This window comes from Rhinoderma darwinii, unplaced genomic scaffold (assembly GCF_050947455.1).
Source record: "Rhinoderma darwinii isolate aRhiDar2 unplaced genomic scaffold, aRhiDar2.hap1 Scaffold_440, whole genome shotgun sequence".
Classification (NCBI taxonomy): Eukaryota; Metazoa; Chordata; class Amphibia; order Anura; family Rhinodermatidae; genus Rhinoderma; species Rhinoderma darwinii.
This window is the reverse complement of record NW_027463871.1, coordinates 1-67,999: the sequence shown is the minus strand read 5'-3', so window position 1 is coordinate 67,999 and position 67,999 is coordinate 1. Positions and strand designations below refer to the sequence as shown.

The following is a 67,999-nucleotide window of genomic DNA, read 5'->3' as shown; positions in this document are numbered from 1 at the left end:
TACATGTGTAGGATGGGACAGGTATGGTGATAGGTACATGTGTGGGATGGGACAGGCATGGGGATAGGTACATGTGTAGGATGGGACAGGTATGGGGATGGTACATGTGTAGGATGGGACAGGTATGTGGATAGGTACATGTGTAGGATGGGACAGGTATGGGGATAGGTACATGTGTAGGATGGGACAGGTATGGTTATAGGTACATGTGTAGGATGAGACCGGTATGGGGATAGGTACATGTGTAGGATGAGACAGGTATGGGGATAGGTACATGTGTAGGATGGGACAGGTATGGTGATAGGTACATGTGTGGGATGGGACAGGTATGGGGATGGTACATGTGTAGGATGGGACAGGTATGGTAATAGGTACATGTGTGGGATGGGACAGGCATGGGGATAGGTACATGTGTAGGATGGGACAGGTATGGGGATGGTACATGTGTGGGATGGGACAGGTATGGGGATGGTACATGTGTGGGATGGGACAGGTATGGGGATGGTACATGTGTGGGATGGGACAGGTATGGGGATGGTACATGTTTAGAATGGGACAGGTATGGGGATGATACATGTGTAGGATAGGACCGGTATGGGGATGGTACATGTGTAGGATAGGACAGGTATGGGGATAGGTACATGTGCGGGATAGGACAGGTATGGGGATGGTACATGTGTGGGATAGGACAGGTATGGGGATAGGTACATGTGCGGGATAGGACAGGTATGGGGATGGTACATGTGTAGGATGGCACAGGTATGGGGATGGTACATGTGTAGGATGGCACAGGTATGGGGATGGTACATGTGTAGGATAGGACAGGTATGGGGATGGTACAAGTGTAGGATGGGACAGGTATGGGGATGGTACATGTGTGGGATGGGACAGGTATGGGGATGGTACATGTGTAATATAATACAGGTATGGGGTTGGTACATGTGTAGGATGGGACAGGTATGGGGATGGTACATGTGTAGGATAGGACAGGTATGGGGATGGTACATGTGTAGGATGGCAGAGGTATGGGGATGGGACAGGTATGGGGATGGTACATGTGTAGGATGGCACAGGTATGGGGATGGTACATGTGTAGGATGGGACAGGTATGGGGATGGTACATGTGTGGGATGGGACTGGTATGGGGATGGTACATGTGTGGGATGGGACAGGTATGCGGATGGTACATGTGTAGGATGGGACAGGTATGGGGATGGTACATGTGTAATATAATACAGGTATGGGGATGGTATATGTGTAGGATGGGACAGGTATGGGGATGGTACATGTGTAGGATAGGACAGGTATGGGGATGGTACATGTGTAGGATGGGACAGGTATGGTGATAGGTACATGTGTAGGATAGGACAGGTATGGGGATGGTACATGTGTAGGATGGGACAGGTATGGGGATGGTACATGTGTAGGATGGGACAGGTATGGGGATGGTACATGTGTAGGATGGGACAGGTATGGGGATGGTACATGTGTAGGATAGGACAGGTATGGGGATGGCACATGTGTGGGATGGGACAGGTATGTGATAGGTACATGTGTAGGATGTGACCGGTATGGGGATGGTACATGTGTAGGATGGGACAGGTATGGGGATGGTACATGTGTGGGATGGGACAGGTATGGGGATGGTACATGTGTGGGATGGGACAGGTATGGGGATGGTACATGTGTAAGATAGGACAGGTATGGGGATGGTACATGTGTGGGATGGGACAGGTATGGGGATGGTACATGTGTAGGATGGGACAGGTATGGGGATGGTACATGTGTAGGATGGGACAGGTATGGGGATGGTACATGTGTAGGATGGGACAGGTATGGGGATGGTACATGTGTGAAATGGGACAGGTATGGGGATGGTACATGTGTGGGATGGGACAGGTATGGGGATAGGTACATGTGCGGGATAGGACAGGTATGGGGATGGTACATGTGTAGGATAGGACAGGTATGGGGATAGGTACATGTGCGGGATAGGACAGGTATGGGGATGGTACATGTGTAGGATGGCACAGGTATGGGGATGGTACATGTGTAGGATGGGACAGGTATGGGGATGGTACATGTGTGAAATGGGACAGGTATGGGGATGGTACATGTGTGGGATGGGACAGGTATGGGGATGGTACATGTGTAGGATAGGACAGGTATGGGGGTGTTACATGTGTAAGATAAGACAGGTATGGGGATGGTACATGTGTAGGATGGGACAGGTATGGGGATGGTACATGTGTAGGATGGGACAGGTATGGTTATAGGTACATGTGTGGGATGGGACAGGTATGGGGATGGTACATGTGTAAGATAGGACAGGTATGGGGATGGTACATGTGTGGGATGGGACAGGTATGGGGATGGTACATGTGTGGGATGGGACAGGTATGGGGATGGTACATGTGTGGGATGGTACATGTGTGGGATGGGACAGGTATGGGGATGGTACATGTGTGGGATGGGACAGGTATGGGGATGGGTACATGTGTGGGATGGGAGAGGTATGGGGATAGGTACATGTGCGGGATGGGACAGGTATAGGGATAGGTACTTGTGTGGGATGGGACAGGTATGGTGATGGTACATGTGTAGGATGGGACAGGTATGGGAATAGGTACATGTGTAGGATGGGACAGGTATGGGGATAGGTACATGTGTAGGATGGGACAGATATGGGGATAGGTACATGTGTAGGATGGGACAGGTATGGGGATAGGTACATGTGTAGGATGGGACAGGTATGGGAATAGGTACATGTGTAGGATGGGACAGGTATGGGGATAGGTACATGTGTAGGATGGGACAGATATGGGGATGGTACATGTGTAGGATGGGACAGGTATGGGGATAGGTACATGTGTAGGATGGGACAGGTATGGGGATAGGTACATGTGTAGGATGGGACAGGTATGGGGATAGGTACATGTGTGGGATGGGACAGGTATGGTTATAGGTACATGTGTAAGATAGAACAGGTATTGGGATGTTACATGTGTAGGATAGGACAGGTATGGGGATGGTACATGTGTAGGATGGGACAGGTATGGGGATGGTACATGTGTGGGATGGGACAGGTATGGTGTTGGGTACATGTGTGGGATAGGACAGGTATGGGGATGGTACATGTGTAGGATGGGACAGGTATGGGGATGGTACATGTGTAGGATGGGACAGGTATGGGGATGGTACATGTGTGGGATGGGACAGGTATGGGGATGGTACATGTGTAGGATGGGACAGGTATGGGGATGGTACATGTGTAGGATGGGACAGGTATGGGGATGCACACACGTATACTATACACACTATGTACACACATATACTAAACACACACACACTCACTATACACACACTGTATACACTATGTACACACACACACACCAAATACACACACACACACATATATACTATACACGCTGTATACATATACTATACACACATAATATACACACAATATGTACACAATGTGTACACACACATGTACTATGCAAGCTATACACACACTATGTACACACATACTATACACCATACACACACATATACTATACAAACACCATACACAAAGTGTGCACACATATACTATACACACACTACGTACACACACATGTACTCTACACAAACACCATGTACACACACAAACTATACACACATACACACTATGTACACACATATACTATACAAACACACACACACACATCTGCTGTACGCACACCATACACACTATGTACACAGTACACACACATATACTATACAAACTATACACACAAATACTATACACACCATACACACTATGTACACACACACATATATATACTATACACACCATACACACTATGTACACACACATACTATACACACACCATACACACTATGTGCACTTACATATACTATACAAACTATACACACATATACTATACACACACTATGTACACACACACACGCACACATGTTATACAAACTATACACACTATGTACACACACATACTATACACAGCATACACACTATGTACACACATATACTATACAAACTATACCCACACACACTATGTACATATACTATACATATTATGTATACGCACACCATACACTATGTACACACACCTACTATACACACTATGTACACACACAACATACACTATGTACACACACATATACAATACAAACATGTATTGGGGGTGGGGGCTCGGTGCATGTATTGGGGGTGGGGGCTCGGTACATGTGTTGGAGGCACGGTACATGTGTGGGGGGCTCGGTACATGTGTCGGGGGCTCGGTACATGTGTCGGGGGCTCGGTACATGTGTCGGGGGGGCTCGGTACATGTGGGGGGGAGCTCGGTACATGTGTTGGGGGGGCTCGGTACATGTGTTGGGGGGGTTCGGTACATGTGTTGGGGGGGTTCGGTACATGTGTTGGGGGGGCTCGGTACATGTGTTGGGGGGGCTCGGTACATGTGTGGTGGGGGCTCGGTACATGTGTTGGGGGGGCTCGGTACATGTGTTGGGGGGGCTCGGTACATGTGTTGGGGGGGCTCGGTACATGTGTTGGGGGCTCGGTACATGTGTTGGGGGGCTCGGTACATGTGTTGGGGGCTCGGTACGTGTATTGGGGGGGGCTCGGTACATGTGTTGGGGGCTCGGTACATGTATTGGGGGTGGGGGCTCGGTACATGTGTTGGGGGTGGGGGCTCGACACATGTGTTGGGGGGGCTCGGTACATGTGTTGGGGGGGCTCGGTACATGTGTTGGGGGTGGGGGCTCGGTACATGTGTTGGGGGGCTCGGTACATGTGTTGGGGGGGCTCGGTACATGTGTTGGGGGGGCTCGGTACATGTATTGGGGGGTGGAGGCTCGGTACATGTGTTGGGGGGGCTCGGTACATGTGTTGGGTGGCTCGGTACATGTGTTGCGGGGCTCTGTACATGTGTTGGGGGGGGCTCGGTACATGTGTTGGGGGGGCTCGGTACATGTGTTGGGGGGCTGGTAATTTTATCTTTAGCGTTTAATGGTGGGTGGGGAGATGATGGATTTGTAGTGCTTGGTAGGAGACACTCGGGGTGAATGACTGAGGCGAGGCCGGGAGATAGGGGGCTGGGGTACCTTGGGGGGCACGTGAGCTGTATATAGAGGCAGCCTGTGCTTGGTGGAGCTGTATGTAGAGGCCGACTGTGCTTGGTGGAGCTGTATATAGAGGCAGCCCGTGCTTGGTGTAGCTGTATATAGAGGCAGCCCGTGCTTGGTGGAGCTGTATATAGAGGCAGCCTGTGCTTGGTGGAGCTGTATATAGAGGCAGCCTGTACTTGGTGGAGCTGTATATAGAGGCAGCCTGTGCTTGGTGGAGCTGTATATAGAGGCAGCCTGTGCTTGGTGGAGCTGTATATAGAGGCAGCCTGTGCTTGGTGGAGCTGTATATAGAGGCAGCCTGTGCTTGGTGGAGCTGTATATAGAGGCAGCCCGTGCTTGGTGGAGCTGTATATAGAGGCAGCCTGTGCTTGGTGGAGCTGTATATAGAGGCAGCCTGTGCTTGGTGGAGCTGTATATAGAGGCAGCCTGTGCTTGGTGGAGCTGTATATAGAGGCAGCCCGTGCTTGGTGGAGCTGTATATAGAGGCAGCCCGTGCTTGGTGGAGCTGTATATAGAGGCAGCCCGTGCTTGGTGGAGCTGTATATAGAGGCAGCCCGTGCTTGGTGGAGCTGTATATAGAGGCAGCCCGTGCTTGGTGGAGCTGTATATATAGGCAGCCCGTGCTTGGTGGAGCTGTATATAGAGGCAGCCCGTGCTTGGTGGAGCTGTATATAGAGGCAGCCCGTGCTTGGTGGAGCTGTATATAGAGGCAGCCCGTGCTTGGTGGAGCTGTATATAGAGGCAGCCCGTGCTTGGTGGAGCTGTATATAGAGGCAGCCCGTGCTTGGTGGAGCTGTATATAGAGGCAGCCCGTGCTTGGTGGAGCTGTATATAGAGGCAGCCTGTGCTTGGTGGAGCTGTATATAGAGGCAGCCCGTGCTTGGTGGAGCTGTATATAGAGGCAGCCCGTGCTTGGTGGAGCTGTATATAGAGGCAGCCCGTGCTTGGTGGAGCTGTATATAGAGGCAGCCCGTGCTTGGTGGAGCTGTATATAGAGGCAGCCCGTGCTTGGTGGAGCTGTATATAGAGGCAGCCCGTGCTTGGTGGAGCTGTATATAGAGGCAGCCCGTGCTTGGTGGAGCTGTATATAGAGGCAGCCCGTGCTTGGTGGAGCTGTATATAGAGGCAGCCCGTGCTTGGTGGAGCTGTATATAGAGGCAGCCTGTGCTTGGTGGAGCTGTATATAGAGGCAGCCTGTGCTTGGTGGAGCTGTATATAGAGGCAGCCCGTGCTTGGTGGAGTTGTATATAGAGGCAGCCCGTGCTTGGTGGAGCTGTATATAGAGGCAGCCCGTGCTTGGTGGAGCTGTATATAGAGGCAGCCCGTGCTTGGTGGAGCTGTATATAGAGGCAGCCCGTGCTTGGTGGAGCTGTATGTAGAGGCAGCCCGTGCTTGGTGGAGCTGTATGTAGAGGCAGCCCGTGCTTGTTGGAGCTGTATGTAGAGGCAGCCCGTGCTTGGTGGAGCTGTATGTAGAGGCAGCCCGTGCTTGGTGGAGCTGTATATAGAGGCAGCCTGTGCTTGGTGGAGCTGTATATAGAGGCAGCCTGTGCTTGGTGGAGCTGTATATAGAGGCAGCCTGTGCTTGGTGGAGCTGTATATAGAGGCAGCCCGTGCTTGGTGGAGCTGTATATAGAGGCAGCCCGTGCTTGGTGGAGCTGTATATAGAGGCAGCCCGTGCTTGGTGGAGCTGTATATAGAGGCAGCCCGTGCTTGGTGGAGCTGTATATAGAGGCAGCCCGTGCTTGGTGGAGCTGTATATAGAGGCCGCCTGTGCTTGGTGGAGCTGTATATAGAGGCAGCCCGTGGTTGGTGGAGCTGTATATAGAGGCAGCCCGTGGTTGGTGGAGCTGTATATAGAGGCAGCCCGTGCTTGGTGGAGCTGTATATAGAGGCAGCCCGTGCTTGGTGGAGCTGTATATAGAGGCAGCCCGTGCTTGGTGGAGCTGTATATAGAGGCAGCCCGTGCTTGGTGGAGCTGTATATAGAGGCAGCCCGTGCTTGGTGGAGCTGTATATAGAGGCAGCCCGTGCTTGGTGGAGCTGTATATAGAGGCAGCCCGTGCTTGGTGGAGCTGTATATAGAGGCAGCCCGTGCTTGGTGGAGCTGTATATAGAGGCAGCCCGTGCTTGGTGGAGCTGTATATAGAGGCAGCCCGTGCTTGGTGGAGCTGTATATAGAGGCAGCCCGTGCTTGGTGGAGCTGTATATAGAGGCAGCCCGTGCTTGGTGGAGCTGTATATAGAGGCAGCCCGTGCTTGGTGGAGCTGTATATAGAGGCAGCCCGTGCTTGGTGGAGCTGTATATAGAGGCAGCCCGTGCTTGGTGGAGCTGTATATAGAGGCAGCCCGTGCTTGGTGGAGCTGTATATAGAGGCAGCCCGTGCTTGGTGGAGCTGTATATAGAGGCAGCCCGTGCTTGGTGGAGCTGTATATAGAGGCAGCCCGTGCTTGGTGGAGCTGTATATAGAGGCAGCCCGTGCTTGGTGGAGCTGTATATAGAGGCAGCCCGTGCTTGGTGGAGCTGTATATAGAGGCAGCCCGTGCTTGGTGGAGCTGTATATAGAGGCAGCCCGTGCTTGGTGGAGCTGTATATAGAGGCAGCCCGTGCTTGGTGGAGCTGTATATAGAGGCAGCCCGTGCTTGGTGGAGCTGTATATAGAGGCAGCCCGTGCTTGGTGGAGCTGTATATAGAGGCAGCCCGTGCTTGGTGGAGCTGTATATAGAGGCAGCCCGTGCTTGGTGGAGCTGTATATAGAGGCAGCCCGTGCTTGGTGGAGCTGTATATAGAGGCAGCCCGTGCTTGGTGGAGCTGTATATAGAGGCAGCCCGTGCTTGGTGGAGCTGTATATAGAGGCAGCCCGTGCTTGGTGGAGCTGTATATAGAGGCAGCCCGTGCTTGGTGGAGCTGTATATAGAGGCAGCCCGTGCTTGGTGGAGCTGTATATAGAGGCAGCCCGTGCTTGGTGGAGCTGTATATAGAGGCAGCCCGTGCTTGGTGGAGCTGTATATAGAGGCAGCCCGTGCTTGGTGGAGCTGTATATAGAGGCAGCCCGTGCTTGGTGGAGCTGTATATAGAGGCAGCCCGTGCTTGGTGGAGCTGTATATAGAGGCAGCCCGTGCTTGGTGGAGCTGTATATAGAGGCAGCCCGTGCTTGGTGGAGCTGTATATAGAGGCAGCCCGTGCTTGGTGGAGCTGTATATAGAGGCAGCCCGTGCTTGGTGGAGCTGTATATAGAGGCAGCCCGTGCTTGGTGGAGCTGTATATAGAGGCAGCCCGTGCTTGGTGGAGCTGTATATAGAGGCAGCCCGTGCTTGGTGGAGCTGTATATAGAGGCAGCCCGTGCTTGGTGGAGCTGTATATAGAGGCAGCCCGTGCTTGGTGGAGCTGTATATAGAGGCAGCCCGTGCTTGGTGGAGCTGTATATAGAGGCAGCCCGTGCTTGGTGGAGCTGTATATAGAGGCAGCCCGTGCTTGGTGGAGCTGTATATAGAGGCAGCCCGTGCTTGGTGGAGCTGTATATAGAGGCAGCCCGTGCTTGGTGGAGCTGTATATAGAGGCAGCCCGTGCTTGGTGGAGCTGTATATAGAGGCAGCCCGTGCTTGGTGGAGCTGTATATAGAGGCAGCCCGTGCTTGGTGGAGCTGTATATAGAGGCAGCCCGTGCTTGGTGGAGCTGTATATAGAGGCAGCCCGTGCTTGGTGGAGCTGTATATAGAGGCAGCCCGTGCTTGGTGGAGCTGTATATAGAGGCAGCCCGTGCTTGGTGGAGCTGTATATAGAGGCAGCCCGTGCTTGGTGGAGCTGTATATAGAGGCAGCCCGTGCTTGGTGGAGCTGGATATAGAGGCAGCCCGTGCTTGGTGGAGCTGGATATAGAGGCAGCCCGTGCTTGGTGGAGCTGGATATAGAGGCAGCCCGTGCTTGGTGGAGCTGGATATAGAGGCAGCCCGTGCTTGGTGGAGCTGGATATAGAGGCAGCCCGTGCTTGGTGGAGCTGGATATAGAGGCAGCCCGTGCTTGGTGGAGCTGGATATAGAGGCAGCCCGTGCTTGGTGGAGCTGGATATAGAGGCAGCCCGTGCTTGGTGGAGCTGGATATAGAGGCAGCCCGTGCTTGGTGGAGCTGGATATAGAGGCAGCCCGTGCTTGGTGGAGCTGGATATAGAGGCAGCCCGTGCTTGGTGGAGCTGTATATAGAGGCAGCCCGTGCTTGGTGGAGCTGTATATAGAGGCAGCCCGTGCTTGGTGGAGCTGTATATAGAGGCAGCCCGTGCTTGGTGGAGCTGTATATAGAGGCAGCCCGTGCTTGGTGGAGCTGTATATAGAGGCAGCCCGTGCTTGGTGGAGCTGTATATAGAGGCAGCCCGTGCTTGGTGGAGCTGTATATAGAGGCAGCCCGTGCTTGGTGGAGCTGTATATAGAGGCAGCCCGTGCTTGGTGGAGCTGTATATAGAGGCAGCCCGTGCTTGGTGGAGCTGTATATAGAGGCAGCCCGTGCTTGGTGGAGCTGTATATAGAGGCAGCCCGTGCTTGGTGGAGCTGTATATAGAGGCAGCCCGTGCTTGGTGGAGCTGTATATAGAGGCAGCCCGTGCTTGGTGGAGCTGTATATAGAGGCAGCCCGTGCTTGGTGGAGCTGTATATAGAGGCAGCCCGTGCTTGGTGGAGCTGTATATAGAGGCAGCCCGTGCTTGGTGGAGCTGTATATAGAGGCAGCCCGTGCTTGGTGGAGCTGTATATAGAGGCAGCCCGTGCTTGGTGGAGCTGTATATAGAGGCAGCCCGTGCTTGGTGGAGCTGTATATAGAGGCAGCCCGTGCTTGGTGGAGCTGTATATAGAGGCAGCCCGTGCTTGGTGGAGCTGTATATAGAGGCAGCCCGTGCTTGGTGGAGCTGTATATAGAGGCAGCCCGTGCTTGGTGGAGCTGTATATAGAGGCAGCCCGTGCTTGGTGGAGCTGTATATAGAGGCAGCCCGTGCTTGGTGGAGCTGTATATAGAGGCAGCCCGTGCTTGGTGGAGCTGTATATAGAGGCAGCCCGTGCTTGGTGGAGCTGTATATAGAGGCAGCCCGTGCTTGGTGGAGCTGTATATAGAGGCAGCCCGTGCTTGGTGGAGCTGTATATAGAGGCAGCCCGTGCTTGGTGGAGCTGTATATAGAGGCAGCCCGTGCTTGGTGGAGCTGTATATAGAGGCAGCCCGTGCTTGGTGGAGCTGTATATAGAGGCAGCCCGTGCTTGGTGGAGCTGTATATAGAGGCAGCCCGTGCTTGGTGGAGCTGTATATAGAGGCAGCCCGTGCTTGGTGGAGCTGTATATAGAGGCAGCCCGTGCTTGGTGGAGCTGTATATAGAGGCAGCCCGTGCTTGGTGGAGCTGTATATAGAGGCAGCCCGTGCTTGGTGGAGCTGTATATAGAGGCAGCCTGTGCTTGGTGGAGCTGTCTGACTATTGTCTCTCCAGGACCTATTGATTGTCTGATCAATAAAACGATGTGGTCAACAATGACGCCCAGACCACGCGGCAGAGAATGTAAACTCCACTCCTCTGTATCATGATGGTGGGAGTAGTACTGCACAATGATGACAGGACAACACCTAGATACAGCAAATGATAGGCTTAGATACAGTGGCTCAACAGACAGTGAGAGGATTAGATACAGCAGACAGTATCACACATGATGGGATTAGATACACGGCCTCAGCAGACAGTATCACACATCATAGGATTAGATACACAGCTCAGCAGGCAGTATCACACATGATAGGATTAGATACACTGGTGACAGTATCACACATGATAGGATTAGATACACTGGTGACAGTATCACACATGATAGGATTAGATACACTGGTGACAGTATCACACATGATAGGATTAGATACACTGGTGACGGTATCACACATGATAGGATTAGATACACTGGTGACGGTATCACACATGATCAGATTAGATACACTGGTGACAGTATCACACATGATGGGATTAGATACAATGGTGACAGTATCACACATGATAGGATTAGATACACTGGTGACAGTATCACACATGATAGGCTTAGATACACTGGTGACAGTATCACACATGATAGGATTAGATAAATTGGTGACAGTATCACACATGATCAGATTAGATACACTGGTGACAGTATCACACATGATAGGATTAGATACACTGGTGACAGTATCACACATGATAGGATTAGATACACTGGTGACCGTATCACACATGATAGGATTAGATACACTGGTGACGGTATCACACATGATAGGATTAGATACACTTGTGACAGTATCACACGATAGGATTAGATACACTGGTGACAGTATCACACATGATAGGATTACATACACTGGTGACGGTATCACACATGATAGGATTAGATACACTGGTGACGGTATCACACATGATAGGATTAGATACACTGGTGACGGTATCACACATGATAGGATTAGATACACTGGTGACGGTATCACACATGATCGGATTAGATACACTGGTGACGGTATCACACATGATAGGATTAGATACACTGGTGACGGTATCACACATGATAGGATTAGATACACTGGTGACGGTATCACACATGATAGGATTAGATACACTGGTGACGGTATCACACATGATAGGATTAGATACACTGGTGACGGTATCACACATGATCAGATTAGATACACTGGTGACGGTATCACACATGATAGGATTAGATACAATGGTGACAGTATCACACATGATAGGATTAGATACACTGGTGACCGTATCACACATGATAGGATTAGATACACTGGTGACAGTATCACACATGATAGGCTTAGATACACTGGTGACAGTATCACACATGATAGGATTAGATACACTGGTGACAGTATCACACATGATAGGATTAGATACACTGGTGACAGTATCACACATAATAGGATTAGATAAACTGGTGACAGTATCACACATGATCAGATTAGATACACTGGTGACAGTATCACACATGATAGGATTAGATACACTGGTGACAGTATCACACATGATAGGATTAGATACACTGGTGACCGTATCACACATGATAGGATTAGATACACTGGTGACGGTATCACACATGATAGGATTAGATACACTGGTGACGGTATCACACATGATAGGATTAGATACACTGGTGACAGTATCACACGATAGGATTAGATACACTGGTGACGGTATCACACATGATAGGATTACATACACTGGTGACGGTATCACACATGATAGGATTACATACACTGGTGACGGTATCACACATGATAGGATTAGATACACCGGTGACGGTATCACACATGATAGGATTAGATACACTGGTGACAGTATCACACATGATAAGATTAGATACACTGGTGACGGTATCACACATGATAGGATTAGATACACTGGTGACGGTATCACACATGATAGGATTAGATACACTGGTGACGGTATCACACATGATAGGATTAGATACACTGGTGCCGGTATCACACATGATAGGATTAGATACACTGGTGACGGTATCACACATGCTAGGATTAGATACACTGGTGACGGTATCACACATGATAGGATTAGATACACTGGTGACAGTATCACGCATGATAGGATTAGATACACTGGTGACAGTATCACACATCAGGTTATTAGATACACTGGTGACAGTATCACACATGATAGGATTAGATACACTGGTGACAGTATCACGCATGATAGGATTAGATACACTGGTGACAGTATCACACATCAGGTTATTAGATACACTGGTGACGGTATCACACATGATAGGATTAGATACACTGGTGACAGTATCACACATCAGGTTGTTAGATAAACTGGTGACAGTATAACACATGATAGGATTAGATACACTGGTGACCGTATCACACATGATAGGATTAGATACACTGGTGACGGTATCACACATGATAGGATTAGATACACTGGTGACGGTATCACACATGATAGGATTAGATACACTGGTGACGGTATCACACATGATAGGATTAGATACACTGGTGACGGTATCACACATGATAGGATTAGATATACTGATGACGGTATCACACATGATAGGATTAGATACACAGGTGACGGTATCACACATGATAGGATTAGATACACTGGTAACAGTATCACACATGATAGGATTAGATACACTGGTGACAGTATCACGCATGATAGGATTAGATACACTGGTGACGGTATCACACATGATAGGATTAGATACACTGGTGACAGTATCACACGATAGGATTAGATACACTGGTGACGGTATCACACATGATAGGATTACATACACGTGACGGTATCACACATGATAGGATTAGATACACTGGTGACGGTATCACACATGATAGGATTAGATACACCGGTGACGGTATCACACATGATAGGATTAGATACACTGGTGACAGTATCACACATGATAAGATTAGATACACTGGTGACGATATCACACATGATAGGATTAGATACACTGGTGACGGTATCACACATGATAGGATTAGATACACTGGTGACGGTATCACACATGATAGGATTAGATACACTGGTGACGGTATCACACATGATAGGATTAGATACACTGGTGACAGTATCACACATCAGGTTGTTAGATACACTGGTGACGGTATCACACATGCTAGGATTAGATACACTGGTGACAGTATCACACATGATAGGATTAGATACACTGGTGACAGTATCACGCATGATAGGATTAGATACACTGGTGACAGTATCACACATCAGGTTGTTAGATACACTGGTGACGGTATCACACATGCTAGGATTAGATACACTGGTGACAGTATCACACATGATAGGATTAGATACACTGGTGACAGTATCATACATGATAGGATTAGATACACTGGTGACCATATCACACATGATAGGATTAGATACACTGGTGACGGTATCACACATGATAGGATTAGATACACGTGACGGTATCACACATGATAGGATTAGATACACTGGTGACAGTATCACACGATAGGATTAGATACACTGGTGACGGTATCACACATGATAGGATTAGATACACTGGTGACGGTATCACACATGATAGGATTAGATACACTGGTGACAGTATCACGCATGATAGGATTAGATACACTGGTGAAAGTATCACACATCAGGTTGTTAGATACACTGGTGACGGTATCACACATGATAGGATTAGATACACTGGTGACAGTATCACACATCAGGTTGTTAGATAAACTGGTGACAGTATAACACATGATAGGATTAGATACACTGGTGACAGTATCACACATGATAGGATTAGATACACTGGTGACGGTATCACACATGATAGGATTAGATACACTGGTGACGGTATCACACATGATAGGATTAGATACACTGGTGACGGTATCACACATGATAGGATTAGATACACTGGTGACGGTATCACACATGATAGGATTAGATATACTGATGACGGTATCACACATGATAGGATTAGATACACAGGTGACGGTATCACACATGATAGGATTAGATACACTGGTAACAGTATCACACATGATAGGATTAGATACACTGGTGACAGTATCACGCATGATAGGATTAGATACACTGGTGACAGTATCACACATCAGGTTGTTAGATACACTGGTGACGGTAACACACATGATAGGATTAGATACACTGGTGACGGTATCACACATGATAGGATTAGATACACTGGTGACAATATCACACATCAGGTTGTTAGATACACTGGTGACGGTATCACACATGATAGGATTAGATACACTGGTGACGGTATCACACATGATAGGATTAGATACACTGGTGACAGTATCACACATGATAGGCTTAGATACACTGGTGACGGTATCACACATGATAGGATTAGATACACTGGTGACGGTATCACACATGATAGGATTAGATATACTGGTGACGGTATCACACATGATAGGATTAGATACACTGGTGACGGTATCACACATGATAGGATTAGATACACTGGTGACGGTATCACACATGATAGGATTAGATACACTGGTGACAGTATCACACATGATAGGCTTAGATACACTGGTGACAGTATCACACATGATAGGATTAGATACACTGGTGACGGTATCACACATGATAGGATTAGATATACTGGTGACGGTATCACACATGATAGGATTAGATACACTGGTGACGGTATCACACATGATAGGATTAGATACACTGGTGACGGTATCACACATGATAGGATTAGATACACTGGTGACAGTATCACACATGATAGGATTAGATACACTGGTGACAGTATCACGCATGATAGGATTAGATACACTGGTGACAGTATCACACATCAGGTTGTTAGATACACTGGTGACAGTATCACACATGATAGGATTAGATACACTGGTGACGGTATCACACATGATAGGATTAGATACACTGGTGACAGTATCACACATGATAGGATTAGATACACTGGTGACAGTATCACACATGATAGGATTAGATACACTGGTGACAGTATCACACATCAGGTTGTTAGATACACTGGTGACAGTATCACACATTATAGGATTAGATACACTGGTGACGGTATCACACATGATAGGATTAGATACACTGGTGACGGTATCACACATGATAGGATTAGATACACTGGTGACGGTATCACACATGATAGGATTACATACACTGGTGACAGTATCACACATGATAGGATTAGATACACTGGTGACGGTATCACGCATGATAGGATTAGATACACTGGTGACGGTATCACACATCAGGTTGTTAGATACACTGGTGACAGTATCACACATGATAGGATTAGATACACTGGTGACGGTATCACTCATGATAGGATTAGATACACTGGTGACAGTATCACACATGATAGGATTAGATACACTGGTGACAGTATCACACATGATAGGATTAGATACACTGGTGACAGTATCACACATCAGGTTGTTAGATACACTGGTGACGGTATCACACATTATAGGATTAGATACACTGGTGACGGTATCACACATGATAGGATTAGATACACTGGTGACAGTATCACACATGATAGGATTAGATACACTGGTGACAGTATCACACATGATAGGATTAGATACACTGGTGACAGTATCACACATCAGGTTGTTAGATACACTGGTGACGGTATCACACATTATAGGATTAGATACACTGGTGACGGTATAACACATGATAGGATTAGATACACTGGTGACCGTATCACACATCAGGTTGTTAGATACACTGGTGACAGTATCACACATGATAGGATTAGATACACTGGTGACGGTATCACACATGATAGGATTAGATACACTGGTGACCGTATCACACATCAGGTTGTTAGATACACTGGTGACAGTATCACACATGATAGGATTAGATACACTGGTGACAGTATCACACATGATAGGATTAGATACACTGGTGACAGTATCACACATGATAGGATTAGATACACTGGTGACAGTATCACACATGATAGGATTAGATACACTGGTGACGGTATCACACATGATAGGATTAGATACACTGGTGACCGTATCACTCATCAGGTTGTTAGATACACTGGTGACAGTATCACACATGATAGGATTAGATACACTGGTGACAGTATCACACATGATAGGATTAGATACACTGGTGACGGTATCACACATGATAGGATTAGATACACTGGTGACGGTATCACACATGATAGGATTAGATATACTGATGACGGTATCACACATGATAGGATTAGATACACAGGTGACGGTATCACACATGATAGGATTAGATACACTGGTAACAGTATCACACATGATAGGATTAGATACACTGGTGACAGTATCACGCATGATAGGATTAGATACACTGGTGACAGTATCACACATCAGGTTGTTAGATACACTGGTGACAGTATCACACATGATAGGATTAGATACACTGGTGACGGTATCACACATGATAGGATTAGATACACTGGTGACAGTATCACACATGATAGGATTAGATACACTGGTGACAGTATCACACATGATAGGATTAGATACACTGGTGACAGTATCACACATCAGGTTGTTAGATACACTGGTGACGGTATCACACATTATAGGATTAGATACACTGGTGACGGTATCACACATGATAGGATTAGATACACTGGTGACGGTATCACACATGATAGGATTAGATACACTGGTGACGGTATCACACATGATAGGATTACATACACTGGTGACAGTATCACACATGATAGGATTAGATACACTGGTGACGGTATCACGCATGATAGGATTAGATACACTGGTGACGGTATCACACATCAGGTTGTTAGATACACTGGTGACAGTATCACACATGATAGGATTAGATACACTGGTGACGGTATCACTCATGATAGGATTAGATACACTGGTGACAGTATCACACATGATAGGATTAGATACACTGGTGACAGCATCACACATGATAGGATTAGATACACTGGTGACAGTATCACACATCAGGTTGTTAGATACACTGGTGACGGTATCACACATTATAGGATTAGATACACTGGTGACGGTATCACACATGATAGGATTAGATACACTGGTGACGGTATCACACATGATAGGATTAGATACACTGGTGACAGTATCACACATGATAGGATTAGATACACTGGTGACAGTATCACACATGATAGGATTAGATACACTGGTGACAGTATCACACATCAGGTTGTTAGATACACTGGTGACGGTATCACACATTATAGGATTAGATACACTGGTGACGGTATAACACATGATAGGATTAGATACACTGGTGACCGTATCACACATCAGGTTGTTAGATACACTGGTGACAGTATCACACATGATAGGATTAGATACACTGGTGACGGTATCACACATGATAGGATTAGATACACTGGTGACCGTATCACACATCAGGTTGTTAGATACACTGGTGACAGTATCACACATGATAGGATTAGATACACTGGTGACAGTATCACACATGATAGGATTAGATACACTGGTGACAGTATCACACATGATAGGATTAGATACACTGGTGACAGTATCACACATGATAGGATTAGATACACTGGTGACGGTATCACACATGATAGGATTAGATACACTGGTGACCGTATCACACATCAGGTTGTTAGATACACTGGTGACAGTATCACACATGATAGGATTAGATACACTGGTGACAGTATCACACATGATAGGATTAGATACACTGGTGACAGTATCACACATGATAGGATTAGATACACTGGTGACAGTATCACACATGATAGGATTAGATACACTGGTGACAGTATCACACATGATAGGATTAGATACACTGGTGACGGTATCACACATGATAGGATTAGATACACTGGTGACGGTATCACACATGATAGGATTAGATATACTGATGACGGTATCACACATGATAGGATTAGATACACAGGTGACGGTATCACACATGATAGGATTAGATACACTGGTAACAGTATCACACATGATAGGATTAGATACACTGGTGACAGTATCACGCATGATAGGATTAGATACACTGGTGACAGTATCACACATCAGGTTGTTAGATACACTGGTGACGGTAACACACATGATAGGATTAGATACACTGGTGACGGTATCACACATGATAGGATTAGATACACTGGTGACAATATCACACATCAGGTTGTTAGATACACTGGTGACGGTATCACACATGATAGGATTAGATACACTGGTGACGGTATCACACATGATAGGATTAGATACACTGGTGACGGTATCACACATGATAGGATTAGATATACTGGTGACGGTATCACACATGATAGGATTAGATACACAGGTGACGGTATCACACATGATAGGATTAGATACACTGGTAACAGTATCACACATGATAGGATTAGATACACTGGTGACAGTATCACGCATGATAGGATTAGATACACTGGTGACGGTATCACACATGATAGGATTAGATACACTGGTGACAGTATCACACGATAGGATTAGATACACTGGTGACGGTATCACACATGATAGGATTACATACACGTGACGGTATCACACATGATAGGATTAGATACACTGGTGACGGTATCACACATGATAGGATTAGATACACCGGTGACGGTATCACACATGATAGGATTAGATACACTGGTGACAGTATCACACATGATAAGATTAGATACACTGGTGACGATATCACACATGATAGGATTAGATACACTGGTGACGGTATCACACATGATAGGATTAGATACACTGGTGACGGTATCACACATGATAGGATTAGATACACTGGTGACGGTATCACACATGATAGGATTAGATACACTGGTGACAGTATCACACATCAGGTTGTTAGATACACTGGTGACGGTATCACACATGCTAGGATTAGATACACTGGTGACAGTATCACACATGATAGGATTAGATACACTGGTGACAGTATCACGCATGATAGGATTAGATACACTGGTGACAGTATCACACATCAGGTTGTTAGATACACTGGTGACGGTATCACACATGCTAGGATTAGATACACTGGTGACAGTATCACACATGATAGGATTAGATACACTGGTGACAGTATCATACATGATAGGATTAGATACACTGGTGACCATATCACACATGATAGGATTAGATACACTGGTGACGGTATCACACATGATAGGATTAGATACACGTGACGGTATCACACATGATAGGATTAGATACACTGGTGACAGTATCACACGATAGGATTAGATACACTGGTGACGGTATCACACATGATAGGATTAGATACACTGGTGACGGTATCACACATGATAGGATTAGATACACTGGTGACGGTATCACACATGATAGGATTAGATACACTGGTGACAGTATCACGCATGATAGGATTAGATACACTGGTGAAAGTATCACACATCAGGTTGTTAGATACACTGGTGACGGTATCACACATGATAGGATTAGATACACTGGTGACAGTATCACACATCAGGTTGTTAGATAAACTGGTGACAGTATAACACATGATAGGATTAGATACACTGGTGACAGTATCACACATGATAGGATTAGATACACTGGTGACGGTATCACACATGATAGGATTAGATACACTGGTGACGGTATCACACATGATAGGATTAGATACACTGGTGACGGTATCACACATGATAGGATTAGATACACTGGTGACGGTATCACACATGATAGGATTAGATATACTGATGACGGTATCACACATGATAGGATTAGATACACAGGTGACGGTATCACACATGATAGGATTAGATACACTGGTAACAGTATCACACATGATAGGATTAGATACACTGGTGACAGTATCACGCATGATAGGATTAGATACACTGGTGACAGTATCACACATCAGGTTGTTAGATACACTGGTGACGGTAACACACATGATAGGATTAGATACACTGGTGACGGTATCACACATGATAGGATTAGATACACTGGTGACAATATCACACATCAGGTTGTTAGATACACTGGTGACGGTATCACACATGATAGGATTAGATACACTGGTGACGGTATCACACATGATAGGATTAGATACACTGGTGACGGTATCACACATGATAGGATTAGATATACTGGTGACGGTATCACACATGATAGGATTAGATACACTGGTGACGGTATCACACATGATAGGATTAGATACACTGGTGACGGTATCACACATGATAGGATTAGATACACTGGTGACAGTATCACACATCAGGTTGTTAGATACACTGGTGACAGTATCACACATGATAGGATTAGATACACTGGTGACGGTATCACACATGATAGGATTAGATACACTGGTGACAGTATCACACATGATAGGATTAGATACACTGGTGACAGTATCACACATGATAGGATTAGATACACTGGTGACAGTATCACACATCAGGTTGTTAGATACACTGGTGACGGTATCACACATTATAGGATTAGATACACTGGTGACGGTATCACACATTATAGGATTAGATACACTGGTGACGGTATCACACATGATAGGATTAGATACACTGGTGACGGTATCACACATGATAGGATTAGATACACTGGTGACGGTATCACACATGATAGGATTAGATATACTGATGACGGTATCACACATGATAGGATTAGATACACAGGTGACGGTATCACACATGATAGGATTAGATACACTGGTAACAGTATCACACATGATAGGATTAGATACACTGGTGACAGTATCACGCATGATAGGATTAGATACACTGGTGACAGTATCACACATCAGGTTGTTAGATACACTGGTGACGGTAACACACATGATAGGATTAGATACACTGGTGACGGTATCACACATGATAGGATTAGATACACTGGTGACAATATCACACATCAGGTTGTTAGATACACTGGTGACGGTATCACACATGATAGGATTAGATACACTGGTGACGGTATCACACATGATAGGATTAGATACACTGGTGACGGTATCACACATGATAGGATTAGATATACTGGTGACGGTATCACACATGATAGGATTAGATACACTGGTGACGGTATCACACATGATAGGATTAGATACACTGGTGACGGTATCACACATGATAGGATTAGATACACTGGTGACAGTATCACACATGATAGGATTAGATACACTGGTGACAGTATCACGCATGATAGGATTAGATACACTGGTGACAGTATCACACATCAGGTTGTTAGATACACTGGTGACAGTATCACACATGATAGGATTAGATACACTGGTGACGGTATCACACATGATAGGATTAGATACACTGGTGACAGTATCACACATGATAGGATTAGATACACTGGTGACAGTATCACACATGATAGGATTAGATACACTGGTGACAGTATCACACATCAGGTTGTTAGATACACTGGTGACGGTATCACACATTATAGGATTAGATACACTGGTGACGGTATCACACATGATAGGATTAGATACACTGGTGACGGTATCACACATGATAGGATTAGATACACTGGTGACGGTATCACACATGATAGGATTACATACACTGGTGACAGTATCACACATGATAGGATTAGATACACTGGTGACAGTATCACGCATGATAGGATTAGATACACTGGTGACGGTATCACACATCAGGTTGTTAGATACACTGGTGACAGTATCACACATGATAGGATTAGATACACTGGTGACGGTATCACTCATGATAGGATTAGATACACTGGTGACAGTATCACACATGATAGGATTAGATACACTGGTGACAGTATCACACATGATAGGATTAGATACACTGGTGACAGTATCACACATCAGGTTGTTAGATACACTGGTGACGGTATCACACATTATAGGATTAGATACACTGGTGACGGTATCACACATGATAGGATTAGATACACTGGTGACGGTATCACACATGATAGGATTAGATACACTGGTGACAGTATCACACATGATAGGATTAGATACACTGGTGACAGTATCACACATGATAGGATTAGATACACTGGTGACAGTATCACACATCAGGTTGTTAGATACACTGGTGACGGTATCACACATTATAGGATTAGATACACTGGTGACGGTATAACACATGATAGGATTAGATACACTGGTGACCGTATCACACATCAGGTTGTTAGATACACTGGTGACAGTATCACACATGATAGGATTAGATACACTGGTGACGGTATCACACATGATAGGATTAGATACACTGGTGACCGTATCACACATCAGGTTGTTAGATACACTGGTGACAGTATCACACATGATAGGATTAGATACACTGGTGGCTTTATCACACATGATAGGATTAGATACACTGGTGACAGTATCACGCATGATAGGATTAGATACACTGGTGACAGTATCACACATGATAGGATTAGATACACTGGTGACAGTATCACACATCAGGTTGTTAGATACACTGGTGACGGTATCACACATGATAGGATTAGATACACTGGTGACGGTATCACACATGATAGGATTAGATACACTGGTGACGGTATCACACATGATAGGATTACATACACTGGTGACAGTATCACACATGATAGGATTAGATACACTGGTGACAGTATCACGCATGATAGGATTAGATACACTGGTGACGGTATCACACATCAGGTTGTTAGATACACTGGTGACAGTATCACACATGATAGGATTAGATACACTGGTGACGGTATCACTCATGATAGGATTAGATACACTGGTGACAGTATCACACATGATAGGATTAGATACACTGGTGACAGTATCACACATGATAGGATTAGATACACTGGTGACAGTATCACACATCAGGTTGTTAGATACACTGGTGACGGTATCACACATTATAGGATTAGATACACTGGTGACGGTATCACACATGATAGGATTAGATACACTGGTGACGGTATCACACATGATAGGATTAGATACACTGGTGACAGTATCACACATGATAGGATTAGATACACTGGTGACAGTATCACACATGATAGGATTAGATACACTGGTGACAGTATCACACATCAGGTTGTTAGATACACTGGTGACGGTATCACACATTATAGGATTAGATACACTGGTGACGGTATAACACATGATAGGATTAGATACACTGGTGACCGTATCACACATCAGGTTGTTAGATACACTGGTGACAGTATCACACATGATAGGATTAGATACACTGGTGACGGTATCACACATGATAGGATTAGATACACTGGTGACCGTATCACACATCAGGTTGTTAGATACACTGGTGACAGTATCACACATGATAGGATTAGATACACTGGTGGCTTTATCACACATGATAGGATTAGATACACTGGTGACAGTATCACGCATGATAGGATTAGATACACTGGTGACAGTATCACACATGATAGGATTAGATACACTGGTGACAGTATCACACATCAGGTTGTTAGATACACTGGTGACGGTATCACACATTATAGGATTAGATACACTGGTGACAGTATCACACATGATAGGATTAGATACACTGGTGACAGTATCACACATGATAGGATTAGATAAACTGGTGACGGTATCACACATGATAGGATTAGATACACTGGTGACAGTATCACACATGATAGGATTAGATACACTGGTGACAGTATCACACATGATAGGATTAGATACACTGGTGACGGTATCACACATGATAGGATTAGATACACTGGTGACCGTATCACTCATCAGGTTGTTAGATACACTGGTGACAGTATCACACATGATAGGATTAGATACACTGGTGACAGTATCACACATGATAGGATTAGATACACTGGTGACGGTATCACACATGATAGGATTAGATACACTGGTGACGGTATCACACATGATAGGATTAGATATACTGATGACGGTATCACACATGATAGGATTAGATACACAGGTGACGGTATCACACATGATAGGATTAGATACACTGGTAACAGTATCACACATGATAGGATTAGATACACTGGTGACAGTATCACGCATGATAGGATTAGATACACTGGTGACAGTATCACACATCAGGTTGTTAGATACACTGGTGACGGTAACACACATGATAGGATTAGATACACTGGTGACGGTATCACACATGATAGGATTAGATACACTGGTGACAATATCACACATCAGGTTGTTAGATACACTGGTGACGGTATCACACATGATAGGATTAGATACACTGGTGACGGTATCACACATGATAGGATTAGATACACTGGTGACGGTATCACACATGATAGGATTAGATATACTGGTGACGGTATCACACATGATAGGATTAGATACACTGGTGACGGTATCACACATGATAGGATTAGATACACTGGTGACGGTATCACACATGATAGGATTAGATACACTGGTGACAGTATCACACATGATAGGATTAGATACACTGGTGACAGTATCACACATGATAGGATTAGATACACTGGTGACAGTATCACACATCAGGTTGTTAGATACACTGGTGACGGTATCACACATGATAGGATTAGATACACTGGTGACGGTATCACACATGATAGGATTAGATACACTGGTGACGGTATCACACATGATAGGATTAGATACACTGGTGACGGTATCACACATGATAGGATTACATACACTGGTGACAGTATCACACATGATAGGATTAGATACACTGGTGACAGTATCACGCATGATAGGATTAGATACACTGGTGACGGTATCACACATCAGGTTGTTAGATACACTGGTGACAGTATCACACATGATAGGATTAGATACACTGGTGACGGTATCACACATGATAGGATTAGATACACTGGTGACAGTATCACACATGATAGGATTAGATACACTGGTGACAGTATCACACATGATAGGATTAGATACACTGGTGACAGTATCACACATCAGGTTGTTAGATACACTGGTGACAGTATCACACATGATAGGATTAGATACACTGGTGACGGTATCACACATGATAGGATTAGATACACTGGTGACCGTATCACACATCAGGTTGTTAGATACACTGGTGACAGTATCACACATGATAGGATTAGATACACTGGTGGCTTTATCACACATGATAGGATTAGATACACTGGTGACAGTATCACGCATGATAGGATTAGATACACTGGTGACAGTATCACACATGATAGGATTAGATACACTGGTGACAGTATCACACATCAGGTTGTTAGATACACTGGTGACGGTATCACACATTATAGGATTAGATACACTGGTGACAGTATCACACATGATAGGATTAGATACACTGGTGACAGTATCACACATGATAGGATTAGATAAACTGGTGACGGTATCACACATGATAGGATTAGATACACTGGTGACAGTATCACACATGATAGGATTAGATACACTGGTGACAGTATCACACATGATAGGATTAGATACACTGGTGACGGTATCACACATGATAGGATTAGATACACTGGTGACCGTATCACTCATCAGGTTGTTAGATACACTGGTGACAGTATCACACATGATAGGATTAGATACACTGGTGACAGTATCACACATGATAGGATTAGATACACTGGTGACGGTATCACACATGATAGGATTAGATACACTGGTGACGGTATCACACATGATAGGATTAGATATACTGATGACGGTATCACACATGATAGGATTAGATACACAGGTGACGGTATCACACATGATAGGATTAGATACACTGGTAACAGTATCACACATGATAGGATTAGATACACTGGTGACAGTATCACGCATGATAGGATTAGATACACTGGTGACAGTATCACACATCAGGTTGTTAGATACACTGGTGACGGTAACACACATGATAGGATTAGATACACTGGTGACGGTATCACACATGATAGGATTAGATACACTGGTGACAATATCACACATCAGGTTGTTAGATACACTGGTGACGGTATCACACATGATAGGATTAGATACACTGGTGACGGTATCACACATGATAGGATTAGATACACTGGTGACGGTATCACACATGATAGGATTAGATATACTGGTGACGGTATCACACATGATAGGATTAGATACACTGGTGACGGTATCACACATGATAGGATTAGATACACTGGTGACGGTATCACACATGATAGGATTAGATACACTGGTGACAGTATCACACATGATAGGATTAGATACACTGGTGACAGTATCACACATGATAGGATTAGATACACTGGTGACAGTATCACACATCAGGTTGTTAGATACACTGGTGACGGTATCACACATGATAGGATTAGATACACTGGTGACGGTATCACACATGATAGGATTAGATACACTGGTGACGGTATCACACATGATAGGATTAGATACACTGGTGACGGTATCACACATGATAGGATTACATACACTGGTGACAGTATCACACATGATAGGATTAGATACACTGGTGACAGTATCACGCATGATAGGATTAGATACACTGGTGACAGTATCACACATGATAAGATTAGATACACTGGTGACGATATCACACATGATAGGATTAGATACACTGGTGACGGTATCACACATGATAGGATTAGATACACTGGTGACGGTATCACACATGATAGGATTAGATACACTGGTGACGGTATCACACATGATAGGATTAGATACACTGGTGACAGTATCACACATCAGGTTGTTAGATACACTGGTGACGGTATCACACATGCTAGGATTAGATACACTGGTGACAGTATCACACATGATAGGATTAGATACACTGGTGACAGTATCACGCATGATAGGATTAGATACACTGGTGACAGTATCACACATCAGGTTGTTAGATACACTGGTGACGGTATCACACATGCTAGGATTAGATACACTGGTGACAGTATCACACATGATAGGATTAGATACACTGGTGACAGTATCATACATGATAGGATTAGATACACTGGTGACCATATCACACATGATAGGATTAGATACACTGGTGACGGTATCACACATGATAGGATTAGATACACGTGACGGTATCACACATGATAGGATTAGATACACTGGTGACAGTATCACACGATAGGATTAGATACACTGGTGACGGTATCACACATGATAGGATTAGATACACTGGTGACGGTATCACACATGATAGGATTAGATACACTGGTGACGGTATCACACATGATAGGATTAGATACACTGGTGACAGTATCACGCATGATAGGATTAGATACACTGGTGAAAGTATCACACATCAGGTTGTTAGATACACTGGTGACGGTATCACACATGATAGGATTAGATACACTGGTGACAGTATCACACATCAGGTTGTTAGATAAACTGGTGACAGTATAACACATGATAGGATTAGATACACTGGTGACAGTATCACACATGATAGGATTAGATACACTGGTGACGGTATCACACATGATAGGATTAGATACACTGGTGACGGTATCACACATGATAGGATTAGATACACTGGTGACGGTATCACACATGATAGGATTAGATACACTGGTGACGGTATCACACATGATAGGATTAGATATACTGATGACGGTATCACACATGATAGGATTAGATACACAGGTGACGGTATCACACATGATAGGATTAGATACACTGGTAACAGTATCACACATGATAGGATTAGATACACTGGTGACAGTATCACGCATGATAGGATTAGATACACTGGTGACAGTATCACACATCAGGTTGTTAGATACACTGGTGACGGTAACACACATGATAGGATTAGATACACTGGTGACGGTATCACACATGATAGGATTAGATACACTGGTGACAATATCACACATCAGGTTGTTAGATACACTGGTGACGGTATCACACATGATAGGATTAGATACACTGGTGACGGTATCACACATGATAGGATTAGATACACTGGTGACGGTATCACACATGATAGGATTAGATATACTGGTGACGGTATCACACATGATAGGATTAGATACACTGGTGACGGTATCACACATGATAGGATTAGATACACTGGTGACGGTATCACACATGATAGGATTAGATACACTGGTGACAGTATCACACATCAGGTTGTTAGATACACTGGTGACAGTATCACACATGATAGGATTAGATACACTGGTGACGGTATCACACATGATAGGATTAGATACACTGGTGACAGTATCACACATGATAGGATTAGATACACTGGTGACCGTATCACACATGATAGGATTAGATACACTGGTGACAGTATCACACATCAGGTTGTTAGATACACTGGTGACGGTATCACACATTATAGGATTAGATACACTGGTGACGGTATCACACATTATAGGATTAGATACACTGGTGACGGTATCACACATGATAGGATTAGATACACTGGTGACGGTATCACACATGATAGGATTAGATACACTGGTGACGGTATCACACATGATAGGATTAGATATACTGATGACGGTATCACACATGATAGGATTAGATACACAGGTGACGGTATCACACATGATAGGATTAGATACACTGGTAACAGTATCACACATGATAGGATTAGATACACTGGTGACAGTATCACGCATGATAGGATTAGATACACTGGTGACAGTATCACACATCAGGTTGTTAGATACACTGGTGACGGTAACACACATGATAGGATTAGATACACTGGTGACGGTATCACACATGATAGGATTAGATACACTGGTGACAATATCACACATCAGGTTGTTAGATACACTGGTGACGGTATCACACATGATAGGATTAGATACACTGGTGACGGTATCACACATGATAGGATTAGATACACTGGTGACGGTATCACACATGATAGGATTAGATATACTGGTGACGGTATCACACATGATAGGATTAGATACACTGGTGACGGTATCACACATGATAGGATTAGATACACTGGTGACGGTATCACACATGATAGGATTAGATACACTGGTGACAGTATCACACATGATAGGATTAGATACACTGGTGACAGTATCACGCATGATAGGATTAGATACACTGGTGACAGTATCACACATCAGGTTGTTAGATACACTGGTGACAGTATCACACATGATAGGATTAGATACACTGGTGACGGTATCACACATGATAGGATTAGATACACTGGTGACAGTATCACACATGATAGGATTAGATACACTGGTGACAGTATCACACATGATAGGATTAGATACACTGGTGACAGTATCACACATCAGGTTGTTAGATACACTGGTGACGGTATCACACATTATAGGATTAGATACACTGGTGACGGTATCACACATGATAGGATTAGATACACTGGTGACGGTATCACACATGATAGGATTAGATACACTGGTGACGGTATCACACATGATAGGATTACATACACTGGTGACAGTATCACACATGATAGGATTAGATACACTGGTGACAGTATCACGCATGATAGGATTAGATACACTGGTGACGGTATCACACATCAGGTTGTTAGATACACTGGTGACAGTATCACACATGATAGGATTAGATACACTGGTGACGGTATCACTCATGATAGGATTAGATACACTGGTGACAGTATCACACATGATAGGATTAGATACACTGGTGACAGTATCACACATGATAGGATTAGATACACTGGTGACAGTATCACACATCAGGTTGTTAGATACACTGGTGACGGTATCACACATTATAGGATTAGATACACTGGTGACGGTATCACACATGATAGGATTAGATACACTGGTGACGGTATCACACATGATAGGATTAGATACACTGGTGACAGTATCACACATGATAGGATTAGATACACTGGTGACAGTATCACACATGATAGGATTAGATACACTGGTGACAGTATCACACATCAGGTTGTTAGATACACTGGTGACGGTATCACACATTATAGGATTAGATACACTGGTGACGGTATAACACATGATAGGATTAGATACACTGGTGACCGTATCACACATCAGGTTGTTAGATACACTGGTGACAGTATCACACATGATAGGATTAGATACACTGGTGACGGTATCACACATGATAGGATTAGATACACTGGTGACCGTATCACACATCAGGTTGTTAGATACACTGGTGACAGTATCACACATGATAGGATTAGATACACTGGTGGCTTTATCACACATGATAGGATTAGATACACTGGTGACAGTATCACGCATGATAGGATTAGATACACTGGTGACAGTATCACACATGATAGGATTAGATACACTGGTGACAGTATCACACATCAGGTTGTTAGATACACTGGTGACGGTATCACACATGATAGGATTAGATACACTGGTGACGGTATCACACATGATAGGATTAGATACACTGGTGACGGTATCACACATGATAGGATTACATACACTGGTGACAGTATCACACATGATAGGATTAGATACACTGGTGACAGTATCACGCATGATAGGATTAGATACACTGGTGACGGTATCACACATCAGGTTGTTAGATACACTGGTGACAGTATCACACATGATAGGATTAGATACACTGGTGACGGTATCACTCATGATAGGATTAGATACACTGGTGACAGTATCACACATGATAGGATTAGATACACTGGTGACAGTATCACACATGATAGGATTAGATACACTGGTGACAGTATCACACATCAGGTTGTTAGATACACTGGTGACGGTATCACACATTATAGGATTAGATACACTGGTGACGGTATCACACATGATAGGATTAGATACACTGGTGACGGTATCACACATGATAGGATTAGATACACTGGTGACAGTATCACACATGATAGGATTAGATACACTGGTGACAGTATCACACATGATAGGATTAGATACACTGGTGACAGTATCACACATCAGGTTGTTAGATACACTGGTGACGGTATCACACATTATAGGATTAGATACACTGGTGACGGTATAACACATGATAGGATTAGATACACTGGTGACCGTATCACACATCAGGTTGTTAGATACACTGGTGACAGTATCACACATGATAGGATTAGATACACTGGTGACGGTATCACACATGATAGGATTAGATACACTGGTGACCGTATCACACATCAGGTTGTTAGATACACTGGTGACAGTATCACACATGATAGGATTAGATACACTGGTGGCTTTATCACACATGATAGGATTAGATACACTGGTGACAGTATCACGCATGATAGGATTAGATACACTGGTGACAGTATCACACATGATAGGATTAGATACACTGGTGACAGTATCACACATCAGGTTGTTAGATACACTGGTGACGGTATCACACATTATAGGATTAGATACACTGGTGACAGTATCACACATGATAGGATTAGATACACTGGTGACAGTATCACACATGATAGGATTAGATAAACTGGTGACGGTATCACACATGATAGGATTAGATACACTGGTGACAGTATCACACATGATAGGATTAGATACACTGGTGACAGTATCACACATGATAGGATTAGATACACTGGTGACGGTATCACACATGATAGGATTAGATACACTGGTGACCGTATCACTCATCAGGTTGTTAGATACACTGGTGACAGTATCACACATGATAGGATTAGATACACTGGTGACAGTATCACACATGATAGGATTAGATACACTGGTGACGGTATCACACATGATAGGATTAGATACACTGGTGACGGTATCACACATGATAGGATTAGATATACTGATGACGGTATCACACATGATAGGATTAGATACACAGGTGACGGTATCACACATGATAGGATTAGATACACTGGTAACAGTATCACACATGATAGGATTAGATACACTGGTGACAGTATCACGCATGATAGGATTAGATACACTGGTGACAGTATCACACATCAGGTTGTTAGATACACTGGTGACGGTAACACACATGATAGGATTAGATACACTGGTGACGGTATCACACATGATAGGATTAGATACACTGGTGACAATATCACACATCAGGTTGTTAGATACACTGGTGACGGTATCACACATGATAGGATTAGATACACTGGTGACGGTATCACACATGATAGGATTAGATACACTGGTGACGGTATCACACATGATAGGATTAGATATACTGGTGACGGTATCACACATGATAGGATTAGATACACTGGTGACGGTATCACACATGATAGGATTAGATACACTGGTGATGGTATCACACATGATAGGATTAGATACACTGGTGACAGTATCACACATGATAGGATTAGATACACTGGTGACAGTATCACACATGATAGGATTAGATACACTGGTGACAGTATCACACATCAGGTTGTTAGATACACTGGTGACGGTATCACACATGATAGGATTAGATACACTGGTGACGGTATCACACATGATAGGATTAGATACACTGGTGACGGTATCACACATGATAGGATTAGATACACTGGTGACGGTATCACACATGATAGGATTACATACACTGGTGACAGTATCACACATGATAGGATTAGATACACTGGTGACAGTATCACGCATGATAGGATTAGATACACTGGTGACGGTATCACACATCAGGTTGTTAGATACACTGGTGACAGTATCACACATGATAGGATTAGATACACTGGTGACGGTATCACACATGATAGGATTAGATACACTGGTGACAGTATCACACATGATAGGATTAGATACACTGGTGACAGTATCACACATGATAGGATTAGATACACTGGTGACAGTATCACACATCAGGTTGTTAGATACACTGGTGACAGTATCACACATGATAGGATTAGATACACTGGTGACGGTATCACACATGATAGGATTAGATACACTGGTGACCGTATCACACATCAGGTTGTTAGATACACTGGTGACAGTATCACACATGATAGGATTAGATACACTGGTGGCTTTATCACACATGATAGGATTAGATACACTGGTGACAGTATCACGCATGATAGGATTAGATACACTGGTGACAGTATCACACATGATAGGATTAGATACACTGGTGACAGTATCACACATCAGGTTGTTAGATACACTGGTGACGGTATCACACATTATAGGATTAGATACACTGGTGACAGTATCACACATGATAGGATTAGATACACTGGTGACAGTATCACACATGATAGGATTAGATAAACTGGTGACGGTATCACACATGATAGGATTAGATACACTGGTGACAGTATCACACATGATAGGATTAGATACACTGGTGACAGTATCACACATGATAGGATTAGATACACTGGTGACGGTATCACACATGATAGGATTAGATACACTGGTGACCGTATCACTCATCAGGTTGTTAGATACACTGGTGACAGTATCACACATGATAGGATTAGATACACTGGTGACAGTATCACACATGATAGGATTAGATACACTGGTGACGGTATCACACATGATAGGATTAGATACACTGGTGACGGTATCACACATGATAGGATTAGATATACTGATGACGGTATCACACATGATAGGATTAGATACACAGGTGACGGTATCACACATGATAGGATTAGATACACTGGTAACAGTATCACACATGATAGGATTAGATACACTGGTGACAGTATCACGCATGATAGGATTAGATACACTGGTGACAGTATCACACATCAGGTTGTTAGATACACTGGTGACGGTAACACACATGATAGGATTAGATACACTGGTGACGGTATCACACATGATAGGATTAGATACACTGGTGACAATATCACACATCAGGTTGTTAGATACACTGGTGACGGTATCACACATGATAGGATTAGATACACTGGTGACGGTATCACACATGATAGGATTAGATACACTGGTGACGGTATCACACATGATAGGATTAGATATACTGGTGACGGTATCACACATGATAGGATTAGATACACTGGTGACGGTATCACACATGATAGGATTAGATACACTGGTGACGGTATCACACATGATAGGATTAGATACACTGGTGACAGTATCACACATGATAGGATTAGATACACTGGTGACAGTATCACACATGATAGGATTAGATACACTGGTGACAGTATCACACATCAGGTTGTTAGATACACTGGTGACGGTATCACACATGATAGGATTAGATACACTGGTGACGGTATCACACATGATAGGATTAGATACACTGGTGACGGTATCACACATGATAGGATTAGATACACTGGTGACGGTATCACACATGATAGGATTACATACACTGGTGACAGTATCACACATGATAGGATTAGATACACTGGTGACAGTATCACGCATGATAGGATTAGATACACTGGTGACGGTATCACACATCAGGTTGTTAGATACACTGGTGACAGTATCACACATGATAGGATTAGATACACTGGTGACGGTATCACACATGATAGGATTAGATACACTGGTGACAGTATCACACATGATAGGATTAGATACACTGGTGACAGTATCACACATGATAGGATTAGATACACTGGTGACAGTATCACACATCAGGTTGTTAGATACACTGGTGACGGTATCACACATTATAGGATTAGATACACTGGTGACGGTATCACACATGATAGGATTAGATACACTGGTGACGGTATCACACATGATAGGATTAGATACACTGGTGACAGTATCACACATGATAGGATTAGATACACTGGTGACAGTATCACACATGATAGGATTAGATACACTGGTGACAGTATCACACATCAGGTTGTTAGATACACTGGTGACGGTATCACACATTATAGGATTAGATACACTGGTGACGGTATAACACATGATAGGATTAGATACACTGGTGACAGTATCACACATCAGGTTGTTAGATACACTGGTGACAGTATCACACATGATAGGATTAGATACACTGGTGACGGTATCACACATGATAGGATTAGATACACTGGTGACCGTATCACACATCAGGTTGTTAGATACACTGGTGACAGTATCACACATGATAGGATTAGATACACTGGTGACGGTATCACACATGATAGGATTAGATACACTGGTGACGGTATCACACATGATCAGATTAGATACACTGGTGACAGTATCACACATGATAGGATTAGATACACTGGTGACAGTATCACACATGATAGGATTAGATACACTGGTGACGGTATCACACATGATAGGATTAGATACACTGGTGACCGTATCACTCATCAGGTTGTTAGATACACTGGTGACAGTATCACACATGATAGGATTAGATACACTGGTGACAGTATCACACATGATAGGATTAGATACACTGGTGACAGTATCACACATGATAGGATTAGATACACTGGTGACGGTATCACACATGATAGGATTAGATACACTGGTGACAGTATCACACATCAGGTTGTTAGATACACTGGTGACAGTATCACACATGATAGGATTAGATACACTGGTGACAGTATCACACATCAGGTTGTCAGATACACTGGTGACGGTATCACACATCAGGTTGTCAGATACACTGGTGACGGTATCACACATCAGGTTGTTAGATACACTGGTGACAGTATCACACATGATAGGATTAGATACACTGGTGACGGTATCACACATGATCAGATTAGATACACTGGTGACAGTATCACACATGATAGGATTAGATACACTGGTGACAGTATCACACATGATAGGATTAGATACACTGGTGACGGTATCACACATGATAGGATTAGATACACTGGTGACCGTATCACTCATCAGGTTGTTAGATACACTGGTGACAGTATCACACATGATAGGATTAGATACACTGGTGACAGTATCACACATGATAGGATTAGATACACTGGTGACAGTATCACACATGATAGGATTAGATACACTGGTGACGGTATCACACATGATAGGATTAGATACACTGGTGACCGTATCACTCATCAGGTTGTTAGATACACTGGTGACAGTATCACACATCAGGTTGTTAGATACACTGGTGACAGTATCACACATGATAGGATTAGATACACTGGTGACAGTATCACACATGATAGGATTAGATACACTGGTGACGGTATCACACATGATAGGATTAGATACACTGGTGACAGTATCACACATGATAGGATTAGATACACTGGTGACGGTATCACACATGATAGGATTAGATACACTGGTGACCGTATCACACATCAGGTTGTTAGATACACTGGTGACCGTATCACTCATCAGGTTGTTAGATACACTGGTGACAGTATCACACATCAGGTTGTTAGATACACTGGAGACTATTAAGCAATGTTTGCAGTTAGTACAATGATGAGAATAGTAGTGCTATTTGTCTTCTTCTCTCGTTATGTATATATGTCACAGCTGAGATCCACCCCTTGTATACAGATAGATATATATACCCCCGCTACATCTCTCCTCCCTCCCGGCTCCGGGATCCCTCAGTCAAAGAGAGCAGCAGCAGGAGAGCGGCAGAGATCACTGTGTGGGGATTTTGTGTGAGTGAACCTATTGATGTTTTCATGTGTCAGGTATGTACTTTATATACAGTATGTATGTGTACACAGCGGCTCCTATATACATACATATATCGCCCCCCCCATACATATATTGCACCTTATGCATATACTGCACCTCACACATATACTGCACCTCAAAACACACATTACACACATATACTGCACCACTTCATACATATAGTGTACCTCATATACACATTACACACATATACTGCACCTCATACACACATTACACACATATACTGCACCTCATACACACATTACACACATATACTGCACCTCATACACACATTACACACATATACCACACCTCATACACACATTACACACATATACTGCATCTCATACACACATTACACACATATATCACACCTCATACACACATTACACACATATACTGCACCTCATACACACATTACACACATATACCACACCTCATACACACATTACACACATATACTGCACCTCAAAACACACATTACACACATATACTGCACCACTTCATACATATAGTGTACCTCATACACACATTACACACATATACTGTACCTCATACACACATTACACACATATACTGCACCTCATACACACAGTACACACATATACTGCACCTCATACACACAGTACACACATATACTGCACCTCATACACACAGTACACACATATACTGCACCTCATACACACATTACACACATATACTGCACCTCATACACACAGTACACACATATACTGTACTTCATACTTATAATGTACCTCATACACACATTACACACATATACTGCATCTCATACACACATTACACACATATACTGCACCTCATACACACTACACACATACTGTACTTCATACATATAATGTACCTCATACACACATTACACACATACTGTACTTCATACATATAATGTACCTCATACACACATTACACATATATACTGCACCTCATACACACATTACACACATATACTGCACCTCATACACACATTACACACATATACTGCACCTCATACACACATTACACTCATACACACATTACACACCTATACTGCACCTCATACACACAGTACACACATACTGTACTTCATACTTATAATGTACCTCATACACACATTACACACATATACTGCATCTCATACACACATTACACACATATACTGCACCTCATACACACATTACACACATATACTGCACCTCATACACACATTACACACATATACTGCATCTCATACACACATTACACACATATACTGCATCTCATACACACATTACACACATATACTGCACCTCATACACACATTACACACATACTGTACTTCATACATATAATGTACCTCATACACACATTACACACATACTGTACTTCATACATATAATGTACCTCATACACACATTACACATATATACTGCACCTCATACACACATTACACACATATACTGCACCTCATACACACATTACACACATATACTGCACCTCATACACACATTACACTCATACACACATTACACACATATACTGCACCTCATACACACAGTACACACATATACTGTACTTCATACTTATAATGTACCTCATACACACATTACACACATATACTGCACCTCATACACACATTACACACATACTGTACTTCATACATATAATGTACCTCATACACACATTACACATATATACTGCACCTCATACACACATTACAACATTACACACATATACTGCACCTCATACGCATATATTGCACCTCATACACACATATACTGTACCTCATACACACATTACACACATACTGCACCTCATACACACATATACTATACCCCATACACACATTACACACATACTGCACCTCATACACACCTATATTGCACCTCATACACACATATACTGTACCTCATACACACATTACACACATACTGCACCTCATACACACATATACTATACCCCATACACACATTACACACATACTGCACCTCATACACACCTATACTGTACCTCATACACACATTACACGCATATATTGCACCTCATACACACATTACACACATATGCTGCACCTCATACACACATTACACACATATACTGTACCTCATGCACACATTACACACATACTGCACCTCATACAAACATTACACACATATGCTGCACCTCATACATGTATATACTGTACCTCATACATATACTGTACCTCACACACATTACACGCATATACTGCACCTCATACACACATATATCGCCCCTCACACATGCATATACTGCACCTCATACATATACTGCACCTCATATACACATTACACGCATATACTGCACCTCATTCATACATACATACATACTTAGATTCATCTACTGCACCACATACATACATACATACATACATACATACACTGCACCTCATAATACATACATATACTGCACCTCATACATATACTGTACTTCATACACACATTAGACGCATATACTGGACCTCATACACACATTACACGCATATATTGCACCTCATACACACATATATCGCCCCCCATACATGCATATACTGCACCTCATACATCCATATACTGTACCTCATACACGCATATACTGCACCTCATACACACATTACACGCATATACTGCACCATATACATACATACATACACTGCACCTCATAATACATACATATACTGCACCTCATACATATACTGTACTTCATACACACATTACACGCATATACTGGACCTCATACACACATTACACGCATAAACTGCCCCTCATACATACATACATACATACACTGCACCTCATACACACATATACTGTACCTCATATAGGCATATACTTCACCTCATACACACACGTATTGTACCTCATACACGCATATACTGCACCTCGTACATACATATACTGTACAAATACATACATATACTGCACTCCATACACACATATACTGTATCTCATACATACATACATACATACATACATACATACATACATATACTCCACCTCATGCATATACTGTACTTCATACACACATTACATACATATACTGCACCTCATATACTGCACCACATACATACATACATACATACACTGCACCTCATACACATTACATGCATATACTGCACTTCAAACATACATACATATACTGTACCTCATACACGCATATACTGCACCTCATACACGCATATACTGTACTTCATACACACATTACACGCTTATACTGCACCTCATACACACATTACACACATACTGCACCTCATACACACTTTACACACATACTGCACCTCATACACACATATACTGTACCTCATACACACATTACACACATACTGTACTTCATACATATAATGTACCTCATACACACATTACACATATATACTGCACCTCATACACACCTATACTGTACCTCATACACACATTACACGCATATATTGCACCTCATACACACATTACACGCATATATTGCACCTCATACACACAGTACACACATATACTGTACTTCATACTTATAATGTACCTCATACACACATTACACACATATACTGCATCTCATACACACATTACACACATATACTGCACCTCATACACACATTACACACATACTGTACTTCATACATATAATGTACCTCATACACACATTACACATATATACTGCACCTCATACACACATTACACACATATGCTGCACCTCATACACACATTACACACATATATACTGGACCTCATACACACATTACACGCATATATTGCACCTCATACACACATATACTGCACCTCATACACACATTACACACATATGCTGCACCTCATACACACATTACACACATATACTGTACCTCATACACACATTACACACATATGCTGCACCTCATACATGCATATACTGTACCTCATACACACATTACACACATACTGTACCTCATACACACATATATCGCCCCTCACACATGCATATACTGCACCTCATACATATACTGTACCTCATGCACACATTACACGCATATACTGCACCTCATACACACATATATCGCCCCTCATACATGCATATACTGCACCTCATATACACATTACACGCATATACTGCACCTCATACATACATACATACATTCAGACATACATACATACTTCGATGCATCTACTGCACCACATGCATGCATACATACATACACTGCACCTCATAATACATACATATACTGCACCTCATAATACATACATATACTGCACCTCATACATATACTGTACTTCATACACACATTAGACGCATATACTGGACCTAATACACACATTACACGCATATACTGCACCTCATACACACATATATCGCCCCTCATACATGCATATACTGCACCTCATACATCCATATACTGCACCTCATACACACATATACTGCACCATATACATACATACACTGCACCTCATAATACATACATATACTGCACCTCATACATATACTGTACTTCATACACACATTACACGCATATACTGGACCTCATACACACATTACACGCATATACTGCACCTCATACACACATATACTGTACCTCATACACACATTACACACATATACTGCACCTCATACATACATATACTGTACCTCATACACACATTACACGCATATACTGGACCTCATACACACATTACACACATACTGCACCTCATACACACATTACACACATATACTGCACTTCATACACACATTACACACATACTGCACCTCATACACACCTATACTGTACCTCATACACACATTACACGCATATACTGGACCTCATACACACATTACACGCATATACTGGACCTCATACACACATTACACACATATACTGCACCTCATACACACATATACTGCACCTCATACACACATATACTGTACCTCATATAGGCATATACTTCACCTCATACACACACGTATTGTACCTCATACACGCATATACTGCACCTCGTACATACATATACTGTACATACATATACTGCACTCCATACACACATATACTGTACCTCATACATACATACATACATATACTGCACCTCATACACACATTACACACATATACTGCACCACATACAAACATACATACATAAATACATATACTCCACCTCATGCATATACTGTACTTCATACACACATTACATTCATATACTGCACCTCATACACACATTACACGCATATACTGTACCTCATACATACATTACATGCATATACTGCACTTCAAACATACATACATACATATACTGTACCTCATACACGCATATACTGCACCTCATACACGCATATACTGTACTTCATACACACATTACACGCTTATACTGCACCTCATACACACATTACACGCATATACTGCACCACATACATATACTGCACCTCATACATACATACATACATACATATACTGCACCTCATACATACATACATACACTGCACCTCATACATACATACATACATATACTGCACCTCATACATACATACATACACACACACACATATACTGCACCTCATAAATAAATATACTTCATCTCATATACATACTGCACCTCATACATATAATGCTCCTTACACACACATGTACTTCACCTCATACACACACATCACACATTTTATTTGACAGGAGGGGCTGTATGGCGTTATCTACAGGGGTAGGGCTGTATGGCGTTATCTACAGGGGGAGGGCTGTATGGCGTTATCTACAGGGGGAGGGCTGTATGGCGTTATCTACAGGGGGAGGGCTGTATGGCGTTATCTACAGGGGGCTGTATGGCGTTATCTACAGGGGAGCTGTATGGTGCTATCTATAGGGGGTGCTGTGTGGCGGAATCTATAGGGAGGCACTATCTACAGGGGGGGGTTGTGTGATACCCAGGGGAGGGGGGCCCCAGTCAAAAGTTTGCTATGAGGCCCAGTCTTTCCTAGTTACTCCCCTGTATATATATATGTAATTACAGTACTGTACAGGTTTTAGGCAGTTATGGGAAAATGCTGCAGAGTAAGAATATTTTCATATATACAAGTGTTATAGTTATTTTATCAATTAACAAAATACAAAGTGAATAAACAGAAGTGACCTCTAAATCAAATCAATATTTGGTGTGACCACCTTTTACATCCAGAACAGCATCACTTCCAGGTACTTCCATACAGTTTTTGCAGGAACTTGGCCGGGAGATTGTTCCACGTCTTGGAGAACTGAGCGCAGATCTTCTGTGGATGTCGCTGCCTCTTCATGTATCCCAGGCAGACTCCATGATGTAGAGATCCGAGCTCTGTGGGGCCACATCATCACTTCCAGGGCTCCTTGTTCTTCTTTACATTGTAGATAGTTCTTAATAACATTGGCTGGATGTTGGGGGTCGTTGTCCCGCTGCAGAATAAATTTGGAGCCAATCAGACGCCTCCCTGATGTTCTTACATGATGGATAATTATCTTCCGGTATTTCTCAGCATTGACGATGCCAATAATCCCGACCAATTCTCCAACTGTATTTGCTTTAATGCAGCCTCAAACCTGCAAGGACCCTCCACCATCTTCACTGCTGCCTGCAGACCCTCATTATTGTACCGCTCTCCAGGACCCTCCACCATCTTCACTGCTGCCTGCAGACCCTCATTGTATCACTCTCCAGGACCCTCCACCATGCTTCACTGCTGCCTGCAGACCCTTATTATTGTACCGCTCTCCAGGACCCTCCACCATCTTCACTGCTGCCTGCAGACCCTCATTATTGTACCGCTCTCCAGGACCCTCCACCATCTTCACTGCTGCCTGCAGATCCTCATTATTGTCCCGTTCTCCAGGACCCTCCACCATCTTCACTGCTGCCTGCAGACCCTCATTGTATCACTCTCCAGGACCCTCCACCATGCTTCACTGCTGCCTGCACACCCTCATTATTGTACCGCTCTCCAGGACCCTCCTCCATGTTTCACTGCTGCCTGCACACCCTCATTATTGTACCGCTCTCCAGGACCCCCCACCATGCTTCACTGCTGCCTGCAGACCCTCATTATTGTACCGCTCTCCAGGACCCTCCACCATCTTCACTGCTGCCTGTAGATCCTAATTATTGTCTTGTTCTCCAGGACCCTCCACCATCTTCACTGCTGCCTGCAGACCCTCATTATTGTACTGCTCTCCAGGACCCTCCACCATCTACACTGCTGCCTGCAGACCCTCATTATTGCACCGCTCTCCTGGACCCCCCACCATGCTTCACTGCTGCCTGCAGACCCTCATTATTGTACCGCTCTCCAGGACCCTCCACCATCTACACTGCTGCCTGCAGACCCTCATTATTGCACCGCTCTCCTGGACCCCCCACCATGCTTCACTGCTGCCTGCAGACCCTCATTATTGTACCGCTCTCCAGGACCCTCCACCATCTTCACTGCTGCCTGCAGACCCTCATTATTGTACCGCTCTCCAGGACCCTCCACCATCTTCACTGCTGCCTACAGCCCCTCATTATTGTACTGCTCTCCAGGACCCTCCACCATCTTCACTGCTGCCTGCAGACCCTCATTATTGCACCGCTCTCCTGGACCCCCCACCATGCTTCACTGCTGCCTGCAGACCCTCATTATTGTACCGCTCTCCAGGACCCTCCACCATCTTCACTGCTGCCTGCAGACCCTCATTGTATCACTCTCCAGGACCCTCCACCATGCTTCACTGCTGCCTGCACACCCTCATTATTGTACCGCTCTCCAGGACCCTCCTCCATGTTTCACTGCTGCCTGCACACCCTCATTATTGTACCGCTCTCCAGGACCCCCCACCATGCTTCACTGCTGCCTGCAGACCCTCATTATTGTACCGCTCTCCAGGACCCTCCACCATCTTCACTGCTGACTGCAGACCCTCATTGTATCACTCTCCAGGACCCTCCACCATGCTTCACTGCTGCCTGCAGACCCTCATTATTGTACTGCTCTCCAGGACCCTCCACCATGTTTCACTGCTGCCTGCAGACCCTCATTATTGTACCGCTCTCCAGGACCCTCCACCATCTTCACTGCTGCCTGTAGATCCTAATTATTGTCTTGTTCTCCAGCACCCTCCACCATCTTCACTGCTGCCTGCAGACCCTCATTATTGTACTGCTCTCCAGGACCCTCCACCATCTTCACTGCTGCCTGCAGACCCTCATTATTGCACCGCTCTCCTGGACCCCCCACCATGCTTCACTGCTGCCTGCAGACCCTCATTATTGTACCGCTCTCCAGGACCCTCCACCATCTTCACTGCTGCCTGCAGACCCTCATTATTGTACCGCTCTCCAGGACCCTCCACCATCTTCACTGCTGCCTGCAGACCCTCATTATTGCACCGCTCTCCTGGACCCCCCACCATGCTTCACTGCTGCCTGCAGACCCTCATTATTGTACCGCTCTCCAGGACCCTCCACCATCTTCACTGCTGCCTGCAGACCCTCATTGTATCACTCTCCAGGACCCTCCACCATGCTTCACTGCTGCCTGCACACCCTCATTATTGTACCGCTCTCCAGGACCCTCCTCCATGTTTCACTGCTGCCTGCACACCCTCATTATTGTACCGCTCTCCAGGACCCCCCACCATGCTTCACTGCTGCCTGCAGACCCTCATTATTGTACCGCTCTCCAGGACCCTCCACCATCTTCACTGCTGCCTGCAGACCCTCATTGTATCACTCTCCAGGACCCTCCACCATGCTTCACTGCTGCCTGCAGACCCTCATTATTGTACTGCTATCCAGGACCCTCCACCATGTTTCACTGCTGCCTGCAGACCCTCATTATTGTACCGCTCTCCAGGACCCTCCACCATCTTCACTGCTGCCTGTAGATCCTAATTATTGTCTTGTTCTCCAGGACCCTCCACCATCTTCACTGCTGCCTGCAGACCCTCATTATTGTACTGCTCTCCAGGACCCTCCACCATCTTCACTGCTGCCTGCAGACCCTCATTATTGCACCGCTCTCCTGGACCCCCCACCATGCTTCACTGCTGCCTGCAGACCCTCATTATTGTACCGCTCTCCAGGACCCTCCACCATCTTCACTGCTGCCTGCAGACCCTCATTATTGTACCGCTCTCCAGGACCCTCCACCATCTTCACTGCTGCCTGCAGCCCCTCATTATTGTACTGCTCTCCAGGACCCTCCACCATCTTCACTGCTGCCTGCAGACCCTCATTGTATCACTCTCCAGGACCCTCCACCATGCTTCACTGCTGCCTGCACACCCTCATTATTGTACCGCTCTCCAGGACCCTCCACCATGCTTCACTGCTGCCTGCAGATCCTCATTATTGTCCCGTTCTCCAGGACCCTCCACCATCTTCACTGCTGCCTGCAGACCCTCATTGTATCACTCTCCAGGACCCTCCACCATGCTTCACTGCTGCCTGCACACCCTCATTATTGTACCGCTCTCCAGGACCCTCCACCATGCTTCACTGCTGCCTGCAGACCCTCATTATTGTACTGCTCTCCAGGACCCTCCACCATGCTTCACTGCTGCCTGCAGATCCTCATTATTGTCCCGCTCTCCAGGACCCTCCACCATCCTCACTGCTGCCTGCAGACCCTCATTATTGCACCGCTCTCCTGGACCCCCCACCATGCTTCACTGCTGCCTGCAGACCCTCATTATTGTACCGCTCTCCAGGACCCTCCACCATCTTCACTGCTGCCTGCAGACCCTCATTGTATCACTCTCCAGGACCCTCCACCATGCTTCACTGCTGCCTGCACACCCTCATTATTGTACCGCTCTCCAGGACCCTCCACCATGCTTCACTGCTGCCTGCAGATCCTCATTATTGTCCCGTTCTCCAGGACCCTCCACCATCTTCACTGCTGCCTGCAGACCCTCATTGTATCACTCTCCAGGACCCTCCACCATGCTTCACTGCTGCCTGCACACCCTCATTATTGTACCGCTCTCCAGGACCCTCCACCATGCTTCACTGCTGCCTGCAGACCCCCATTATTGTACTGCTCTCCAGGACCCTCCACCATGCTTCACTGCTGCCTGCAGATCCTCATTATTGTCCCGCTCTCCAGGACCCTCCACCATCTTCACTGCTGCCTGCAGACCCTCATTATTGTACTGCTCTCCAGGACCCTCCACCATGCTTCACTGCTGCCTGCAGATCCTCATTATTGTCCCGCTCTCCAGGACCCTCCACCATCTTCACTGCTGCCTGCAGATCCTCATTATTGTCCCGCTCTCCAGGACCCTCCACCAACCTCACTGCTGCCTGCAGACCCTCATTATTGCACCGCTCTCCAGGACCCTCCACCATGCTTCACTGCTGACTGCAGATCCTCATTATTGTCCTGTTCTCCAGGACCCTCCACAATCCTCACTGCTGCCTGCAGACCCTCATTATTGTACTGCTCTCCAGGACCCTCCACCATCTTCACTGCTGCCTGCAGACCCCCATTACTGTACCACTCTCCAGGAGCCTCCACCATTTTCACTGCTGCCTGCAGACCCTCATTATTGTACCACTCTCCAGGACCCTCCACCATGCTTCACTGCTGCCTGCAGACCCTCATTATTGTACCGCTCTCCAGGACCCTCCACCATCTTCAATGCTTTCTGCAGACCCTCATTATTGCACCGCTCTCCAAGACCCTCCACCATCTTCACTGCTGCCTGCAGACCCTCATTGTTGTGCCGCTCTCCTGGACCCTCCACCATCTTCACTGCTGCCTGCAGACCCTCATTGTATCACTCTCCAGGACCCTCCACCATCTTCACTGCTGCCTGCAGACCCTCATTATTGTACCGCTCTCCAGGAGCCTCCATCATTCTTCACTGCTGCCTGTAGACCCTCATTATTGTACCGCTCTCCAGGACCGTCCATCTTCACTGCTGCCTGCAGACCCTCATTATTGTACCGCTCTCCAGGACCATCCATCTTCACTGCTGCCTGCAGACCCTCATTATTGTACCGCTCTCCAGGACCCTCCACCAACTTCACTGTTACCTTCAGACCCTCATTATTGCACCGCTCTGCAGGACCCTCCACCATCTTCACTGCTGCCTGTAGACCCTTATTGTGCCGCTCTCCAGGTCCCTTCATATTCACTGCTGCCTGCAGACCCTCATTATTGTACCACTCTCCAGGACCCGCCACCATCTACACTGCTGCCTGCAGACCCACATTATTGTACCGCTCTCCAGGACCCTCCACCATCTTCACTGCTGCCTGCAGACCCTCATTATTGTACCACTCTCCAGGACCCGCCACCATCTTCACTGCTGCCTGCAGACCCACATTATTGTACCGCTCTCCAGGACCCTCCACCATCTTCACTGCTGCCTGCAGACCCTCATTATTGTACCACTCTCCAGGACCCTTCACCATGTTTCACGGCTGCCTGCAGACCCTCATTATTGTACCGCTCTCCAGGACCCTCGACCATCTTCACTGCTGCCTGCAGACCCTCATTATTGTACCGCTCTCCAGGACCCTCCACCATCTTCACTACTGGCTGCAGACCCTCATTATTGTACCGCTCTCGAGGACCCTCCACCATGTTTCACTGCTGCTTGCAGACCCTCATTATTGTACTGCTCTCCAGGACCCTCCACCATCTTCACTGCTGCCTGCAGACCCCCATTATTGTACCGCTCTCCAGGACCCTCCACCATCTTCACTGCTGCCTGCAGACCCTCATTATTGTACCGCTCTCCAGACCCCCCACCATCTGACAACTGCGTCTACGGTTCTCAATGTCGCCCGATTCCTTCTTCAGAGCTTGAACAGCACGTCCCGAACCCCAGTCTTTCCATGGTGGAACTGTCTCCCACAACTGCCTAAAACTTCTGCACTGTACTGTGTGTGTGTGTGTGTGTATGTGTGTGTGTATATGTTTGTATATTATATACTTTTCATACATATGGTGTGAATGCTGACCCCTACTTTTAATGAATCACGCAGCGTAGAGAAGCAGTGCGGCCCCTCCCTCTAGTAAATGACCTCCATGGTCATCGCCTGATCTGTGATGTGTTTTTTTCCACAGCGATGTTCTGAATCTGTCCGGTCACCGCGGGATGTGGGGTCACCTAACTGCACTGGTTCTCTTGTTGCTGAAGGTAAAAATTTACCAACATTACAAACTGTTATAACAGGCGAGCAGAGTCCTCAGCATAGGGACGTAACAGGCGAGCAGAGTCCTCAGCATAGGGACGTAACAGGCGAGCAGAGTCCTCAGCATAGGGACGTAACAGGCGAGCAGAGTCCTCAGCATAGGGACGTAACAGGCGAGCAGAGTCCTCAGCATAGGGACGTAACAGGCGAGCAGAGTCCTCAGCATAGGGACGTAACAGGCGAGCAGAGTCCTCAGCATAGGGACGTAACAGGCGAGCAGAGTCCTCAGCATAGGGACGTAACAGGCGAGCAGAGTCCTCAGCATAGGGACGTAACAGGCGAGCAGAGTCCTCAGCACAGGGACGTAACAGGCGAGCAGAGTCCTCAGCACAGGGACGTAACAGGCGAGCAGAGTCCTCAGCACAGGGACGTAACAGGCGAGCAGAGTCCTCAGCACAGGGACGTAACAGGCGAGCAGAGTCCTCAGCACAGTGACGTAACAGGCGAGCAGAGTCCTCAGCACAGGGACGTAACAGGCGAGCAGAGTCCTCAGCACAGGGACGTAACAGGCGAGCAGAGTCCTCAGCACAGGGACGTAACAGGCGAGCAGAGTCCTCAGCACAGGGACGTAACAGGCGAGCAGAGTCCTCAGCACAGGGACGTAACAGGCGAGCAGAGTCCTCAGCACAGGGACGTAACAGGCGAGCAGAGTCCTCAGCACAGGGACGTAACAGGCGAGCAGAGTCCTCAGCACAGGGACGTAACAGGCGAGCAGAGTCCTCAGCACAGGGACGTAACAGGCGAGCAGAGTCCTCAGCACAGGGACGTAACAGGCGAGCAGAGTCCTCAGCACAGGGACGTAACAGGCGAGCAGAGTCCTCAGCACAGGGACGTAACAGGCGAGCAGAGTCCTCAGCACAGGGACGTAACAGGCGAGCAGAGTCCTCAGCACAGGGACGTAACAGGCGAGCAGAGTCCTCAGCACAGGGACGTAACAGGCGAGCAGAGTCCTCAGCACAGGGACGTAACAGGCGAGCAGAGTCCTCAGCACAGGGACGTAACAGGCGAGCAGAGTCCTCAGCACAGGGACGTAACAGGCGAGCAGAGTCCTCAGCACAGGGACGTAACAGGCGAGCAGAGTCCTCAGCACAGGGACGTAACAGGCGAGCAGAGTCCTCAGCACAGGGACGTAACAGGCGAGCAGAGTCCTCAGCACAGGGACGTAACAGGCGAGCAGAGTCCTCAGCACAGGGACGTAACAGGCGAGCAGAGTCCTCAGCACAGGGACGTAACAGGCGAGCAGAGTCCTCAGCACAGGGACGTAACAGGCGAGCAGAGTCCTCAGCACAGGGACGTAACAGGCGAGCAGAGTCCTCAGCACAGGGACGTAACAGGCGAGCAGAGTCCTCAGCACAGGGACGTAACAGGCGAGCAGAGTCCTCAGCACAGGGACGTAACAGGCGAGCAGAGTCCTCAGCACAGGGACGTAACAGGCGAGCAGAGTCCTCAGCACAGGGACGTAACAGGCGAGCAGAGTCCTCAGCACAGGGACGTAACAGGCGAGCAGAGTCCTCAGCACAGGGACGTAACAGGCGAGCAGAGTCCTCAGCACAGGGACGTAACAGGCGAGCAGAGTCCTCAGCACAGGGACGTAACAGGCGAGCAGAGTCCTCAGCACAGGGACGTAACAGGCGAGCAGAGTCCTCAGCACAGGGACGTAACAGGCGAGCAGAGTCCTCAGCACAGGGACGTAACAGGCGAGCAGAGTCCTCAGCACAGGGACGTAACAGGCGAGCAGAGTCCTCAGCACAGGGACGTAACAGGCGAGCAGAGTCCTCAGCACAGGGACGTAACAGGCGAGCAGAGTCCTCAGCACAGGGACGTAACAGGCGAGCAGAGTCCTCAGCACAGGGACGTAACAGGCGAGCAGAGTCCTCAGCATAGGGACGTAACAGGCGAGCAGAGTCCTCAGCACAGGGACGTAACAGGCGAGCAGAGTCCTCAGCACAGGGACGTAACAGGCGAGCAGAGTCCTCAGCACAGGGACGTAACAGGCGAGCAGAGTCCTCAGCACAGGGACGTAACAGGCGAGCAGAGTCCTCAGCACAGGGACGTAACAGGCGAGCAGAGTCCTCAGCACAGGGACGTAACAGGCGAGCAGAGTCCTCAGCACAGGGACGTAACAGGCGAGCAGAGTCCTCAGCACAGGGACGTAACAGGCGAGCAGAGTCCTCAGCACAGGGACGTAACAGGCGAGCAGAGTCCTCAGCACAGGGACGTAACAGGCGAGCAGAGTCCTCAGCACAGGGACGTAACAGGCGAGCAGAGTCCTCAGCACAGGGACGTAACAGGCGAGCAGAGTCCTCAGCACAGGGACGTAACAGGCGAGCAGAGTCCTCAGCACAGGGACGTAACAGGCGAGCAGAGTCCTCAGCACAGGGACGTAACAGGCGAGCAGAGTCCTCAGCACAGGGACGTAACAGGCGAGCAGAGTCCTCAGCACAGGGACGTAACAGGCGAGCAGAGTCCTCAGCACAGGGACGTAACAGGCGAGCAGAGTCCTCAGCACAGGGACGTAACAGGCGAGCAGAGTCCTCAGCACAGGGACGTAACAGGCGAGCAGAGTCCTCAGCACAGGGACGTAACAGGCGAGCAGAGTCCTCAGCACAGGGACGTAACAGGCGAGCAGAGTCCTCAGCACAGGGACGTAACAGGCGAGCAGAGTCCTCAGCACAGGGACGTAACAGGCGAGCAGAGTCCTCAGCACAGGGACGTAACAGGCGAGCAGAGTCCTCAGCACAGGGACGTAACAGGCGAGCAGAGTCCTCAGCACAGGGACGTAACAGGCGAGCAGAGTCCTCAGCACAGGGACGTAGCAGGCGAGCAGAGTCCTCAGCACAGGGACGTAGCAGGCGAGCAGAGTCCTCAGCACAGGGACGTAGCAGGCGAGCAGAGTCCTCAGCACAGGGACGTAGCAGGCGAGCAGAGTCCTCAGCACAGGGACGTAGCAGGCGAGCAGAGTCCTCAGCACAGGGACGTAGCAGGCGAGCAGAGTCCTCAGCACAGGGACGTAGCAGGCGAGCAGAGTCCTCAGCACAGGGACGTAGCAGGCGAGCAGAGTCCTCAGCACAGGGACGTAGCAGGCGAGCAGAGTCCTCAGCACAGGGCCGTAGCAGGCGAGCAGAGTCCTCAGCACAGGGCCGTAGCAGGCGAGCAGAGTCCTCAGCACAGGGCCGTAGCAGGCGAGCAGAGTCCTCAGCACAGGGCCGTAGCAGGCGAGCAGAGTCCTCAGCACAGGGCCGTAGCAGGCGAGCAGAGTCCTCAGCACAGGGCCGTAGCAGGCGAGCAGAGTCCTCAGCACAGGGCCGTAGCAGGCGAGCAGAGTCCTCAGCACAGGGCCGTAGCAGGCGAGCAGAGTCCTCAGCACAGGGCCGGAGCAGGCGAGCAGAGTCCTCAGCACAGGGCCGGAGCAGGCGAGCAGAGTCCTCAGCACAGGGCCGGAGCAGGCGAGCAGAGTCCTCAGCACAGGGCCGGAGCAGGCGAGCAGAGTCCTCAGCACAGGGCCGGAGCAGGCGAGCAGAGTCCTCAGCACAGGGCCGGAGCAGGCGAGCAGAGTCCTCAGCACAGGGCCGTAGCAGGCGAGCAGAGTCCTCAGCACAGGGCCGTAGCAGGCGAGCAGAGTCCTCAGCACAGGGCCGTAGCAGGCGAGCAGAGTCCTCAGCACAGGGCCGTAGCAGGCGAGCAGAGTCCTCAGCACAGGGCCGTAGCAGGCGAGCAGAGTCCTCAGCACAGGGCCGTAGCAGGCGAGCAGAGTCCTCAGCACAGGGCCGTAGCAGGCGAGCAGAGTCCTCAGCACAGGGCCGTAGCAGGCGAGCAGAGTCCTCAGCACAGGGCCGTAGCAGGCGAGCAGAGTCCTCAGCACAGGGCCGTAGCAGGCGAGCAGAGTCCTCAGCACAGGGCCGTAGCAGGCGAGCAGAGTCCTCAGCACAGGGACGTAGCAGGCGAGCAGAGTCCTCAGCACAGGGACGTAGCAGGCGAGCAGAGTCCTCAGCACAGGGACGTAGCAGGCGAGCAGAGTCCTCAGCACAGGGACGTAGCAGGCGAGCAGAGTCCTCAGCACAGGGACGTAGCAGGAGAGCAGAGTCCTCAGCACAGGGACGTAGCAGGCGAGCAGAGTCCTCAGCACAGGGACGTAACAGGCGAGCAGAGTCCTCAGCACAGGGACGTAACAGGAGAGCAGAGTCCACAGCACAGGGACGTAACAGGAGAGCAGAGTCCTCAGCACAGGGACGTAACAGGCGAGCAGAGTCCTCAGCACAGGGACGTAACAGGAGAGCAGAATCCACAGCACAGGGACGTAACAGGAGAGCAGAATCCACAGCACAGGGACGTAACAGGAGAGCAGAGTCCTCAGCACAGGGACGTAACAGGCGAGCAGAGTCCTCAGCATACGGATATAACCAGGGGCGTAACTAGGAAAGACTGGGCCCCATAGCAAACTTTTGACTGGGCACCCCACACAACCCCCACCCCCCCTCCCTGTATATAGCGTCATACAGCCCCCTCCCTGTATATAGCGTCATAGAGCCCCCTCCCTGTATATAGCACCATACAGCCTCCCTCCCTGTATATAGCACCATAAAGCCTCCCTCTCTGTCAATAACACCGTACAGCCCCTCTGTATATAGCACCATACAGCCCCCCTGTAGCGACAGGCGCTCCATTCATTTCTATGGAGCTGCCGACACAGTCGGGAGAACTTTGGGGGATATTCGGTCCCCCGTTCTCCTTATCGTTGGGGGTCCCAGCGATCACACATGTATCCCCTATCGTGTGGATAGGGGATACATGTGTTTTGTAGGAACAACCCCTTTAATGGCAGAGCGGGGAGATACCTCCCTGTTCTGCCGTAGTGTTCAGTGCCGTCGCGCTGTAGCAGCCATAGCGGCTTCTAGCGGAGCATCAGGCCATGGTGGGCGGCACAGGCCCCCTCATGCCGTGGGCCCCGTAGCAGCCGCTATGGCTGCTCGAGCGGTAGTTACGCCTCTGGTCGGTGACATTGTGTTCTGTGGATGACATTGTGTTCTGTGGGTGACATTGTGTTATATGGGTGATGTCTGTGACATTGTGCTCTGTGGGTGACATTGTGTTATATAGGTGAGGTCAGTGACATTGTGTTATATGGGTGATGTCTGTGACATTGTGTTCTGTGGGTGACATTGTTTTCTGTGGGTGACATTGTTTTCTATGGGTGACTGTTATATGGGTGATGTCAGTGACAGTGTTCTGTGGGTGACATTGTGTTATATGGGTGATGTTAGTGACATTGTGTTCTGTGGGTGACATTGTGTTATATGGGTGATGTCTGTGACATTGTGTTATATGGGTGATGTCAGAGACATTGTGTTCTATGGGTGACTGTTATATGGGTGATGTCTGTGACATTGTGTTCTGTGGGTGACATTGTGTTATATAGGTGATGTCAGAGACATTGTGTTCTGTGGGTGACATTGTGTTATATGGGTGATGTCAGTGACATTGTGTTCTGTGGGTGACATTGTGTTATATGGGTGATGTCAGTGACATTGTGTTCTGTGGGTGACATTGTGTTATATGGGTGATGTCAGTGACATTGTGTTCTGTGGGTGACATTGTGTTATATGGGTGGCGTTGCATTATGTGTGTTTTGTTGGTGATGTGTTATATGGGTGATGTCAGTGACATTGTGTTCTGTGGGTGACATTGTGTTATATGGGTGGCGTTGCATTATGTGTGTTTTGTTGGTGATGTGTTATGTTGGTGACTTGTTATGTGATTGACGTTGGTAACATTGTGTTGTTGTGAGGTTGTGTTACATGTGTAGCATTGGTGATGTTCTGTGAGTGATGTCATGTTATATGGGTGACGTTGTGCTGTGTGAGGGAGGTTGTGTTCTATGAGTGACGGTGGGTTTGGTTGGTGACCTTGTTTTATATCGGTGATGTTGTTTTTTCTGGGTGGCATCGATGCCATTGTGTCATGTGGGTGACGTTGTGCTGTGCGAGTTATTTTTGTGACATGGTATGTGAATGACATTGTTTTATGTGAGAGATGTTACGTGACATTCCCCCCATCACTCATCCAGGCATGCGGAGCGAACACCGTGCAACAGACTGTGCAGGCCTGGAAGAACTATCAGGAGGACTGCGAGAAAAAGATGGGGACGGATCCCGCACTGACCGGTAAGCAGAATAATAAGTGTTATTAGTGTTATTAGTATATGTTCCCAACTAGAGGACAGAGCAAACCAGACTGTTATATGTCTGCAACATGATCCGCAAACTCCTGTACTATATACACACACCCGATCACACTGCCTGTACTATATACACACACCAGATCACACTGCCTGTACTATATACACACCAGATCACACCGCCTGTACTATATACACACCCCCGATCACACTGCCTGTACTATATACACACACCAGATCACACTGCCTGTACTATATACACACCAGATCACACCGCCTGTACTATATACACACCAGATCACACTGCCTGTACTATATACACACCAGATCACACTGCCTGTACTATATACACACCAGATCACACTGCCTGTACTATATACACACCAGATCACACCGCCTGTACTATATACACACCAGATCACACTGCCTGTACTATATACACACCAGATCACACTGCCTGTACTATATACACACCAGATCACACTGCCTGTACTATATACACACCAGATCACACCGCCTGTACTATATACACACCAGATCACACTGCCTGTACTATATACACACACCAGATCACACTGCCTGTACTATATACACACCAGATCACACTGCCTGTACTATATACACACCAGATCACACCGCCTGTACTATATACACACCAGATCACACTGCCTGTACTATATACACACCAGATCACACTGCCTGTACTATATACACACCAGATCACACTGCCTGTACTATATACACACACCAGATCACACTGCCTGTACTATATACACACACCAGATCACACTGCCTGTACTATATACACACACCAGATCACACTGCCTGTACTATATACACACACCAGATCACACTGCCTGTACTATATACACACACCAGATCACACTGCCTGTACTATATACACACCAGATCACACCGCCTGTACTATATACACACCAGATCACACTGCCTGTACTATATACACACCAGATCACACCGCCTGTACTATATACACACCAGATCACACCGCCTGTACTATATACACACACCAGATCACACTGCCTGTACTATATATACACACCAGATCACACTGCCTGTACTATACACACACACCAGATCACACTGCCTGTACTATATACACACACACCAGATCACACTGCCTGTACTATATACACACACCAGATCACACTGCCTGTACTATATACACACACCAGATCACACTGCCTGTACTATATACACACACCAGATCACACCGCCTGTACTATATACACACCAGATCACACTGCCTGTACTATATACACACCAGATCACACCGCCTGTACTATATACACACCAGATCACACCGCCTGTACTATATACACACCAGATCACACTGCCTGTACTATATACACACACCAGATCACACTGCCTGTACTATATACACACACCAGATCACACTGCCTGTACTATATACACACACCAGATCACACCGCCTGTACTATACACACACACCAGATCACACTGCCTGTACTATATACACACCAGATCACACCGCCTGTACTATATACACACCAGATCACACCGCCTGTACTATATACACACACCAGATCACACCGCCTGTACTATATACACACCAGATCACACTGCCTGTACTATATACACACACCAGATCACACTGCCTGTACTATATACACACACCAGATCACACTGCCTGTACTATATACACACACCAGATCACACTGCCTGTACTATATACACACACCAGATCACACCGCCTGTACTATATACACACACCAGATCACACCGCCTGTACTATATACACACACCAGATCACACTGCCTGTACTATATACACACACCAGATCACCCTGCCTGTACTATATACACACACCAGATCACACTGCCTGTACTATACACACACACCAGATCACACTGCCTGTACTATACACACACACCAGATCACACTGCCTGTACTATATACACACACCAGATCACTGCCTGTACTATATACACACCAGATCACACTGCCTGTACTATACACACACCAGATCACACTGCCTGTACTATATATACACCAGATCACACTGCCTGTACTATATATACACCAGATCACACTGCCTGTACTATATATACACCAGATCACACTGCCTGTACTATATATACACCAGATCACACTGCCTGTACTATATACACACACCAGATCACACTGCCTGTACTATATACACACACCAGATCACACTGCCTGTACTATATACACACACCAGATCACACCGCCTGTACTATATACACACACCAGATCACACCGCCTGTACTATATACACACACCAGATCACACTGTCTGTACTATATACACACACCAGATCACACTGCCTGTACTATATACACACACCAGATCACACTGCCTGTACTATATACACACACCAGATCACACTGCCTGTACTATATACACACACCAGATCACACTGCCTGTACTATATACACACACCAGATCACACTGCCTGTACTATATACACACCAGATCACACTGCCTGTACTATACACACACCAGATCACACTGCCTGTACTATATACACACACCAGATCACACTGCCTGTACTATATACACACCAGATCACACTGCCTGTACTATACACACACCAGATCACACTGCCTGTACTATATATACACCAGATCACACTGCCTGTACTATATACACACACCAGATCACACTGCCTGTACTATATACACACACCAGATCACACTGCCTGTACTATATACACACACCAGATCACACCGCCTGTACTATATACACACACCAGATCACACCGCCTGTACTATATACACACACCAGATCACACTGCCTGTACTATATACACACACCAGATCACACTGCCTGTACTATATACACACACCAGATCACACTGCCTGTACTATATACACACACCAGATCACACTGCCTGTACTATATACACACACCAGATCACACTGCCTGTACTATATACACACACCAGATCACACTGCCTGTACTATATACACACACCAGATCACACTGCCTGTACTATATACACACACCAGATCACACTGCCTGTACTATGTACACACACCAGATCACACTGCCTGTACTATATACACACCAGATCACACTGCCTGTACTATACACACACCAGATCACACTGCCTGTACTATATATACACCAGATCACACTGCCTGTACTATATATACACCAGATCACACTGCCTGTACTATATACACACCAGATCACACTGCCTGTACTATATACACACACACCAGATCACACTGCCTGTACTATATACACACACACCAGATCACACTGCCTGTACTATATACACACACACACCAGATCACACTGCCTGTACTATATACACACACCAGATCACACTGCCTGTACTATATACACACACCAGATCACACTGCCTGTACTATATACACACACCAGATCACACTGCCTGTACTATATACACACACCAGATCACACTGCCTGTACTATACACACACCAGATCACACTGCCTGTACTATACACACACCAGATCACACTGCCTGTACTATATATACACCACATCACACTGCCTGTACTATATACACACACCAGATCACACCGCCTGTACTATATACACACACCAGATCACACTGCCTGTACTATATACACACCAGATCACACTGCCTGTACTACACACACACCAGATCACACTGCCTGTACTATATATACACCAGATCACACTGCCTGTACTATATACACACACACACACACACACACACCAGATCACACTGCCTGTACTATATACACACCAGATCACACTGCCTGTACTATATACACACACACCAGATCACACTGCCTGTACTATATACACACACACCAGATCACACTGCCTGTACTATATACACACACCAGATCACACTGCCTGTACTATATACACACCAGATCACACTGCCTGTACTATATACACACCAGATCACACTGCCTGTACTATATACACACACCAGATCACACTGCCTGTACTATATACACACACCAGATCACACTGCCTGTACTATATACACACACCAGATCACACTGCCTGTACTATATACACACACCAGATCACACTGCCTGTACTATGTACACACCAGATCACACTGCCTGTACTATATACACACCAGATCACACTGCCTGTGCTATACACACCAAATCACACTGCCTGTACTATATACACACACACACACCAGATCACACTGCATGTACTATATACACACCAGATCACACTGCCTGTACTATATACACACACACCAGATCACACTGCCTGTACTATATACACACACACCAGATCACACCGCCTGTACTATATACACACACCAGATCACACCGCCTGTACTATATACACACACCAGATCACACTGCCTGTACTATATACACACCAGATCACACTGCCTGTACTATACACACACCAGATCACACTGCCTGTACTATATACACACACCAGATCACACTGCCTGTACTATATACACACACCAGATCACACTGCCTGTACTATATACACACACCAGATCACACTGCCTGTACTATATACACACACCAGATCACACCGCCTGTACTATATACACACCAGATCACACTGCCTGTACTATATACACACCAGATCACGCTGCCTGTGCTATACACACACACCAGATCACACTGCCTGTACTATATATACACACACACACACACACACACCAGATCACACTGCCTGTACTATATACACACCAGATCACACTGCCTGTACTATATACACACACACCAGATCACACTGCCTGTACTATATACACACACACCAGATCACACCGCCTGTACTATATACACACACCAGATCACACCGCCTGTACTATATACACACACCAGATCACACTGCCTGTACTATATACACACCAGATCACACTGCCTGTACTATACACACACCAGATCACACTGCCTGTACTATATATACACCAGATCACACTGCCTGTACTATATACACACACCAGATCACACTGCCTGTACTATATACACACCAGATCACACTGCCTGTACTATATACACACCAGATCACACTGCCTGTACTATATACACACCAGATCACACTGCCTGTACTATATACACACACACACACACACACACACCAGATCACACTGCCTGTACTATATACACACACCAGATCACACTGCCTGTACTATATACACACACACACCAGATCACACTGCCTGTACTATATACACACACCAGATCACACTGCCTGTACTATATACACACACCAGACCACACTGCCTGTACTATATACACACACCAGATCACACTGCCTGTACTATATATACACCAGATCACACTGCCTGTACTATATACACACACCAGATCACACTGCCTGTACTATATACACACATCAGATCACACTGCCTGTACTATATACACACACCAGATCACACTGCCTGTACTATATATACACCAGATCACACCGCCTGTACTATATATACACCAGATCACACCGCCTGTACTATATATACAGACCAGATCACACCGCCTGTACTATATACACACATCAGATCACACCGCCTGTACTATATATACACCAGATCACACCGCCTGTACTATATACACACATCAGATTACACCGCCTGTACTATATATACACACCAGATCACACTGCCTGTACTATACACACACACACCAGATCACACTGCCTGTACTATATACACACACCAGATCACACTGCCTGTACTATATACACACACCAGATCACACTGCCTGTACTATATACACACACCAGATCACACTGCCTGTACTATATACACACACCAGATCACACTGCCTGTACTATACACACACACACACACCAGATCACACTGCCTGTACTATATACACACCAGATCACACTGCCTGTACTATATACACACCAGATCACACTGCCTGTACTATATATACACCAGATCACACTGCCTGTACTATATACACACCAGATCACACTGCCTGTACTATATACACACACCAGATCACACCGCCTGTACTATATACACACACCAGATCACACCGCCTGTACTATATACACACACCTGATCACACTGCCTGTACTATATACACACACCAGATCACACTGCCTGTACTATATACACACACACACACACCAGATCACACTGCCTGTACTATATACACACCAGATCACACTGCCTGTACTATATATACACCAGATCACACTGCCTGTACTATATACACACCAGATCACACTGCCTGTACTATATACACACACCAGATCACACCGCCTGTACTATATACACACACCAGATCACACCGCCTGTACTATATACACACACCAGATCACACTGCCTGTACTATATACACACACCAGATCACACTGCCTGTACTATACACACACCAGATCACACTGCCTGTACTATACACACCAGATCACACCGCCTGTACTATACACACACACCAGATCACACTGCCTGTACTATATACACACACACCAGATCACACCGCCTGTACTATATACACACCAGATCACACTGCCTGTACTATATACACACACCAGATCACACTGCCTGTACTATACACACCAGATCACACCGCCTGTACTATACACACACACCAGATCACACTGCCTGTACTATATACACACACACCAGATCACACTGCCTGTACTATATACACACACCAGATCACACCGCCTGTACTATATACACATTAAACACTGTGTTTAGTATAAGCGGTGGTTTTGCACCTTCGTCTCACTTAGTTTTGTCCCATTTGTGGCAGGAGTTTTCTGTAATCGCACGTTTGACATGTACGTGTGCTGGGGAGATGCTGCTGCTAATACAACCCACGCGGAGCCGTGTCCATCCTACCTGCCCTGGTACCCTCAAGGTGAGAGGATGTGGTGGGGGACGGAGGTGTTTGGCAGGTATATGGCAGATAACTGCGACTGACCCGGCTGCCTCTCTCCTTGTTCCTCAGTAAGAGACGGCCTTGTATTTCGGCGCTGTGGTTTAGATGGTCATTGGGTTCGGGATGAGACAGAAATGCCCTGGAGAGACCACTCTCAATGTGAGAACGTCGACCCTGAACAGGAGCAGTCACACGTAAGAGAACGCCTTCATTTATAGATCTAGAACCGAGAGGCTGGATAACGAGCCCCAGATGGGACAGTCCTGATTATCTGATGGGGGGACAGTCCTGATTATCTGATGGGGGGACAGTCCTGATTATCTGATGGGGGGACAGTCCTGATTATCTGATGGGGGGGACAGTCCTGATTATCTGATGGGGGGACAGTCCTGATTATCTGATGGGGGGGACAGTCCTGATTATCTGATGGGGGGGACAGTCCTGATCATCTGATGGGGGGGACAGTCCTGATCATCTGATGGGGGGGACAGTCCTGATCATCTGATGGGGGGGACAGTCCTGATCATCTGATGGGGGGACAGTCCTGATCATCTGATGGGGGGGACAGTCCTGATCGTCTGATGGGGGGGACAGTCCTGATTATATGATGGGGGGGACAGTCCTGATTATATGATGGGGGGGACAGTCCTGATCATCTGATGGGGTGGGACAGTCCTGATCATCTGATGGGGGGACAGTCCTGATCATCTGATGGGGGGGACACTCCTGATTATCTAATGGGGATCAGTCCTGATTATCTAATGGGAGGAGAGTTCTGATTCTCTTATGGTGGACAGTCCTGATTATCTGATGGGACAGTCCTGATTATTTAATGGGGGGACAGTCCTGGCTCCCTCTGCAGGTCGTTGTAATTTTTTCTGTATCTTCTAATCATTTGTTAATCTCCGGTAAACCTCCTGATTTTCTCATTTTCCGGTGACGTCCCCATCCTTGTGGATCTTCTACAGCCCGTCCTCAGTCCCCGTCCTTGTAGATTATCTTCAGTCCCCGTCCTTGTGGATTATCTTCAGTTCCCGTCCTTGTGGATCATCTTCAGTCCCGTCCTCAGTGCCCATCCTTGTGGATCATCTTCAGTCCCCGTCCTTGTGGATCATCTTCAGTCCCTGTCCTTGTGGATCACCTTCAGACCCCGTCCTTGTGGATCATCTTCAGTCCCCGTCCTTGTGGATCATCTTCAGTCCCGTCCTCACTCCCCATCCTTGTAGATCGTCTTCAGTCCCCGCCCTTGTGGATCATCTTCAGTCCCCGTCCTTGTGGATCATCTTCAGTCCCGTCCTCAGTCCCCATCCTTGTAGATCATCTTCAGTCCCCGTCCTTGTGGATCATCTTCAGTCCCCGTCCTTGTGGATCATCTTCAGTCCCCGTCCTTGTGGATCATCTTCAGTCCCCGTCCTTGTGGATCATCTTCAGTCCCCGTCCCTGTGGATCATCTTCAGTCCCCGTCCTTGTGGATCATCTTCAGTCCCCGTCCTTGTGGATCATCTTCAGTCCCGTCCTCAGTCCCCGTCCTTGTGGATCATCTTCAGTCCCCGTCCCTGTGGATCATCTTCAGTCCCGTCCTCAGTCCCCATCCTTGTAGATCATCTTCAGTCCCCGTCCCTGTGGATCATCTTCAATCCCCGTCCTTGTGGATCATCTTCAGTCCCGTCCTCAGTCCCCATCCTTGTAGATCATCTTCAGTCCCCGTCCCTGTGGATCATCTTCAGTCCTCGTCCTTGTGGATCATCTTCAGTCCCGTCCTCAGTCCCCATCCTTGTAGATCATCTTCAGTCCCCGTCCCTGTGGATCATCTTCAGTCCCCGTCCCTGTGGATCATCTTCAGTCCCGTCCTCAGTCCCCATCCTTGTAGATCATCTTCAGTCCCCGTCCCTGTGGATCATCTTCAGTCCCCGTCCCTGTGGATCATCTTCAGTCCCGTCCTCAGTCCCCATCCTTGTGGATCATCTTCAGTCCCCGTCCCTGTGGATCATCTTCAGTCCCCGTCCTTGTGGATCATCTTCAGGATTCTCTCCGGTCACTATCTTAGATGAGATCTTTCTGTGATTTGCCCGTTTCTTGTGTGAATGTTCGGGTTTCTATAAAGGGAAATGAATGGAGGGTTAATAGTCAGGGGGTCGCCGCAGGGTGAGAAGCGGAGGAATGAGACGCTGATCGGCCTCATGTTCTGCTCTGGGTTTGTTTCCAGGGTCTTTTCCACTTTCGCATTTTTCGATCTCCTGACCAGTGATCGCTGCTGTGTATTATCCGGCGGCCTCTGGACTTCTGGGGGTGATTCCGGGATAATATTGGTGATATAACGATATTCATGGCCGGAGCGGCAGCGTCCCCTGGCGGCCGTGGCCCCTGCTCCTCTGAATATTATAATGATTGTCGCATCTTCTGTCTCCGCAGCATCAGGCCTGGATTCTGTCGCAGCTGCGGGTCATGTACAGCGTGGGATACGGGATCTCTCTGGCAGCGCTCGTGGTGGCGCTCAGCATCCTCACTCAGCTCAGGTCTGTGCCCTCCGTTTATCATCGGGGTCTCTGAGGGGTATAATTGGGGGCTGTTCCCATGGCAGATGTAGCGCTATTTTTGGGGAGTAAAAGCAGACCCTTTTTCTAATCCTGGGAGAACCCTTTAAAGCAGGACTGTGTGCAGTACTTTACACTTCAGCTCTTCTCCACACAAATGTTCAGCAGTACTTCTTCCTGCTCCCAGACTTGGGGTGATATTTACAGCTGTGTCCTGATCTTGGGGTAACAATGAGAGGGCCCCCCCCCCCCCCGTTTTCTGTGTTCCAGACGTCTCTGCTGCACCCGGAATCTCATCCACTGTAACCTGTTTGTGTCGTTCATCCTGCGCGCTGTCTCTCTGCTGTCCCGGGACGCTCTGCTGGAGCAGCCACACGGCGCCATCCAGGGCGAGGAAGACCTGACCGCTCTGCTGAGGGAGAGAGTGAGAAATACTGAGGGGGCAACATGCCATATATATGTGAGGGTGGGGCTACAAGTCAGACGTATATGAGGGCGGGGCTACAAGTCAGACGTATATGAGGGTGGGGCTACAAGTCAGACATATATGAGGGTGGGGCTACAAGTCAGACGTATATGAGGGCGGGGCTACAAGTCAGCCGTATATGAGGGCGGGGCTACAAGTCAGACGTATATGAGGGCGGGGCTACAAGTCAGCCGTATGAGGGCGGGGCTACAAGTCAGATGTATATGAGGGCGGGGCTACAAGTCAGATGTATATATGAGGGCTGGGCTACAATTTTATGTGATGTCAGGGCTAAACACGTATGAGGGCAGGGCTATATATGAGACACATGTATGAGGGTGTAGCTACATATGAGACACATGTATGAGGGCGTGGCTACAGATGAGACACTTGTATGAGCGCGGGGCTACAGAGGAGACACATGTATGAGGGCGTGGCTACAGAGGAGACCCATGTATGAGGGCGTGGCTACAGGTGAGACACTTGTATGGGGGCGTGGCTACAGAGGAGACACATGTATGAGGGCGTGGCTACTGAAGAGGCACATGTATGAGGGCGTGGCTACAGATGAGACACATGTATGAGGGCGTGGCTACAGATGAGACATGTATGAGGGCGGGACTACAGGTGAGACACTTGTATGGGGGTGTGGCTACAGAGGAGACACATGTATGAGGGTGTGGCTACAGAGGAGACACATGTATGAGAGCGTGGCTACAGAGGAGACACATGTATGAGGGTGTGGCTACAGAGGAGACATGTATGAGGGCGGGGCTACAGAGGAGACACATGTATGAGGGCGTGGCTACAGAGGATACCCATGTATGAGGGCGTGGCTACAGGTGAGACACTTGTATGGGGGCGTGGCTACAGAGGAGACACATGTATGAGGGTGTGGCTACAGAAGAGACATGTATGAGAGCGTGGCTACAGAGGAGACACATGTATGAGGGTGTGGCTACAGAGGAGACCTGTATGAGGGCGTGGCTACAGAGGAGACACATGTATGAGGGCGTGGCTACAGGTGAGACACTTGTATGTGGGCGTGGCTACAGAGGAGACACATGTATGAGGGCGTAGCTACTGAAGAGGCACATGTATGAGGGCGTGGCTACAGAAGAGACACATGTATGAGGGCGTGGCTACAGATGAGACATGTATGAGGGCGGGACTACAGGTGAGACACTTGTATGAGGGCGGGGCTACAGAGGAGACACTTGTATGAGGGCGGGGCTACAGAGGAGACCTGTATGAGGGCGTGGCTACAGAGGAGACATGTATGAGGGCGTGGCTACAGAGGAGACATGTATAATAATAATAATAATAATAATCTTTATTTATATAGCGCCAACATATTACGCAGCACTTTACAATGTAGAGGGAACATGAAAACAATATCAGACATTACATAGTGACAAAGTTCATTTACAATTCAAACCTGGGGAGTGAGGACCCTGCTCGCAAGAGCTTACAATCTATGAGGACATAATGGAGACACAAAGTGTGGGACTCCAGGTGAGACACATTTGAGGGCGTGGCTACAGAGGAGACACTTGTATGAGGGCGGGGCTACAGAGGAGACATGTATGAGGGTGTGGCTACAGAGGAGACATGTATGAGGGCGTGGCTACAGAGGAGACACATGTATGAGGGCGTGGCTACAGAGGAGACACATGTATGAGGGCGTGGCTACAGAGGAGACACATGTATGAGGGCGGGGCTACAGAGGAGACACATGTATGAGGGCGGGGCTACAGAGGAGACACATGTATGAGGGCGTGGCTACAGAGGAGACACATGTATGAGGGCGTGGCTACAGAGGAGACACATGTATAAGGGCGTGGCTACAGAGGAGACCCATGTATGAGGGCGGGGCTACAGAGAAGACACTTGTATGAGGGCGGGGCTACAGAGGAGACACTTGTATGAGGGCGGGGCTACAGAGGAGACACTTGTATGAGGGCGGGGCTATACATCTGGACCTTGTGTAGTGTGTTATAATTGGGGTGTTGTATTGCATGTGATTTAACCCATCGTCTCCCTGTTTCCTGATCAGACCCTGGTCGGTTGTCGTGTGGCGCAGACCATCACACAATATTGTGTTGCTGCCAATTACTACTGGTTGCTGGTGGAGGGGCTGTACCTGCACAATCTGCTGGTGGTGCTGTCGTTCTCGGAGGAGGCTGCATTGCCGCGTTACATGGTGCTGGGCTGGGGTGAGAGTCACTCTGTGCAGTCACTGGCTAATAGACTTTATGTTTAAATTTCTCACCCTTTTTAAGATCACCACTTGCTGTCAGTGAAAGGAAACATTCTTGTTTATACCTCGAGGATGAAAACCCTTCCTGACCCAGTCCTGCTGACATAGCTGAGTGTTTGTTACAATGTATCAGTGTAGATAACTCTCTGTGCGCTAAACACATCAGCAGCACAAATTCCTCTCATGTCCTGGACTACTGGCTGATGGCTCTTACCTGCACTGATACATTGTAACAACCCCCGAGCTGTGAAGCAGGATGAAGTCGAGGTAGGTTTTCACCCTCAGGATGTAGAATCGGTCAGGTGTTGATCTATCCGGCTCACGTTACCACTTTGATGCTTGTTGGACACCTCACGCCTCATCATCCCTCGGCGCGTCCATCCAGCAGATATACAAATCTTCTAATTTCTCATGTTCGCTGCAGGGGCTCCGATCCTGTTTGTCATCCCGTGGGTGGTCATGCGGCAGTTATATGAGAACA

At 46.5% G+C, this 67,999-nt stretch overlaps 1 protein-coding gene across 1 annotated transcript; it reads left to right on the top strand.

Moving 5' to 3' along the window:
- Positions 1–37,082: 37,082 nt before the first annotated feature.
- On the top strand, positions 37,083–67,996 carry LOC142714083 (gastric inhibitory polypeptide receptor-like; the record flags this gene model as incomplete). Its single annotated transcript, XM_075848642.1, has 9 exons — positions 37,083–37,134; positions 49,130–49,202; positions 55,322–55,418; positions 62,130–62,237; positions 62,328–62,452; positions 64,671–64,774; positions 65,063–65,216; positions 67,315–67,474; positions 67,943–67,996. Coding segments are annotated over exons 2-9 (844 nt in total), but the record flags the coding sequence as incomplete, so codon positions are not given.
- Positions 67,997–67,999: the final 3 nt, after the last annotated feature.